We start from the raw sequence: 72,089 nt of genomic DNA on the forward strand, positions 1-72,089 counted from the left end.
GTTATCTAAGTCCACATGCTAAGGTATCTGAGTCCTCATGCTAGAGAATGCAAACAGCACTATAGCAGGTGTTGAAGCTTGTGAGATGTCATGGAGGCAAACTTTCCAATGGAGAAGGGGACTATAGTCAGAACAGGTATTTAAGTCTCTTATCAGTGTCCTGGCTCGGCCCTTTGCTGTGTTGGCCCATTTAATTACTCTGACTAAAAGTCTTACTGGGTCTCCTCTCCCTTTCCTTCCCTAAGGGTTACTGAAGGAACTCTGGAAGGATCCTACTCATGAACACATCACAAGTGCTGCTACTTCTTTGTTTCTTGTGATTCTTGTGTCCCACGTTCGGGTGCCCTATGTTGTGGGATACGGGATCCACCTGCCAGTGGCTGCTGGAGGTCTAATTCAAACCTGTAGAATGGATCTCTTCATGTGAGAGGATGATGATAATACAAGGAGACTGCGAGGCAGTTGCATTCTCTAACCTCTCTCCTCTTCCCTCTTGCTTTGAATTTATTTCAATGCAAATGCAAGGCTTCTTTGCAACTCCTTCAAGTTTATGATTCACAACTGTAGAGGCTCTTGGAGAATTGATCTGCCTCCTCACCTAGGCATGGTCCTTAACAAAAAGGAGCTTTTCCACACAGTGTTAGAAGAACATTGAATGGTTCCAGTTGACCTAATATTTTTCTCACTTGTGTGCCAGAACTCTAATTTTCCCTCTGATATGGTCTGAAAAACCCACCATTAGATAAAGGAGTTTTTATTTTTATTTATTTATTTTTTTTTTATTTAATAGCCTTTTATTTACAGGATATATATATGGGTAACTTTACAGCATTAACACTTGCCAAACCTCTTGTTCCAATTTTTCACCTCTTACCCCCCACCCCCCCCTAAATGGCAGGATGACCAGTAGATGTTAAATATATTAAAATATAACTTAGATACACAATAAGTATACATGACCAAAACATTATTTTGCTGTACAAAAAGAATCAGACTCTGAATTATTGTACAATTAGCTTGTGAAGGAAATCAAAGATGCAGGTGTGCATAAATATAGGGATTGGGAATTCAATGTAATGGTTTTTAGTCATCTCCCAGAGTTCTTTTTCTGGGTATAGCTAGTTCAGTTCATTACTGCTCCATTAGAAATGATTTGGTTGATCTCGTTGCTGAGGATGGCCTGATCCATCAGAACTGGTCATCATCTAGTATTGTTGTTGAAGTATATAATGATCTCCTGATCCTGCTCATTTCACTCAGCATCAGTTCGTGTAAGTCTCTCCAGGCCTTTCTGAAATCATCCTGTTGGTCATTTCTTACAGAACAGTAATATTCCATAATTTTCATATACCACAATTTATTCAGCCATTCTCCAACTGATGGACATCCATTCAGTTTCCAGTTTCTAGCCACTACAAAAGGGCTGCCACAAACATTCGTGCACATACAGGTCCCTTTCCTTCTTTATAATCTCTTTGGGATATAATCCCAGTAGTAACACTGCTGGATCAAAGGGTATGCACAGTTTGATAACTTTTGAGCATAGTTCCAAACTACTCTCCAAAATGGTTGGATTCATTCACAACTCCACCAACAATGAATCAATGTCCCAGTTTTCCCACATCCCCTCCAACAATCATCATTATTTTTTCCTGTCATCTTAGCCAATCTGACAGGTGTGTAGTGGTATCTTAGAGTTGTCTTAATTTGCATTTCTCTGATTAATAATGACTTGGAGCATCTTTTCATATGACTAGAAATAGTTTCAATTTCTTCATCTGAGAATTGTCTGTTCATATCCTTTGACCATTTTTCAATTAGAGAATGGCTTGATTTTTTATAAATTAGAGTTAATTCTCTATATATTTTGGAAATGAGGCCTTTATCAGAACCTTTGACTGTAAAAATATTTTCCCAGTTTATTGCTTCCCTTCTAATCTTGTCTGCATTAGTTTTGTTTGTACAAAAACTTTTCAGTTTGGTATAATCGACATTTTCTATTTTGTGATCAGTAATGATCTCTAGTTCTGCTTTGGTCATAAAAACCTTCCCCTTCCACAGGTCTGAGAGGTAAACTATCCTATGTTCCTCTAATTTATTAATAATTTCATTCTTTATGCCTAGGTCATGAACCCATTTTGACCTTATCTTGGTGTACGGTGTTAAGTATGGATCAATGCCTAGTTTCTGCCATATTAGTTTCCAATTTTCCCAGCAATTTTTATCAAACAGTAAGTTCTTATCCCAAAAGCTGGGATCTTTGAGTTTGTCAAAGACTAGGTTGCTATATTTGTTGACTGTTTAGATAAAGGAGTTTTTAGACAATAGTTATAAGTATGGAGGGATGGGATATTGGATATTGGATAGGGTATCAAGAAAGAATTCTGACCCTCTCACTGACATTCTGTTTGACTTTAGGCAAGTTATTTCCTTCTGATAGAAAACCACCAAGGAATGGATAGTTTCAGTTTCTCCATCTACAAAATGCAAAAGTCAGACTACATGATCTCTAAAGTCCCTTCTATCTCTAGCATTCTATGATCATGTGAATCAATAAAATAATCAAGTCAGGAACATTCTCACTGAAAGGTCATTATTAAAGTCACAAGTTTCCTGGACAGGAAAGGTTGTGGGTAGTGGGTCTCTTTTTGTATTCTATCCCTAAAGATGAGTCTATCAAGTTTATCATTGTTGGCTTGGAAGCTACAGAATAACTGGATACTGAGGAAGACTGAGTGGCAAGAGGAGCATGAGCATGATTTGACAAAGAGGGCAAATCTTAGACATTTTCATGGAAGAGAAGGGTTAAGCAAAGGTGAAAGGTCTTACATGCACACATGGGTGGTTCAAGATACTCAGACATTTCCTTGCTATCAATGAGACTTATCCTGGTCACTGGGGTGCTACTCCATCTTAACTTGAGGGTAGTTCTGCAATTTAAAAGACAGGGAGAGCCTGTGCAGCTAACCTTGCTTGGGTATTGGGCAGAGACATGCTGACTAGAGACTAGTACCTAGTTTACTGTGCATTTCATGCTTGAGATAACAACTGTTAAATTTCTTTATGATTGGGACACCCATTCTCAAGGTCTCAACTTTCTCCAATATATCATAAGGGACCTTAAACCTTATTTGGGCATTTGGATGGTGGTGACTGGATTATGTTGGGATGATAGTGGTGGTTGCTTTTGACCTGAAAAAAGAAGTGAATTTGGACCTGACCTAGAGATACAGTTCTTTAGCTAAGAAGCAAAGTCTCTTGGGAATAATGTTTAAATCTGACTACTTGTTGGATTCATACCATCCTTCTGCTTTCTCTGTTCTTCACTGGAGAAGCCAAGCTATTGTTGTGCAGTTTAGTCATGTGTGACTCTTCTTGACCCCACGGACCATAGCGTGACTGTCCATGGGATTTTCTGGGTAAAGATACTGGAGTGTTTACTGTTTCCTTCTCCAGTGACCTTTTGTCAGAACTCCCCACTATGACCTATGTGTCTTGGATAACCTTGCATAACATAGCCCATCATTTCATTGAGCTATATAAGATCTTTCCCACAGTGAGGTGGTGATTCAAGAGGGGAAAATAGTCAGGAGAAGCTACATTGAGATATGGAAGCTGGGGATTGCCCAGGACTGTCTAGGATTACGCAGAACAATTCATGATTATATGCAACTATTTGTGACTAACTGTGAACATGAATGATTTCCCATGATAACATATGGCTGCCAGTTATTAACCCTAATTTCCCATGACTTCTTTTAACTCCTCATGACTACCTACAATGGACAGATTGTGACTGCCTGAATCTATTGCTTAACAATTAACATTGCCTGCAACTGCCTTTGTCCTCCTGTAATTGCCTCTGATTACATGACTGTTTTTGACCACTTATGAGTACCTATGAGAGCCTGTGACTAGCCTGGACAGCCCATGTCTAACCCTAATTACTGATGACAGCTTATGATGGCCATCTGGGGGTAAGAATAATCTTCTGGACCATTTGTTTCTGTAGGTTCTGAGTTGTTTCTTATCTCTGACTTGCTTTCTCCTGCTGACTTCAGCCTGCCCCATGTCCTTCCATCCCTAAGGCATCTGTCAGTCTTTGAATCCTTGCTTAGATTCACTGCCCATTGGGAGCTGCTTTTGCTGGCAGTAGAAAATTTTTTAAAGCTTAGGTTCCCCAGGGGAGATGAGGATAGCTGGGAGTCATCTGGCTGACCTGGTTTCATATAAAATGCATTTTCCTCCTGCATGATAAGAGAAGAACAGAAGAATCATCTTTCCCCTTTATTCTTTTCATAAAAAAACAAAATGATTCCTCTCTAGAAACATAGCTCATCTTTATAAAATTCTTCATATCCTGGACTCTTAAGCAACAGGGACCTAGGTGCTTTGAAAGGAGTTTTACATTTTGAATGAAGAGACCTGAGAATCATTCTCAGTTCGGCCATTGATTTTTTGTTGGATCTTCCCTTTTCTGAACTTCAGTTTATTCTTGTTTAAAATGGGGATAATCAAAGCTGTGAGTTATAGGTTCTAAGTTCACTTACTTAAATATGGGAAGTTAACTCAAGGCTATCTATCTTTGTTTTGCTTGTCATGGTGACCAAGCCCAGCATGGCAGAAATCACAACTATATGGAAAATCCACCCAAAATATTTTTGTACCTCTAGAAATAAGAGGCACAAATAAGAGCTTGTCCAATAAGAGCAGACCATCTTATAATCACTGACCAATTTTATGACCACCTACATCATTATGATAGCTTCAATCAATTTGTGACTCTGCTGGTATTCCTATTTTAGTCTATGTATTTACATGTTAACCAATGAAATTTCTGATTAATATTTAGTATAATTATGATCCTATATTTTTATATAGCTCTAGGAAAGGTGGCTTCTCAGATTGTGAAGAAAATCTGAGGTTCACTTCATTAGAGGGGACCATGGATCCTTTAATAAAGTACCATTGGTTCAAATCTTTGTTTCAGTCTCTCTTATTATAGGTGGGATAACGATCCTAAGAAAGACTGATTTTTTTTTTTTTTTTTTTTTTTTGGATCGAAGGGGGATGAATGAGAAAGCTGATTTACTGGAGACTCTTACTCAAACTCTAATCGGTATTAATCACTCCATTATGATTTTATGGGGAGCAATGATTGTTAGTAATTATTCATTTAGTAAAACTTATCTAGTGAATCATTTAATAATAAGTATAAGAATAAATAAGCATTATATAAATATCAATTACTATTATTTCTTTAGGATTGTCCAATAGGTATGAATGGAGAGCATTAAACAATTCCACTTTTATCTAAAGAGCTTAGAATCTTGAAAACTGCATTGAAATTGAGATCCCTAAACTGTGGCATGTGATTATGATGGAATATTATTGTTCTATGGAAAATAATGAGCAGGATGCTCTCAGAAAAATCTGGAAAGTCCTCCCTGCACTCAAGCAAGATGAAATGTATTATGTACAAAATAATCGCAGTGTTGTGAGATAATCAGTTGTGAATGACTTTGCCATTCTTAGCAATACAATGTTTCATGACTATTCTGAAGAACTGATGATGAAAAATGTTATTCATACCCAGAAAAAGAACTGATTGTGTCAGAATTCAGATTGAGGCATACTCTCTCTCTCTTTTTACTTTATTTTTCATGAGGGTTTTTTGGGGGGTAAATCTGTTTTCTTTCATAATACCACATTTATGGAAATGTTTTGCATAACTTCACATGTGCTTTCTTAATGGGGGGGTAGGAATAGGAGGAAGAGAGAGAATTTGGAACTCAAAGTCTTAAAACAAATTTAAAAAATTGTTTTAAATGTAACTGGGGGGGGGAATAAAAATATCCTAAAAAGAGATTGAGATACCTAAAAAAAGGTACACTTTGGATAATCAGTTTTATGAATTATTTTTGTAAAATGTTAAATTCTACAATGACTTCTCCAGAATATTGAAAATTCATCTTAATTCAACAAACATTTGTTATGTGGGTATAAAACCCAGTGCTTCATGGAAGAGGAGATACAAAGTTTAGATTTGAAAAAGTTCCTCACAGATACCCACCAATTAGAGAATGACTGAATAAATTGTGGTATATGAATGTTATGGAGTATTATTATTCTCTAAAAAATGACCAGCAGGATGAATACAGAGAGACTTGGAGAGACTTACATGAACTGATGCATACATGAAATGAGCAGAACCAGGAGATCATTATACACTTCAACAACAACACTACATGATGATCAGTTCTAATGGAAGTGGCTATCTTTGGCAATGAGAGGATCCAAATTAGTTCCAATTGATCTGTAATGAATAGAACCAGCTACACCCAGAGAAAGAACACTGGGAAATGAGTATGGACCACAACATAACATTTCCACTCTTTCTGTTACTGTTTGCTTGCATTTTTGTTTTTTTCTTCCCAGGTTATTTTTACCTTTTTTCTAAATCCAATCTTTCCTGTGCAACAAGATAACTGTATAAATATGTAATGTTGTATTTAACATATACTTTAGCATATTTAACATGGATGGGACTACCTGCCATCTAGGGGAGGGATTGGGGGGAAGGAGGGGAGAAATTGGAACAGAAGGTTTTGCAAGTGTCAGTATTGAAAAATTACCCATGCATGTGCTTTGTATATAAAAAGCTATAATAAAAAATAAAGAAAAAGTTCCTCACCCCTTGGAGTCCATAGTTTAGTAAGGGGATAAAATACACATAGGTATGTGTAATAGCAAAGTATAATAATTTTTAGACACAGTCAGGTGGAAAGTGGATAGAATGCTGGGCTTGGAGTAGGGAGGACATGAGTTCAAATGTGCCCTTAGCCATTTACCAGCTGTATGACTCTGTGCAAGTCACTTCATCTGTTTACCTCACTTTTCTCATCCTTAAAAATGAACTGGAGATGGAAATAGCAAGTTGCTCCAGTATCTTTGTCAAGAAAATCCCAAAAGGGATCATAACAAGTTGGATACAATTGAAAAACATCTGAAAACAACAACAAAAAAAAATGGTAATCATCAGAGCATCTGAGGGATTTGTGGTAGGCCTTATTCTCTTTAAAATTTTATCAACTACTTGGCTAAAAGCATAGATGGCATATTTATAAAATTTTCAGATGATGCAAAGCTGCAAATTCAACAAGTCCAAAACATAACTCATCATTTTTTCCCTAAGACCTCTCTGCCTCCAAATTTCCCTATTATTATCAAGAGTACCATCATCTCCCCAATCCCTCAGGCTCACAACTTACAAGTTATCTTCAATTCCTCCTTCTCTGTCACCCCCTCCTATCCATATCCAATCTGTTGATTTTATACTTTGCAACATCTCTTGTATAAGCCCTTTCTCTTACTATACTACTAAACTCTCATCCTCATACTCTTGGATTCTTGAAATGGCTTGCTGGTGGACCTACCTGTTATAAGACTCTCCCTATCCCAACCCACTCTCTATTTAGCTATAGAAATGATTTTTCCAAAAATTCAGTTCTGACCATGTCACTCCCCTACTCAATAAACTCTACGCTTTCCCTACCAATAACCAAACCTTCTGTTCAGTATTTAAAAACCTACATCCTTAAACTTCCAGTCATTTTACATCTTAAACCACACCATCTATCCTTTGATCTAGTAACACTGACTTCCTTACTGTTCTTTGAAAAAAAAAACACTACATCTCTTGGTTCCAAGAATTCTCTCTGGCTGTCCCAGATGCTCTCCCTTCTCATCTCTGCCTTCTGGTTTGTCTAGATTCCCAGTTCAAACTCACACTTCCAGGAAGCCTTTCCCAACCCTCTTAATTCTAGTACTCTCCCTCCATTTATGATTTCCTATTTATTCTATGTATAGTTTGTTTGTATGTAATTGCTTGCGTATGTCATTTCCCCATTTACATTGTGAGCTTCTTGAGAACAAGGACTATTTTTTTTTTTAATTTCTTTGTATTCCTAGAGTTTTCTTTATTTGTACTCCTAGAGTTTAACATAGTGTTTGGCACACACTGAGTGTTTAATAAATACTTAATGACTGATTGATTGACTGAGGTAGCTAATGGAATGGATGATAGATTCAAGATCCCAAAACATTTTGAGTATATGATGATATCTTAGAATTGCTTTTTTCTGTTTCTTTGATCAATAACCACTTGAAAATTCAATCACACTTCTTGAGCAATTATTCAGGTGATTATTGATATTTTTTTTTCTTTCATGTCCTGGTTGTAGATTGAGAAATGTGATTTCTAAACATGTACCATTTTTATTGTTTTATCTATCTATCTATCTATCCCTACCTATTTATTTTTGCTGAGGCAATTGGGATAAGTGACTTGCCCAGTGTCACACAGTCAGGAAGTATTAAGTGTCTGAGCTCACATTTGAACTGAGATCCTCCTGACTTCAGAGCTGGTGCTCTATCCACTACACCAACTAGCTGGCCCATGTGTGCTGTTTTTTAAAATGAATTTTGAATGTTAGATTTGATCAGAAACATATAAGAAAAGAATTTTTTAAATTTGTTTTTTTCCTCCTTTTTTCTGGGAATATTTTTTGATATGCAAAAGATCTTTGTTTTTAAATAAGCAAATTTCTTTTATATTCTGTATTAATCTTCTATTTATTGAGCAATATCTTCACAACAGCAATAGGTATACCACTTCATTATCTTACCATACTATATTAAATTATTTTTCTAAAGATATATAATATTCCCAATTTCACTTGTTTCTTAATCTTACTCCAGTATTAAGACCTACCTGTTCAATCTCTATGTTTGTTTGTTTCTCATTCATGGAAGTTCTCTTATTATATAATCCTAACTCATTAACACTGTTTTGCAAAACTTTGACTTTTCCACCCTCTCCTTATTTGAGATGTGTGCATTCCTCAGGAATTGTTCTTTCTTGTGTCTCTACCACACACTTACTTTGTTCCTCTACCCTTTCTTTTCCCACCATGCCCTGAAGTTTCTTTCTGTAATTAAGTGGTTAATCAAAACAACATTATTATTTTTTTTCTTCATTACATGTTGATTTTAGTACTATTCTTGATGTAGTAACTCAGATTTCAGAAAATATTTAAATCCCTGAAGGTTCTTAAGTGGCTTGCTTTTTTGTCTTGAAAAGTATATTTACATTTTCTGGGACACTAGATTTAGGATGAAGTCCTATATCTCTTAATTTTCAGTTTATCATTCATAGTTTATTTTTCCGCTTTCATGCTGATTTTCATAGAAGAATCTTGGATAATAAAAATGGATGGTTCTGAATATTATGATTTACTTCTTGAATGCCTATTGGTTATATGTCACTGTAGTATTGAAGCTTAACATTCATATGTCCATGTGAACTGAATATCAGGTTCACTCTGTGGGTGCTCTCAGTCCCATGTGAGAGAAATGATTATTAATAACCAATTATTTGGGAAGATCCAGAATTTCCTCTTTTTTCTGTAGTCCTAATTTTAAAATTCAGTCATTTGAAGAACATTAATTTAACTCTTTTCAATCTTGGTTACACCCCACCTAACCTCCTACTCAGGTTTTGGGGGGATAAATTCTTTGAATAGATGACTCAAGGCTGAGCAACTTAGAGGTGAATGACATAACCAGAGTTCATTAGGATAAGTCCAGCACCTCACTGCAGTATTCATTCTTTTCCATTTCTTGTTAACCAATCAGAGTTGACTGCCACCCTCTAAAACATCCACTTTTCTAAGACCATATAATTCTCCAGTCCCTGCCATGAGGGTCTTTGGCATTTGAGAGTGTCACTGGTCTCTTTTATTAAAATGTTAACATTATTAATAAAATGACTAATTGGCTAGAAATTATGTCTCTTGAACTTTTAAAATCTGACAAATGATTGTTGATTCTATTCTCTAGCTGTCCCAAATGCTCTCCCTTCTCATCTCTGCCTTCTGGTTTGCCTGGATTCCCAGCCCAAACACTCACACCTCCAGGAAGCCTTTCCTAACCCCCTTAATTCTAGTACTCTCCCTCCATTTATGATTTCCTATTTATTCTGTATATAGTTTGTTTGTATGTAATTGCTTGCATATTATTTCCCCATTTAGATTGTGAGCTTCTTGAGAACAAGGACTTGATTGAGAACAAGAACATGGATAATAGAAAATAACTCAGGAAGTGTCATCTTTCCCCACAAATTATCTTCTATTTTGTATACATTTACATCTACCTACCTATATGCTGTCACAAATTTCTCACTTTCATCTTTGAATTCCTAGTACCTAGCACAGTGCCTGGCACTTAGTAGATATCTAATAAATGACTGATGACTGACATTTACATTTACATGTAGGGTGTGTATGTGTGTGTGTGTGTGTGTGTGTGTGTGCGAGAGAGAGAGAGAGAGAGAAAGAGAGAGAGAGAGAAAGAGAGAGAGAGAGAGAGAGAGAGAGAGAGAGAGAGAGAGAGAGTTAGTTGACTTAATTCTCAGTGAATATAGCCATTTGATATGTTTCACTTCCTTTAGTAGTGTAACATCCTTTTTGTTAGTGGACAGAAATCTGATATTTAAAGAAATAACAATTAAATTAATATGTGTGGATTATGTAAAAAGTGTGATTCTTAGTGTTCTCTCCTTCATTTTCTCCCATTCTGCAGAATGTCGAAGGACTATTTCATTTAAAAATATTTTTCATGGGTTTCCATGGTCCAAGAATTCATTATCTTATGGCCAATCTGCTGTGCCTTTCCACTTAGCTAGGAGGGTCACCAGCCAGAGTGCCTGTTGCCTTGACTACATTGGAAGACTTCCCAGCTTGGTACAAACTATGAGAGCTTTCACAGCTGACATTATCTTCAAGAACTAAGTCATATCTGTTAACAATCATTTATTAAGTGCTTACTGGGCCAGCCTCTGTGCTAAGCACTGGGATATAAAGAAAGGCAAAACCATAGAAACTCCTTTCTAGGATCTCACATTTTCAGAGAAGGACATATCTTTTGAATAACTGCTAAAATAATTTCCTTAAAGTATAGTATTGATTATCTTACTCTTTTTGTCAAAGTCTTTGGTAGGTCTTCATTTACTATGGGATAAAACAAATAGCTCTTAGATTGGCATTTGAGGCTTTCTATATTTCTTGACAATTCACCTTCCTCCACCTCTATGCGTTATATATTTCAGACAAAATAGAATACACTTGTTCCTATGAAATGTTAGTAGACAATGTCTGGTTGGCTTCCACTTTGGTATGGCCCCAAAGACCATGACCAAAATTCAAACCTTCCTCATCACTTTCTCTTGAGATATTCATCTTTTTTTTTTTTTTTTGAAGCCCAGTTCAAGTCCTTATTCCCTTAGCTGAAAATTCTCCCATCTTCAAATTTCCTTAGAGCACTCTGTCTTTGTCTTATCCTTGTTGTTATAACTCTTTCTTGTGCCATATTTATTGACTTACAATTTGTACCTACTTCTGTCTTTCCCTCCTCCATTGGAATGTAATCTTCTTCAGGGCAGGAGTTAGTACTAGTTCTACTAGTACTTAGTACAGCACCATACACTTAATTTTTTCCATGTGATTCCATAAGTGAAATTTTATTATGGAAAGTTTTTTCATCAATGCCAGCAGCAACACATCTGTAACTAATAGTCTTGAGAAGTTTTAGAGCAGGAGAGATTAGGTTACACCGCAAAATGTGTTAAAGTCAAGTCTTCCTCATTTCAAGGTCATCTCTCTATCTGCCATATCTTGGCTGTCTTCCACCTTGCCTATAATGATCATTTCATGTTTAATGCATGGTATTGAGTTGAACTGGAGACAGGTGATATTTGGAAAACAGAACAGAATCTATTTGTGGATTAACAAGTGAAACTTTCTTTAATGATTGAGAAAATGATGTGCCCACGGTCCAATGTTCTCTAATAAAAGTTATAGTAATATGAGTACAATTAGTAATTAGTATGACAGCAGTTTAGCCTGGCAGTGTCTGGGTTTTCAAGAATTTTAGAGGAGCATGTGTGTGTGTGTGTGTGCACGCATGTGTAGTAATGTGTATATGTGTAAATGGGCAAAACTATACATATTTATTAAAAAGAGATGCTTGGGATACTTAATGGACTGACCACAAGCTCAATATAAATTAGCAGGATGACATGGTAACCAAAATAGTGAATGCAAATGTAGATTTCATTAAAAGAGTCCAGAATGGACTCATTAAAAATGTCCAGAATGAAGGAGTCAATGGTCTGGCTGACCTCTGCCATGTTGGCACATAGCTGGTATTAATTTTTGTGTGCCACATATTAGGAAAGACACTGAAAAGCTGGAGTATGTAGAGAGGAGAATGACCCAAATGATGAGGCGTGAAGACCACCCAATATGAGGTTATGTTGACAGACCTGTAGATATATAGTCTACAGAAGGGAAAATCTACTTTTGTTCTTTTCTTTTCTTTTTTTTTTGCTGAGGCAATTGGGGTTAAGTGATTTGCCCAGAATCACACAGCTAGGACGTGTTAAGTGTCTGAGGTCATATTTGAACTCAGGTCCTCCTGACTTCAGGGCTGGTGCTCTATCCACTGTGCCACCTAGCTGCCCCAGAAAATCTACTTTTAGCAGCTACTCAGGTCACTATATCCAATGACCCAAAGTATCATGGGAGAGACAATTTATTTGGTCCAGATGGCAGAACCAGAAACAATGGGTGAAAGGTGATGGAGAGGCAGATTTTAGTGGAATACAATGATTAGATTAAAATTATAATGATTAGAATTGACCAAAATTAGGGTGATTTGCCTCAGAAAGTAATGAGATCTTCATAACTAGAAGTGTTCAGATAGAGGCTAGATAACTACTTATGAGATCTGTTGTAGAAAGGATTGCTCATATAACCACAAGTTGAATTTGATGCTTCCAGCTTTGAACTTGTGTGTGTGTGTGTGTGTGTGTGTGTGTGTATGTATGTATACATGCATGTATATTTTAGTAATGATAGTGGGAAGTTCTCATAACTGGTGAACTCTGGCACAGGAAAACCCATTAGAATGGGGGTCTTGGTGCATGGAGTTTTCTCAGCAGATACACTGTTTGTTTCTCCTTGAACTTGAGTATGCTGTTCAGAAGACCCTCAGCTTCCAGAGACTTCATGTCAAAACACTCCATATTCCTGGCTCAGACACCATTCATTGCCTTGTTGGTTGGGGGCTGGAGAAATCACTTTCCTAAATTGCAACCGAAGAAGTTTCTCAAAATGAGAAAGGCAGAACTGCATTTGAACAAATGGTGGGCTGCAGTGGAGGCTCCTGTTATTGTCTCCCAAACCACTTCCAGAAGGTCATAGCCATGTGTCTTACCCGGAGGAGGAAAAGGAGGAGCCAGGCTCGGAATTCCTCCAGGGCTTTTGAGCCCAACTTGGCCTGACCACAATAGAAGCTCAGGGCTAGGCCAAGCAGGATACAAAGGCAGAGGCACAGGAACAGGGAGCATCCAGATGACCATCTGTCGGGGGCTGTAGGTACAGTAGGAGAAATAGCAACGGAACAGGATTAGTGTTGGTTCATCAGTGGGCATCCCCTTACTATGCTTGAGAACCTGGAAACTGAGACCAAGCTTTTCTCTAGACTTGAGGTATAGTCCTACCTTTCTCCTTACCCTAAATCCTGCATATGCTTACAGGTTTTTTTTTTTTTAAATAAAGCCTTGATGTATTTTGAAAATAAAAAATAGGGAAAAAACTAAAATAAAGTCTTGATATAGAGTCAAAAATCAAAAGTCACTGATTTCATTAGACGTCTCCAAGTATAGGCTTCTGTCCACCTGTCAGAATGATTAGTCTAGCACTGGTTAGATTCAGTGGTCTCTGAAGCGTGCTGTGGTCTACGACCCTGACTCACCCTAAAGGAAACTTATAGTTTAATTAGAGAAGATAGGACATGAACAGCAATAACCATGAAATGAGGACAAATGTAGAAAGGTGGGTTGACTGAGTTAATCTATCACATCACCCCCTTAAAGTAACTAACAAAATTCTATGCCCTGATAACTTTGTCAGGTGAGAGTAATCAATCAACAAATCACAAGCATGAACAAGGCGTAGGCATTTCTATTAAGTCAATACATCAAATTGTGAGAAGTCCTTGATCAATTTAGAAGACCTTGAAAGCCATCAGATAAAAGAGAGTGAATTGTAACAAGAAGGATACCGGTATTGGCTGAGAAGATATAGTCATACCCTGGAGGCTTTTTATAAAATCGGAAGCCAATTCAGAAATGGGGACACAAAACTCTGTCTGCTTTCACAAACACAAGAAGCAACTGTTTGAAGGGAAGAAAAGTCTTTGTATTTGGCTTCTTCAATCCAACTAAGTTCCTTACTTTGGGGCATACAGCTGGCATGTTTTATAGGTAGAACTTAAAATCAAATCTCCCTGACTCCAAAACTAAATCTCTACTCACTACACCCGGGCTGCCTTTCACCTTTCATCTTGACAGTATTTCTGGAACAGCAGCCAGTAGTTACTGAGTCTATATTGGCAGCTGAAGATAGACAAGACTCACCAAGGAAATGAATCATTAAGACTCTAACAAGGAACCCAGCAGAAAAGCTATATACAGTGCTAAAAGAGAACTTCATGAATAACATTTCTGAAAGGTGAAAAGGATTCTAGGAACTAGAAGCCATTAGTTACCACTTTGTTATATGTCTACTCTAAGCATGAGCCTACTTTCCCTGGATTCTCTGGGTATTTGTGGGAGACTCTGAGGGAATTGGGAGCAGCTTTGCTGATTTCAAAATCTGAGTTGGAATTAGGAAAATTGCTCTTGGTTATTTGCTTAAAAACCCAAGGAGAATGAGAAATCTGGGTCCCTAATATTTATTTGGAGTGCAATATGATTGGTAAGCGTGTTAGAATAGTTTTTTAGAGAAAGGACATCTGAGTTGGCTCTTGAAGGAAGGAAGATAATTCAACAAATGTAGATGGGGGAGAAAATTTATAGAATTCTGAACCTAATCCTGAAGAGGCAGGAATAAACCTGAATGGTAATTAAACATACCCAGGAAAGAGAAACTGCAAGGTCAAGTAGGTGAAATTCCTAGGTGCAGTTAAAGGATAAGGGGAGTCCCTTGTCAATATTAGCCTATTGGAGAGAGAAGATCAAACATATGGACTCCACAGCTTAAAGAGTGGCAAGGAACTATGTCATCAATGACAGTATAAAGTAAGTGACCCTGGTTCTGTAAGTTTTTTGGACACTGTAAGTCTCTACAAACCTCAAGTTAATTTCTCTTCTGGTGGAGTCCAAGTCTATAGGTTGAATGTTTTCATAGGTCTCTGTGGCAAAAGTAAAACTCAACAGAATGCTCTGGGGCTATTTTCCTGGCAATCTCAAGTTATTTCTAGTGCACAATGACTGGCATATGATAGGTACTTAATTAATTTCTTTACCTTGTGGAGGTCAAACCATAATGTAGTACTATGAGTGGGAAAGGAGGTAGGGGACTGAGAGGCCTTGGTGGAAGGTGGGATTCATCAGAATGAAAGGAGAAATTTTATTGACCATATGGACTACTGCGAGTTATATGTTTCTGCATTTTCTATAAAGTATAAAAAAGACTGTAGTTTTTTGTTGTTGTTGTTGTTTTTTACCCAAAATACACATTGTTATCTTGATTGCTTGCTCGTATAACATTGTTCTTTAATTCATATCTACGGAAACCTAGACACTTTGTTCAGGGAATTGTTAGGTGTCTTAGTGGATAGAACACTGGTTTTGGAATTAGGAAATTAATTCAAATCCAGCCTCAGACACTTTCTAACTGTGTGGCCCTGAACAAATTGATTACCTTTGTTCATTACTATTATCCACTGTAGAAGGAAATAACAAATCCGTTTAGTGTCTTTTCCAAGAAAACCCCCATGGATAGCATTGGTGTGCTATGATCATTGGGGTCATGGAGACTTGGATATGATTGAACACCACCATCACCAGGAAACTCTGGATCAAGAGGGATCTTTTTGGAACTGCCTTCAAGCTTGAATTTGTTCTTGTATCCCATTTGCAGAGTTGAATGAAAAGGTAGATTTTGGTTTGATGTCAGGAAAACTTCCTCAAAATGAGATGTATCTGAAAGGGAATTGGGCTTCGTGCAGAGTGTGACAATCACTTATCGGAGATGTTGCAGAGGGGTTGCCTGCACAGGTTCATGTTGGACTAAGGCAAATGCAGCTGAGTGGTGCAATGGATAGAACACGGTCTTGGCAAGTCATTAAATTCTGTTTGCCTCAGTTTCCTCAACTGTAAAATAAGGATAATAATAGCACCAACCTTGCAAGATTGTTACAAAGAGAAAATGAGATAATATTGTAAAGTGCTTAGCATAGTGCCTGACAATTAGTATGTGCTATGCAAATACTTATTTCTTTTTCTACTTCTGAGCTCTCAGAGATTCTAGGACTGATTTTGTGATAATTTTCCTGAGCTACACATTGTCTTGTCCAAAGGATTATTGTAGGTAAGACTTATCTTCCCATTTATTGGAAACATCCAATGCCTAGGCTTGAACTCTACCACAAAAGAAATGAACTTGAGGTTTCTAGAGACGATAGTGTCCAAAAAACGTACAGAATCAGTCTCTTACTCTCTACTGTCAACAATTATATAGTTCCTTGTGGGGCCCACACCTTTGATCTTCTCTCTCCAAGAGGCTGGCATTGATTAGGGATTCCCTTTCTCCTTTAAACTGAACAAGATGGTACTCTGAGTGGGATTGGGGGTAAGACACTGCAGAGGCTTTGGTGAAAGGTGAGATTCAGCACAAAGAGAAGAGAAATTGTATTTATCATTATGGGCTAGTGTAAGTTATGTGTTTCTTCATTTTCTTCATTTATAATTAAGATTATAAAGAAGGCTGTTTTTTTTTGGGGTTTTTTTTTTTTTTATACATTGTAAGGAAGACTAGTTGAAACATGCCTCAAACACTAGCTGTGTGACCCCAAAGTTGGCCCTGCAGTTTCCCTCTCCTGGGTATGTTTTATTATCACTTTTCATTATTCTGCTTCTCCAGGATTAGGTTTAGAATTCCAAAGCCTCTGTCTTGATGAGGAAAAAAAAAATACTGTTCCTGCTGTTTCTTGTGTGATCTTGACTTTTCTACTCTTGATGTCATCTAGAAAGCAAGAGGATTGAATGAGATGGTCCCTAAAGTTCCTTCTTGCTAGGAACTATAAAATTCTTTCCACTCTCTCTCATCTCCCACAGTACTTCATACAGGATAACCTGGTAGAGTGGGGAGGTGAAGAAAGCCCTTTCCCTGGCTCTTGTTCTTCTGAACAGTGTAGGATGAAGGAGAAGAGTAGATTTCCTTTGCGTTTCTTTTCCAGACTTAGTTTGGGTTCATTGTTTCTGGGAAGCATCAAGGTTTTTTTTCAGAGCTGGCCCCAGAACAAAGCCAGTCAGGCAGGGAATAGCACTGGGTAGGTACTCATCACTTACCTACAATGGTGTCCACATAGGAGATATCTAGAAATTCAAACAAAAAGCAAGAGTGTTAACACATATCCTACAACTGGAGAAAGAGGAATGAGGCAGTAGTATATTAAGGCAAAACACTTAATTTGGAGAGAAACTCTGTGATTTTCCACATGACTTTAGGAAAGGTTCCTTCTTTAATCACTGCTTTTATTTTTTAAATTTAATTTTTAAAAATGTTTTTATAATTTTTTAATTTTCAAAATATATGCAAAAATAGTTTTCAACATTCACCCTTGCAAAACCTTGTAAGGTTTTGTTCCTTGTTCCAAATTTTTCTTTCTCCCTTGCCTAGGTAGCAAGCAATTCAATACAGGTTAAATATGTGCAATTCCTCTAAACATATTTCTACATTTATCATGCTACACAAGAAAAATCATATCAAAAAGGAAAAAAAAAGAAGGAAAAAAAAACAAACTACAACAAAAAACAGATGAAAATACTATGACGTGGTCCATATTCAGTCCCCACAATCCTCTGTCTGGGTGCAAAAGGCTCTCTCTATCACAAGTCCATTGGAATTAGTTTGAATCACCTCGTGGTTAAAAAGAGCCATGTCCATCAGAATTGATCATCATATAATCCTGTTATTGCTGGATCGCCCCTTTCTAGTTGAAATATGAGGGGGTTGGGTTAGATAATGTCTTAAGTTTTTTATTTCTAGATCTTATGATTCTAATAATAACTATTCTTCTTAGAGAATTTTGGTGTTTACCAAAAAAAAAAAAAAAAAAAAAAAAAAAAGTACACATTGCTCACAAGACTCTGTGAGGTAAGTGTTATAAATGTTAGTCCTCTTTTATAGATAAGAAAACTAATGGTCATAGCTATAATGTGATTATACCAAACTCACACAGTTGACAAGTATCAGAGCTGGTTGGGATTCATATCTCAATTGACTCCAAGACCAGAGTCATTCCATCATACTAGAGAGAATTATAATGGCAACATCAATAATGCAATAAAATAAGTATTTATTAAGCACCTTCTTTTTTATACATAAGAGTGTAATCAAGGTTGGGGAGATGTAAAGCTGTTTGCAAATTATGAAGTCCTGTACATATAAGAGAGATTTTTGCAACTTTAGTGCATTCAACATGCAACTAATATTACATAGAGGAAGCTAGGTGGTATAGTAGATAAATCTCTGGGCAGGGAGTAAGGAAGACCTGAGTTCAAATGTGGCCTCAGCTGTGTGATCCTAGGCAAGTCACTTAATCCTTATAAAATATTGTTATATGATATTATACTATATACTTATAATACATATTATATGGGTTATTATTATATATTATGAGTTATAAATTATACACATATAGAATACATATTATATGGGTCATTATATATTATGACATATTATATCATAAATATTATATTACAGATGAGTTATTATATATTATCCATATATATTTCACATATTATATGGATTGTTATGAGATTAAATGAGAATAACTATTCTTAGGACAGCTTGAATCAACATAAACATTAGCTGTATTATTATTCCAGTGGCAAGAGGGTTATACTTGGAGGAAGAAGACCTGGGTTTGATCATGGACAAGTCATTTAGTCTCTCAGAGTCTAATTTCCTTCATCTTCATCTAATGTTAGTAATCACCCCTGGCCCCAGAGAGCTTGGGCACTTGCCCCTCTACCTGAATCCATTTATTCAGACTCAGTTTAGGTTCAATTCCCCCAAGGGGAAATCTAGCCTTTAAATGAGAAGAGTTGACCTTTCTTTTTTTACTCTTTCCCTAGTTACAGACCTACCTCAAGAAAAAATTGCTTAAGGCTTAAGTTTTGGCTCATGTCTTGGGTTTCATTCATATGGTACATTACATATATCTTTTTTATATACAATATACCATGTAAATCAGATAAGGAAAAATATTTATTTCCTACACATAAAAGAAATGTTAAACCTGAAACACTCATTGACAGACTTAAAATAAGTTTGACCTTATATAAGACCTTCTGTTCTATTTCCCTAGCACATTAATATTTAAATCTCAATGAACTGTTTGCAAGCATTGCAACAACAGGCATCGTTACGCTTCATTTTGGCTCTAAATTGTCCATGTTTTCTGGCCAGACAGAGCTTGGGCTCATGCCCTTCTCAATGGTCATCTTCCATTCAGAAAACTCCTGGACTACTGCTCAGCTCTACCTAATGGATTAAGGACTGCCATACCTCTCTAACAACATCATCTCCAAGCCTGGATATAGTCATCCTCAAACTGATATTCTATCACCTGTATTCATGAAAGGAAACACAAAGAAAAGACATTTAAGAGCTCAAGTTTGCCTAGATGAATCCTTTTGCTCTAGCTGACACATGGAAAGAATCAGCCTCCAGGGCAAGACATACCAATCCTCCTCTTCCTCCTTCTAGGAGGTTTGGTAAAAGAGAACTATTTGCCATATGGGAACATCAGGTTCAGAGACAATCACTTTTTAAATGATCACTGAGTCATTTAAAAAATTACAATTAAAATTAAGGATTTATTAAGTGCTTTATATACGTGTGTGTGTATATATATATATGAGACAGTATGCTATTATTTACAAATATTTTCTCATCTGATTTTCACACAAACTTGTTATCCTCATTTTACATTAAGGTAAACAAAGGCAGAATCATAAATGGCTTTTAGATGGCTGGCAGCAATACCCATTAGAGTGTAGCATTTTGATCAAATTGGAATAGGAGGAAGAGATAATTCTGGATCCTAGAGCTTAGTGGGGCCTAATACTGGGAAATTGGGGAAGTGAGGCTGTGAGCAACCAAGGGACATCATGAACTCATGAGAAATGAGGGTGGAATTAAGTAAAGAGAAAAGATTCTGGATTATGGAGATATAAAGGACTCCTAAAATGATCTATTTCAGCTTTCTATTTTACAGATAAGGACACTGATGACCACAGAGAAGTTAAATGATTTGACCAAAGTCATACAAGGAGAAAGTGACAAGGTCAAGATGGAAGAGTCTTGGAGAAGAAGCTAGATGACTAATAAGTATGCTATTGTTAAGCTGAACTGAATGGTTGCCTAGATTCCTTCCGATTCTTCACTTCTGTAATTCTGTGATTCTCTGGCTCTTTCAGTGACTGGGAAGATGAGGGTGCCACTAGGAAAACAGGGAAGATGCAAAGAGAATCAGGTTGAGGGAGAAGGTGATGAGTTTAACAGCCAAGTGGTTCTCTGTCTTCTAATTCACACTATAAATGAAAGGGCTTATCAAATGAGAAAGGAAGCGAGTCCTTATGAATGAGACCATGAATGAATACCCTGATCATTCCCACTAAATCTTATTTCAGTTACCTGCACTTTCCTGTCTTTCTGGGTCTAGTTTGATGCCCACCTCTTCCAGGGAGGGAAGCAAGCATTTTTAAGAGCTGACTAAATGCTAGGTATTGTGTTAAGCATTCTTATTATCTAGATGCTACTATTATTCTCATTTTATAGTTGAAAGTGAGGTAGGTAGAGTTTAAGTGCCTTGTCCAGGGTCACACAGCTTGTATCTAATAGCATCTTTTCTTCAAAGAGCATACGGGACTATGCTTACCTCATTGTAGTTTTGAAAGCATAATCTTTTAAAAATGCATTTAAGATCATTGTAATTTAGCTGCATTGACTAACAGGAGGAAAGGGTTCAACACCAGGGCTCTGATGTAATGCATGTTGATAATGGGAGGTTCTTATCCATCCATAACTCTCCCACAATGAAATCAAGCATAAGATTATGCATGCCTAACATATGTTTGTTCAGTAATTAATTGAAAGAGCTTTGAAAAATTAAAGAGATAGGAGACAGGGAGACCAGCTGAGAGGTTATTAGAAAAATCTGAATTAAGAGCTGATGAAGACCTGAACTGAGGTTGTAGAAATGAGAATGGAAAAAAGGAAAATGAATGTTTTGGGCACTTTTTGATATGGTGGGGAGAGGGGGGGGAGTAAAGGATGTAGAGAGTAAAACATTAGAAAAGAATAGGGAAGTTGGGGATGGGACATGGTGTTGGATTTGTTTGGAAAATGAGATTGTCCAGGTAATTGAAATAGCTCATATCCTACTAGAGCTGGAGAACTGCAAATCAACTTTTTTCTTTTAAAATATAAATTTTATTTTCATTTCCATTGATAGGCATCTTAAACATATAAACATAGGATTAAGAAGAGGCAAACAAGAAAAAATGAGATGAAAGCAGAAACAAGTAAGAGATTATAAATAATTGGATGGATTTATATGTTCCTGAAGCTTACTAGTCACTGATATTAAAAATGTGTGCTTTGTCTTTAATTCATTTCTTTTCTGTTTTCCCAATCTTTTTTTGAACTTTTTTTTTTTTTTTTTTACCATGGGCAGGAGATAAATTTGTTGTTCTCATTGTTGACTTTACATAGTTGTCAATCTGTATATTATTCTTCCAGTTGCACTTTTTTGTGTTTATCTAAATCCATATAAATTTTCTGAAATTTCTTTAAATTGTTTACATTAATCTTTCTTTATGGCACACTACTTTTCCATTTGCATTCATATACTATAATTTGTTCAGCAATTTAAAAACGGATGGGCACCTATATTGTTTTTAGTAATTTTTGATTATTATAAATAGTGCTGCTCTGAATATTTATGTGCTGATAACAATCCTCCTTCCCCTTCCTCCCTATAGTTCCAGAAATGAAATCCATGAGAAAAAAGGGATATGCCTTTATATATCACTATTTTGCCATATAATTTCACATTCTTTCCAAAATGTAATATGAACCTGAAATTCCAGTATCAATGAGAGTCTGTTTCTTACCTTAGTAATGCTAGCCATGGATTTTGGTATCTTTTCTTATCTTTGTCAATCTGATGAATTTCAATGGGAGTTCAGAGTTGTTTACATTTGCATTTCACTGAGAATTAGAAATTGTAGACACTATTTCATGCTGTAAATTTTTGTTTCACCTTTGAGGAAACTTCTTTTGGATAAAATGGCCATTTATCTATTGGAGAATAGATCTTAATCTAAAACAGGTTTATGGATTCCTTACAATTTTTGAATGTTGGACTTTTATAAGAAAAGACTGATGCAAAATTACTTCCCACCATTTGTGTTTCTTCCTGATTCTGAATATATTAATTTTCATTGTGCAAAGGAATTTCATTTTTTTAAATAAAATTAATTTATTTTAGCTCTTAAAATTTCTTCCAAGTCATAATTTAAGAATTTAATATTTTTGTAGTTGTGAAAATATATAACTTTTTCTTATTCTATAGCTTTTGAAAAAAGTGATATATGTTCATCTCTGTGTTTTTCATATTTAATTCACTGATCCATTTGGAATTTATTGTGATTTATGGTATGAAATGTTGGTATGAAACCATTTTTTTTACCAGATAACTAATTAATTTCCCAATATATTTAATTAATTCACAACTAGCATTTACATATGCACTTTAAGATGTGCAAAGCAATTTATACATATTAACTTAGGTGTTCCCCACAACAGCCTAATGAAATAGATTCTATTATTATTCACATTTTACAGATCAGGAAAGTGAGATTGAGAAATGTTGTTAAGTGACTTGCCCAGGGTCTCACAACTAGAAAATGAGACACAATTCAAACTTAGGTCTTCCTGACCCCAAATATAATATGCTATCAACTGTATCACCTGGCTGCATTATTTAAATTAAGCCTAGATAATAGAACATTAAGATAAAGCAATGTTCAATATTTAAAGGGTAGAAAAGGGATAAGAATAGTTTTATTTAGCCTCTGAGGGCAGAATACACACCCACCACAAATGGTGATCCAGCCTTTATTTGAAGACCTCATATGAATGTTAAGATATAAAGTTTACTTGTAAAAAGTTTCCTTTGTTACCATTTGGAGAAACAGAGACTTGTTGATTGAGAGAAGGGGTCTTCAATTGGAATGGGAACTTTTGGGGTGATAAAAGCAACTTTTACAGTATCTCTCCTACTTTTAGACATAGGAATTGGTAAGAAGGTTTTTTTTTTTGCCTCAAACATATCTATCCATTTAAGCCTTCCCTGTGCTAAAGCTAAATAGAAATTCTACTTTCAGTCAATTGGCATATATCAGAACAATGGACAGAAGGTGCAGAGACGTAGATTAAGTTTTGATAGAAGAAAGACTAGTAGGTTCCTTTTCACAAACTCTGAGCAAAGATTGATTGCATATTAGTGATAAGAAATGATTAAGTGTCAGGGAGAATTTTTGTTCAGTAGAGTTTGGACTAGGTGACCTTTGATATCTCTTTCTATGCTGATATCTTGAAATTGAGGCAGCAAAGAGGTGGTTTAATGAATGGAGCACTGGGTCTTGAAGACAAGAAAACCTGAGTTCAAATCTGATCTCAAACATATAACATTAGCTGTGTGATCAGAAGTTATTTATTTTCTTCATTTGCAAATTGGGGATCATAATAGCAGCTACCCCAGGGATGTTGTAAGGATCAAAAGAAATGGTAACTGTAAAGCACTTAGCAGTGCATGGCACACAGAAGACTATATAAATGCTAGTTAGTATTGTTATTCTGGGTTCAAGTTTCCCTTCCTCCTTTTCTTTAAATTCCTTTGATATACTTAATTATTATGCTGAATTTTTAATTAAAAACATGATATTAATACCTGGAATAGAATTATTTTAAATAGCTTGATTTAACTGAAATAAAGTGATTTAATTTAATATATTAATTTACAAGTATCACCAATACTATATTAAATCAACCTAGGAACATTAATTATCTCCTTAATTATATAATCCTTCCTTTACTTCTATTAATAAGACATATGTATATATATGTTTATCCCATGATGTTTAATACACTTTATTATAATTTTAAATGATGATGTCTTTCTATAACATTTTTCCTGATGTTTATCAGTGACATATTGAAATGCTGCTGATTTTCATGGGCTTGTCTTATATCCTGTTACTTTGCTTATATTGACTTGTTATTTTGATTAATATTGTTGTTTATTTTCTTGGCTATCTAAATAAACTATCAAATTATTTGCAAGTAGAAATATTTTTGTTTTCTCTTTTTTTCTTATTGCTATTGTCAATATTTCCTGGGTTATGTTGATTAATAATAATAAGTCTGGATTGTAATAATTAACTTCTTAATTAAACTTGTAATCTTCCTGAAAGTCCCATGTGATCATAATGAGTAAATTGTAGACGTAATATATTTGCTAGTAATTTATTTAATATTTTTGTATCTATATTCACTTATTATGGTCTACAGTATACTTTCTCTGCCATGTTATTTCCTGTTTTACATATTAAAACCACATTTGTCTTATAGAAGGAATTAGATAGAGTGCCATCTTTTCTTTTTGAAAACTTGTGACTGTTTTTTGAATGTTTGCTACATCTGCTTCGGGCAAGTTCTTTTTTATTTTCCTAATGGGGAGTTCATCTGGTTGTTTTCCCAATATTTATTTACTAATATAATTTATTTTGTATATCTGACTATTTTATATTTTGTAGTTTATTCATTTCTTTTACATTTTCATTTTTTGCCATATAATACTGCATAATATTCTCTAATAATTTCCTTTAGTTCTTTATGACTTTTTATGATTTCTTCCTTATTGCTTTTTATTCTAATTGACTTGTTTTCTTTTGTCTTCTTTTTTGTCAATATAGGTAACAGTTTATTAATTTGAGTGCTTTTAAAATTTGTTTTATTTATTAATTATTGGCTTTCTTATTTAAATTTTGTTAATTCCCATTTGACCTTAAAGATTTTTTAAAGTGCTCATTTAATTTGCTGATAGTCTAGTTTATAAAAAAGGAAAAGAGTGCATTAATTTTCTTATCTATTTGGACCTATATCCTTTTGTCACATCATCTGTGTATTTTAACAATAACTAACATTTTTATAGCACTTATACTATACTAAGCACTTTGTAATTATTATCTGTAATAGGCTGAGGTTTGAGTTGATGTACTGAGGTCCCAAGTACATGAGGCTAAATAGTAATTGGGCTATACTCTGTTAATATACATGATTGGATAAAGAATGGTCCCCGCCCACTCTCCCTGCAAGTCCTGATGTGTTGTATAGGAAATGACGATTTTGGTGGGTGGAGGCAGAGAGAGACAGGAAGACAAGCTGGGGGAGATTGGGCCTGGGTTCGAGACTCTTAGCTGCTGGTCGTGTGGCTGCTGGTCTAGCTAGCTTCTTGATTCAGCTGCACACATTGCTATCGCCGATTCCCTTCCACTTCTGATCCTTCTTCACTGAGAATAAAGACTGACGGTTTTCCCCTAACCTGAATTCCTGACTCCAACTGATTTTAAAATACACGATCTTCACAATTATCTCATTTGATTCTTCTTATAATATTGGAAGGTAGGTGCTATTATTATCCCCATTTTACAGATGTGGAAACTGAGGCAAATAGAGGTTCATTTGCCCAAAGTCACAAAGCTAGTAAGTATCTGAGGCTGGATTTGAAATCAGGTCTTCCTGACTCCATCCTCAGCACTCTATCTACTGAACCATCTAGCACTTTCTGGGACAACCAAAATCTCTGAAAAAATTTGGATCCAAATACCAACCCCAGTTTCTGGATTAGTTCATTTATCTTCTTTAGTATGTTTTGGAAGGTAGAGCTCCCTGCACCTCTGCCCTGTGCAGGGCACCCCCCCAACACCACCTACACCCCCATTCCTGTGACTTTGAACAATGCTTGACACAGTAAGCATCCTTTTTTTTTTTAAATTTTTTTTTTGGTTGGTTGTTTGTATTTACACCTCTGTCTCTTCCCCCTCTCAAACATAGATATCTCAACATATTCACAAAGCACTAACTCACTTTCTGGTTTGGTTCAACTACCTATTTTTTTCCCTTAACACAGTGCCTGTTATATGGTAGGTGTTTATTAATTTTTTTTTTTGAGTGACTTCTCTTTCTCATCTTTCCCAGCTAGGAATGTTGCTTAATTTTAAGATGATCTACATCTTTGAGATGATAAACTCTTTTTTAAGTATTTGTGACCTTCACAATCAAAAACTTCCTCTTCATGACCATCCATTTACTTTAGTTATTTGTTCTATTAAGCTTATAAATAGAAGTTGTTGGTTAACTGATTTCCAACACTCCCTTGTGCTCAGCCATAACAGGAGCCCATTTGTGACCTTTAATCGGCAATCAAAAAGACCTTGCTGCTGGCATTCGCTAATTGTGAAAAATCGTTTGTTGTTTGGATGATCCCATGTGATGATTCCAGGGTAGAATGCCAACATTCTCGTCATTCTGATGTACTTTCTGATACCTCATCCTCCAACAACACAACCTCTCTAACTGCATAAGTGTTGCTATTTCTGTACAACATTTACATGTTCCCTTTCCTGAGTCTGTGCTCCCATCCCATGAGAGTATATCAGACTGTAAAAACCTTTCGGAATTTTTGTTCCCTTTGAGCACGAATGATAATTCTTTCCCATCCACTTCTGTTTCTCTACCTCAAGAGATAATTTCAGGTCATAAAACAACTATTGTTATTTTGCTAACCCCATATAAAAATTACACAGAGTCTCCTTCTAGTGATTTACAGATTCAGAATTTTACTTCATGGTCACCAGTGATTTGCATTTCAAATATAATCTCTCCAGGAATTATAATACCTGGAGGCTTGTTACTGGGTTGATTTGCATATGAAAGGCACCAGTCAGTCTTTTTGCTATGGAAACTTGGAAATGTAATGGGGAGTCAAGCATATGTTGTTTATCTTTGAATATTTTCCTTAGTTTAGCTCAGTAGAAGATTCACAGATGAATTCTAATTTTCTTTATTTTTTATACATCATGTTCCAGCTTTTTCTCTGTTTTCTCACGATGGGTGAATAATCCTGTGAAATTCAAAGTGGGGCACTTTTGAAGTTTGAGGACAATATAAGTTTGGGTGAGTTGCCTCTGCTTTTCTCTCTGAGGAAGTCTGGTAAATTCTATCCATCCTGAATTCTTGTTATTTCTGGGAACTTTTCTTAAACATTTTATGAAAAACAGTGGTTAGACTTTATTTCTTTCATTTTCAGGTGATGTAATAACAAATTTTCTCTCTAAACTACGTCCTAATTCCATTTTTGCTTCTAAAGTCATCAAACCTTCTTCCAGTCGAATTATCCTTTGACCTTGTTTTACTTCTTGCTCTGCTGCTTCTAGTTTGCCTTCCAGCAAAAGCATTTAATTTTCCATTGATCCCATTTCTTTATTTACATTTTCCATTGCTTTTTTCCACATATCTGACTTTGGCCATCAGTTTGTTTCTTTTCCTTTTTATGATGCTAGAACTCACATCACAGATAAGAGATGTTTCTTTACAAATGCCAAAAAAATTGTTAATTCCCTTTAAAGTGATTATTATCCAAAATAGGTTTATTTGCTTTATTTTTGGTATTAGATCAAGCTTTATATCTTCTGTGACTATTTAGTGATTTTTTTTTTTTTTTTTCTCTCTGGTGCTTTCTCTTTAGGAAAGGTGGTATGGTGCTGATGAGATCTAGGATCAATAGGTGGGGTTAGCAGAGAAAGCCTGAAATACTGATTAAATTACTCCCTGATGCAAGCATTGAAGAACACTGATGGGGATCAGTTTGAAACTCTCACTCTCTCTCTCTGACTCTGGGGGAACACTTGAGAAACTCCTTCAGAGAAGCTTTCCCCAGAGAGACCCATCCCAGGAAATCAAGATAAAGTGGTTTCATTCTGTTATCTGGGTGGGACTAGTTGAGTCCAGGACCACTGCTACTTAGCTTAGATATGGACCTCTATTGAGTTGGAGATTAGTCCAGGCACACTCATTCAATTGGAAGACTTTGTTCTGATTTCAACTCAAACTGCTCCCAGCCTCCACCAAGAGCTGCCTACATAACAAGCTTCCTTCAGCTCAACTCCTTGCCGAGAGGGCAATAACAGGAATCATGCCAGGCCAAGGGACCTCCCTTGGCATGGCTACCTGTGAGGGACTCTCTCCCCGCTGAAAAGGCATTCTCTTTTCAGAGTTAGTTAACCTCTCTTTGTCTCTCACACATTTTCCCAACAAGCACTATACCCCTCTTTACCTCTCAGTTGGAACTTCTCTGCTAGACCTTTATCTCTCTGCTGGGACCTTGCCACTTGGAAGTTGGTCTTTCTAGCAAAAACTAACTTCCCAACGCCAAGGGCCAGTAAACTTCTTTTTGCCAGTCTAACTTTTTCGGTTCGTAAATTCATTTACGAAGGACCTGCGCCAACCAAAAGGGGTTCCCACAACTCCCTGACCTGCACCAAATCTCATCATTATATCTCATGCTCTGTTGTGGCTAATCCCACCTTGCTGTGTCCAATCACAAATCCAAATTATGTTAAAATCCTGAAATTACATTTCCCCTCTAAATCTGCCTATGGTCCACACCATCTTTGTTGACTCCCTTTTGGACTAGTCCACTGATACGGACTGACTCTCTTCCCTCATCAGGAAGAACCCCAACTAGTTATTATCAGGCATAACTAATTCCCAGATTATCCTATTTGTAAAAAGCATTTGTGAGGAAGGAACTCCTTATTAACCTCCACTGTCAATCCTTCAACCTCTGTCCATCTTTAAACAACCTATGAGATGTTGATTAGCAGATCTTTAAACAGGTCTGGGACCTGATTTGCCAGGTGCATTCTATCTGTCTCCTTGATCCTCTCTCTGAGTTCCCACCTTTACGTCCCTGGTTTCCCTAAGAAACTCCCAGGCTATATTCCCCTATAAAAGATCTATTTATGATGATGATCTTTGTTAAATCCATTTCAGGACTAAGCCCATTATGAGGTTCCTCTTTCCCTTGTGGTTAGTTCCCTCCAATGGAGTCTTTTTTCTTTACTATAGCTAACTTTGGTTAGTCTGCTAAATTCCTCTGTGAATCTAACCCGCCATTCAATGACTTACTCCAATCTCAAGGAGTAATTCCTTTCTACTGTGAGTTCAACAGGGGAACTTGTCTTTTCCTTGCTCACTAAATACTTCTCCAACTCTATTTCATATTTGCCACTCCTGGTACCTCTTACCTCTTATTTTGTCTGTAACCTCTTCTCCTAAATAAAATTATCTTTTGACAAAGAGAATGGTGATTGTGACTTTGTCATATGTTTATTTCATATCAGGAATTGTTACTCCAACCTTATTAACACCATGGCATTCTGTCTCATAATGTCTTTCTTGTAATCCTATGTATTTTATTTTATGCATTTAAAAATGTGATTCTGAGATAGGATCCACAGTTACGCTTTATCAGACTGCAAAAGAGGTCTGTGACATGAAAAAGCTGAAGAAACTGTGTACAAGTGATCTCTTAGGTCTCTTTCAATTCCAGGTCTCAGGACCTTATAGCATGACATGCGCTTATCATGGAGACAGGAAGGTAGAGAAGTGAATTGAGTACTGGGGCTAAAATCAAGAGTACCTGAGTTCAAATCTGAACTGTCCTATGTCAGGCAAATCATTCAGTTTCAATTACATTATCTATAAAATTAGGGGGTTGAATCTGATTCTTTCTAAGGTTTAAATTGATAATGATGATGAAAGGGCAGTGCTCTGCTTACTGAGGGCAGGCATTATATTTTAGCTAAAGGGTTACAGTAATTTTTCCTTAATGATTCAGAAAATTATTATTATTATTAGTCATGACACAGAGTCATTATTATAACTCTCATTTGCCCTTGTAAAAGATATAACCTTCATTTTGAGAATTTGAACTTTCTAGTTTTATTTGAGAAGTAGCTCAGGGTAATAAAAATAAAAATATAGGCTAGTTAGGCCTACAATCAGTTCTCAGATGCTTATTAGCTCTGTGACCCTGGGCAAGTCACTTAATATTGTTTGCCTCAGTTTCCTTATCTGTAAAAATAAACTGGAGGAAAAAAAGGCAAATTGCTCTAGTAGCTCCCAAAATGGGGTCATAAAGAGTCAGACACTACTGAAAAATAACAGAATAAGAATAAGCACATGACACAAACAGTGTAATGGATCGAACATTGGTTAGGGGTTGTGATAATTGTCTTCTACTTAGTCTAATACTGGTAAATTGTGTGAACCTGGATTATTTCCTCTTGTTGTCCCTCAGTTTCCCCATCTATAAAACAGTAATAACAAAGTTTGCCCTAATTTTCTATCAGGGTTGTTGTGGAGCTCAAAACAGAGTGGCTTTTGAAAGTACTTTAAGATGTACAGGGTGGCTCATATGGAAGATGGTTTGGATTTGGAAGAATTTCTCTTCACTTAGGGGTTCAAAAAGGCTTAATGTTATCAATGATAATAAATAAATTATCAAAATGGGAGCAAATGACAACTAAAGACTATGCAAATGAATTCTCTGGTCCTGTCTATAAGAAATGAAGGCAAGATTGGATTTGAAATCCAAAAATCTGGAATACTTCATTCACCGCCTCCTGCAGATTCACACCAGTGCCCATATTTACTCCTGCATACATACCATGCACAGCTGTCTCCTCAGGCTCTTGGAAGCGCACCCGCCTCTCAGCCCTTTTCTTTTCACCTGTTACAGGGCACTCTGGTGGTTTACGTCTCAGGATGGAAGGTGGGCACTTATAACTGCCAGTCTGGGAGGGGAATAAGATTTAATCAATTAATGAATGAATAAGCCCTTATTAAACATAAACTATGTGCCAGGAATGGTGTTTAGCATTTGAGGTACAAAAATGAAAAATATTTCTTATCTTTATGGAATTTATATTCTACTGGGAATATATATATATGTAGTATATATATATATATATATATATACACATGTAATATGTACATATACATATACATGTGTGTGCATATATAGATAGATATAGATATAGATATATATAAAACCTTTGAGGTTGGCCCTCTACCATATTGCCTTTGTAAGGTTATTTATTTTTGGGCATATCCCATAATTTCTCAGTTTTCTCATAATTAAAGTAGAAGTTGAAGTAATTGACCTCTAAATCCGACAATGCTTGAAAATCCTTTGCTTTTCCTAAATGAAGTACTTAAATCTCATTCTTGAATACTCCCTATGCCTAGCCTGGCTAGCTAACATCCCCTAGGGGTTCATGAGGCAGACCAAAGTAGACTTCCCTTCCTACTCCAGGATGGGTTATGACCTATACAGGTCACCTACCCCTTTATATGCCCTTCTTATGGATCCTCAAAAAGCTAGTATGGAATGTACATACTGACAGTTCCCTTTCTTCAGGGTCCATGTCAAAAACTGAACCTTCAGTGAACAGACCAAGAGAACTGCCCTCCCTGTGCTTCCTCAAAGTGGGCATGGAATAAGAAATTTGTTTCAGTTCAATGCAAAGAAAATCTCAACAATCTATGTTGTCAAAATGTGGAATGAGCGACATTAGGAGGTAGTCAGTTCTCCACCATTGGTGACCAGACTTCATGGTTACTTGCAGATTTTGTAGAGGCTAATGCTATTCAAATATAATTTGGACAGTTGTAGTATCACAAAATGAGCTTTTCATTTAGTCAGAAGCCTTGAGCTCAAAGTCAGAAGAATTTGGCAAGTTCTGGCTTCCAAAGGCCTTGGACAACATGGTGAAAGTGTCAGGATCAGAATCACAAATGTGAGGAAGGATCATTTTCACTACAGGTCATTTTCAGTTCTTTATTCAGTAACATCTGACTCTCCACAACCCATTTGTAGGATTTTCTTGACAAAGGTACTAGAGCAGTTTGCCTTTTCCTTCTCCTGCTCATATTACAGATGAGGAAACTGAGACAAGCAAGATTAAATCACTTTCCCAGGATCACTTAGTACCTGAGACTAGTCTTCCTGACTATAGGCTCAGTGATCTCTCCAGATCTATGCATTATGAGTGATCTACGCCCTACCTAGCTGCCCATTCACTGGTGACTTCCTAGCCATTTGACCACAGATCAATTACTTAACTTTTCTAAGACTTCAATAACATCTCCCTCCAAGCTCTCCAATCCTATAAGTTTCTTTGAGAACCTCAGTTTTCTCATGTGTAAAGTGGGGATAATAATATCCATACTACCTCATGGGACTGTTACAATGAACAAATAAGAAGATGTATGTAAAATGTTATATGAATATGAGAGATTATTATATTAATGAGCTCTGGGGCCCCTTCCCTTCTAGGGCTGAGAGTCTAGAGATCTGCCACTCTTTCCTACTAGAGCAAATGAAAAAAAAGAAAATCTTTCCCCAATTCTCACGCATAAATGAAAGAACTGCTTAGGTATGGCAAGCTGGGAAAGGAATTGGTTCTTGATGCTACATACAATGACAGGCATTAGAAATTGAAGGGATGTGTGCATTTTCACCCTTATTTTAAAAGTGAGAAAACTGAGGGAAGTTAGAGAAGAAAGAACTTGCCCCAGATCCAATGAACTTTTGGACCATAGCTGCTGCTTTGTGGTAGTGAAGTTGACAAAGAGTCGTTTATAAAGTGAGAAACTATGGTCCAGATTGAGAAAAGGACTTATGTAAGGTCACACAAAGGGCTGAAATAAGCCTGGCACTAAAACCCAAGTCTTCTGATTCACAAATCATAACTTTTTCCAACTATACTCCCTTTTTTCCAAATGATTAAATATAGACTCTTTCCAACTCAATGGAACGCAGACCATTAGAACTGAAAGGAAGCATAGAGGTCAATCAGTCAGTCAATCAACAAATGTTTATTAGGCACTTATTATGTGCCAAGCATTATAGGAAGTGTTGAGGGTAAAGAAAAGCAAAAATAGTTTCAAGTATCTCATCATCTAATGGGGGAGGCAATGTGCAAATAACTAAATATAAACAAGATACAGACAGAATAAATAGGAATTCTAGATCTAGTCTAATTCCTTCATTTTTTCAGAAGGAGATTGGAAGGCTTTAGAGGGGAAGGAAATTGACTGATATTATACAGATATTCAATAGTAGAGCTGAGATAGGAGGTGTCTGTGGTTCCTATTCTATGGCTCTTCTCCATTCTCCCTGCTGCCTACCCACTCTGACAATTCTGCTCAAATTCAGTCTACCCTATTGCCTGGGTTATAAGAGGCTGGAAGTGTCCTTCTTGCCCCTGTAATTCAAACATAAATCACATACCTCTGAAATCAGGATACCATGGTATTCACCTCTGTTCCATCTCCTTCCCCTACCTTTCCATCCCATTTCCAACATCACTGATCTTAAATGTCAGAATAACTGAATATATGGAGCTCATAGAAGGATGACAGATCTCTCTGCCAGAGCTTGTATTTCACCTCTTCTTCCTCCCCTTCCCCCTCCCATCTCTACCCCTTGTTCTCAGCAGTCCCTGACACTGGGTCCATTATTTTAGCAATTAAGGGAAGGTTTGGTTTAACCCTCTGCAGAGGTGTCACCCTTAGTGCTGGGAGTGAAGCTCTTGTCTGATTTACAGTACCAGAGTTTAAAAGCTCCCAGACAGTTACTTCAGCCCAATTCTCTTTGTGCACATTAAAGCTAACTGCCCTGCCCCAAGGCAGGACCGAGCTGTCAGAGGTGATTCACAGAATTATAAAATCATGGAATCCCAGAGCTCAAAGGGACTTCATTGGGCACCTAGTCCAAACCCCGTTCAAGGGCAGAAGTCCCCTTGACAACATTCTGACAAGATGTCAGCCAATCTTTGTCTGAACACTTCTAGTGACGTAGAACTCATGACCTTCAGAAGCCACCAGCTCCATTAGTGGACAATACTGAAAGGAAGTCCATGGGACTAAAATCTTCAGTTTTAATATCTTGAGTGATGCAGAGCACCCTTTTCCATTTTTTGAAAGCTTATTATAATAAAGAAATAACACCTATTCCCATAATTCCTTAAGAAACAAAGAATTTTACAGATTAGAAGCTCAAGTACCACCAGACTATGTGACTTGTTCCGGGTTCACATAAGTTAATAAATAGCTGAGTTGAGATTTGAATCTGGGTGCTCTATTATTTGTTTCTACCACTACTCTCTCTATTAATATTATACTGACTTTTCCCCTATTATTCTTCTGAAAGAGACTAAAACCTTAAAATATTTTTTATATTTAGATACTTAAAGACTGAGAGGGAATCCTTGGACCCTTCTCAGTCTTAGATGTCCTTTTTTAGGGGCTCGTTTTTTTTTTTTTTTGTTTTTTTTTTGTATTTTATTGACACTACAGGGAGAATGTCTGCTCAGGTACAGGTTGAACTTGCTACCTTGTGAGATCCCTTCCAGCCTGGAGATTCTTTGTCTCTTTGCATAACACTGGCTGGACTCCTTACCTGGTCTTTTTCATGCATTGGTGTAACTGAGTCTTCTGTGTTCTCATGCTGTTCCAAGCTGATGCTGTGCCTTGGGCCTGGATCTTTGCCAGACCTGCTCCTGAAAGTTCCAGGTTGGGTGTCCTCACCATGTGGAAAAGGAGAAAAGAAGATAGATGTATTTTTAATTCCCTGCCGTATTAACGTTTCTTAACTTCCCCTCCATTCCATTGTTCAACTACTTTGATCAGTAGAAATAATAAGAATCTATCATGTTTGTGAAGGCAGGCTGTGTAAATATCATTATCCTTATTTTACAGGTGAGGAAACTGAAGTCTAGTAAGGTTAAGGGATTAATCCTACTTTTTGTTGTTCAGTTGTTCTTTAGTTGCGTCCAAATCTTGACGACCCATTTGAATTTTTTATTTTGGCAAAGAAACTGGAGTGATCTTCGATTTCCTTTTCCAGCTCATTTACAGATGAGGAAACTGAGGCAAATAGGATTAAGTGACTTGTCTAGGATCAGATAGCTACCAAGTGCCTGAAAGTAGATTTAAACTCGAATCTTCCTGATTCTGAGCCCAGCTTGCTATCCATGACTCACCTAGTTGCTCTCTAACCACACCTCATCTAACTGTTTTCTTAATTTCCTTAGTAAATGTTTGTTGATCAATTGACTGATTGAGAAGGTTGTTTATCAAAGTGTATATATAGTATGATAGGTCAGAATTTTGCCTCAATCCCATGAGTTTGGATGGAATCAGTGAGAAAAACTGAGATGGGAGACTGGCAACAGTTTTTCACAGGGCTCTCCTGATGTGGTCTTCATTATCTTCCTTCTGCCTAGAGGGGTAATCTCTCACAAATTGACCATAGGCCTGGCTATTAAATGCCTTGGATATCATCTAATTTAAAACTGGATGAATAGGGGATTCTAAAACTTTGGTCAGGATGAAAGACCCGAAGAATCTAAATTCAGGATGCCAAAGAAAGATCAGGAAGTAATCCTCAGACCTACATCTGGAGAGTTAGAATCAATATATCCACTTCTCTTTTATAGGGTTCTGGTATAGTTTCCTTGTCATAGGTCCTTTTTCTGTCTAGAATATAAGTTCTTTGAGGGCAGACACTGTTTTATTTTTGTTTTTGTATCTCTAGGGCCTGGTACAGAAGCTTAATAAATGCTTGTTTATTGACTGATTTATCTGTCCGAGGGGCAACTAGGTGATACAGTGAATAGAATGCTAGGGCTGGAGTCAGAAAGATTCACTTTTCTAAGTTCAAGTTCAGCCTCAGATACTTATTAGCTGTGTGATGCTGGGCAAATCATTAACTTTGTTTGCCTCAATTTCCTCATCTGAAAAATGAATTGGAAAAGGAAATGGCAAACCATTTTAGTATCTCTGCCAAGAAAATCCCAAATGGGGTCATGAGGAATTGGATAGGATTGAAAAATAACAATTGTCTGTCAAATAGGTAGGACCTGTATTACTTCACAAAATTTGTAAGGTCAAATTAAATAATGAGGACATAAAAAGTGAGTTCTCTCAAGGATCATCTCTTGCCCTTATGCTGTTCAAGATTTCTATTAATTACTCAGAGAGATAATAGCTATCATAATAACAATAATAGTAGTTAACATTCATACATACTTACTATATATCAGACACTGCAAAACAATTTATAATTTTTATCTCATTTGATTCTCACAAACAACCCTGGGAGGTAGGCAATGTTATTATCCTGATTTTACAAATAAGGAAACTGAAGAAAACAGAGGTAAAGTGAATTGTCCAATGTCCCACAACTAGTAGATATGTGAAACTGCATTTAAACTCAACCCTTCTTGACTTCAGGCCCACTGTGCCACCTAGGTGACCTTAATTATACAATTTTCACATGAAACAAAACTGGAAGGCATAGCTAACATACTGACTTACAGAGTTGGGATTCATCTAAACTTTGATATGCTAGGATATAAGAGCAAATCTATTTAACAGGAATTTAATAGACATAAGTGTTTAATTTTGGGCTAAAAAAAAAATCATCTTCACAAATATAAGATGGAAGAAGCCCAGTTAGATACCAGTTAATCTGAAAATGATCTGAGGAGCTTGTAGAATGCAAACTCAATATAAGTCCACAATATTTTAAACAAAAAAGTCTACTATGATCTACGGTCTGTATTCAAGGGTGGTGCTATCTCTTCCCTCCCCCTTACTTGGATCTAGTTGGATCTCCATCTGGAGTATTGTGTTCAGTTCAGGGAGCCTTATTTTGAGACATAAAGGTAAGACAGAGAACTTATGAGGAAGGCAATTAATATGATAATGGATCATGACATATGCAGATTGGTTGAGGGTAGAATTATTGTTTAGCTTTAGCACAGAGAAGACTTAAATGAGTAAATTTAAACTTTAGGCAAGAAAAGACTTCTTGACAATTGCTACAGTCCAAAAATAGGAGATATGCTTCGGAAGTTGTTTTTGTCACACCAAAAATTCCCACCCCAATCCTAAGGTTCCTTCTCTCAATCATCAGGTCTCTGTTTATCTGTGAAATGGGGCTAATAATCCTAATGTGTGGAGAAGTATACTTTTTACAAGTACACCTTAAATCTTAGGTCCCCTGTGTAGGAAGTCTTCAAACAAAGGCTAGATGACCATTTGTGGAATTCATGGTCAAGTGCAGACTTGTTCAGATTTGCCTTGAACCAGAGGGCCTCTGGGTCCCTCTGAACTCTGAGAATCTGACTTGCTCTAGGCTACTAGACTACTCTAAGAAAAAGAAGAGCTGAAAAAAAAAACCAAGAGCTCTCCACTACTCCTTAGATTTGACCGTGTCCATCCAAAATGTTTGAGGCCCGGAGGAAATAGAAAACCCAAAGTAATTAGCCCCAGACCTAGCTGTATTCTCCTAGTTAGTGATGATCTTTTACTGGCTTGTGGAGAGAAAAAGGCAGCCTGTTTAATAATCTTATATATATTTCTAACCTGTGGCAGAATATTCTGAGCTTGTATTGGTCTGATCAGCCACAGTCAGACACATTGCATCTCAACTCTAACATAGTAATGTTATTTTGATCCTCTTCAAGAATGAAGGACAACAACCAATATGTATATACCCACACATATATATTATTATATGTGCATATATACTTATGTATGTATATTATATATTCCCCCATTACATATTAAAACAATTTAAAAACATTTTTAATCTTAAAAATCATACTTTTACTAAAATTTGAGGCTTATTTATAAAGAATTTACCTTCTCACCATTAGGATTCTTAGTCCTGTTTTACAGATGAAGAAATGGAGTCTTAATGACTGAGGGAAAGAGCCTTAAGATTGGGGTGGGAGTTTTTGAGGGGCTTAAAAAACCCCAGAAATTCAGTGGCTTCTCCAAGGTCACCAGTTAGGAAGCATCATAGTTGAGAATGAATTCTAAGTGCAACATTATATCATTCTGCCTACGAGAGGAGGTAAAGAGAAAAGGTGAATAATGTACCAAGGGTGGCTAGGAAGTGGTACAGGAGTCACTAAAAGTAATAGTAGTGGGGGGGGGGGGTGTGAGGAAAGGGAATAAACATTGTTATAGCACTTACTATGTGCCAGGCACTGAGCATATTATCTCTTTTGATCCTTACAGCAACCCTGAGAAGTAGCCCCCATTTAACATTTGAGGAAACTGAGGCAGGAAGAATGACTTGTTCAAGGTCACACAGGAATATAGGAAAGATACAAGGGCAAATATATATTGATTTTTACCTTTTTGTTGCTTACTCTGTACTAGTTTACAAATCTACAAATGCCTTTCCTTTCATCATGCTAGGGATGATTATTTTTCTTTATTAAGAGAAAATAGATGAGTTTGATGACCCTCAGTTGGGGAATGGCTAAGTTATGGTATATGAATATAATGGAAAATTATTGTTCTATAAGAAATGATGAGCAAGCTGATTTCAGAAAAGCCAGAGAGACTTATATGAATTGATGCTACATGAAGTGAGCAGAACCAAGGAACATTGTACACAGAAACAAGATAATGTGATGATCAACTGTAATGGATTTGGCTCTACTCAATATTGTGGTGATTCAAGGCAATTCCAATAGACTTGTGATGGAGAGAGTCATCTGCATCCAAAGAGAAAACTATGAAGACTGAATGTGGATCAAAGAACAGTATTTTCACTTTTTATTGTTGTTTGCTCCTTGTTTTTTTTTCTAGTATTTTTTTTCTTTTTTTAATCTGATTTTTCTTGCACAGCATGGTGAATATAGAAATTTTACAATAATTGCATGTTTAACCTATATTGAATTGTTTGCTGTCTTGGGGTGAGGAGAGAAGAAGAAAAAATTGGAACACAAGGTTTTGAAAAGGTGAATGTTGAAAACTGTCTTTGTAAATATTTGGAAAAATAAAATATTATTAAAAAATAGAGAGAAAATTGAGACATTGGGAGGGAAACACTTAGCCAGTGTCACATTGCTAGTAAATGAGATAAAGGTAGGATTCAAAAATATCTCAACTTCAACTCCTATATGTTCTGGCACATCAGCAGAAAGAGCCCAGGCTCTTGTGCTAAGAACCTGTGTTTGAATCCTACTCTCTGTGTGATTTCAGACAATTCATTTAAACTTACTGGGTTTCAGTTTCCTCAATTTAAAAGGAAGGGGGTGAAATCGATGCTTTTAATCTCCCTTCATGCTCTAGCTTTATGATCTTAGGAAATGTGAGTTGCTGGAAGCTCTGTACAGCAATATGGTACTGCTCTTTGATAAGAGCACTGTCTGTAGAGCAGGAAGTCCAAGGTTTGATATAGGCTCTGTTACCAACTGTGGGACCTCTAAGCAAATCATGGTCCCTCTGAGCCTCAGTTTTCTCATCTGTAAAATGAGGTAGTTAAACTAGATTGTCCCTTCCAGCTCTAAGTCCCATGAATTCTATTATTATCTTCACCCTTGGCCTGCTCTAGAAGGGAAAAGACGACTCTGAGAAGAGGTGGAAGATGGGAACAGGTTGCTCCCTGGTGAGGACAGCTAGAGAGAGAATGGTGTGCGGGGCCATAAAACAATTTTACGCCTGGGAGATAACAGGGTGGGTGACTGTTCACGTTGCCGCAGGAATAAATATTGCAGATGAGCAAAGTATTCGGTTAATGATGCCTCTGTGCAGATCTGTCCTGGCTGGGTTCAATTATCCCGAAACCAAGCAATTTTCTCATATCACTGAATCTGGTTTTATTGCAAATAGGGTTATAGCTGGAGCCAGCCATCAGGACTGATGGGGAATGTGGTTTATCTCAGCTCTCCATACTTCACAAGGGCTTGCCCACCATGTGTGCCTGAGCTCCCCCTCCCAAACTCCCCCTCCTGCAGTGGATTAATAACAAGAGATCTGGGTCTTTCTTGGACCATCCAAATCAAGCTGGGGGCCCCTGTGTAACTGGAGGTGGCAGTGGCGAACCTGAGAACAGCAGGTGGCTGATGCATAAGTGATGAAGAAGCCACAACTTTATTGCCCTGACAGTGAAAAAACAAGACTCCAAAGTCTTTTTTCCTTTAACTTTTGCCTGAGGTTGCCACTCACAGTGACAGGGAGACAGTTGAGCACAGGTATACAAACTTATATAGCTGCACAGACACAATCTCATAGCCATGAGCCTCTTGGTACTGTCTCATGGAGACTTTCACAATCACACAAATGCTCACACTTGCAGAGAATATACTCATATCCACTCATACTTTGTAAGTTTTAAGGTTTTTTAGACCTGTGAGTTCATAGGATGTTTTGTTTAATGTGCTAATTTTACAGAAGTATGTGTTCAACGGTCAATCAGTAAAAATGTAAGCTCCTCAGGGGCAGAGGCAGTTTTATTTTTGTCTCTGTATGCCCATGACTTAGCACAATGTCAGGTACAGGATAGACACTTTTAGTAAATTCTTCTTCAATTAAATTTAGAGCTGGGAGGAAGAAGGAAGTGACAAACCATTTCAGTATCTCTAGCCTGAAAACCCCAAATGAGGTCACAACAATATGACTGAACTGACTGAACAAAAGAGACCCTAAAGATCTAATCCAACCTTTTATTTTTCAAATGAGCAAACTGAAATTCTGATTGGTCAAATGACTTAACTTTGTCACAAAACCAATAAGTGACAGATCTGAATTTTGAACCCAGGCCCTTTCACTCCAAATTCAGAGCTCTTGCTACCCCATCATTCTGCCTTTTAGGCTTATAAAAGTACATTGGTCACAACATTTCCACCAAGCAGAAATGGGCAAGAATAATCATCCTTGTTTTTACATACAAAAAAACTCTTATTCAAGATCAAACCAGACAGTAAGAATCGGGGTCAGAATTTGAATGTAGGCCTCCTGAGTCTAGACAACAGGCTCTTTCCACTATGATATACCACTGGACTGATGGAAAGATTTCCTTTACATTTCTTTTAAAAAATCTTAAACCAAAGTCTATCTCCCTAGAATTTAGAGTCATAGTTTTAGATCCAAAAGAGTTCATAGAGATCATCTAGTCCAAAGGCCTTCATTTGATTGATGATGAATTGAGGTCTGATGAGCTTAAGTGTTGTTGGTTCAGTTTTAAGCCAATACTCCAGGGTTTGTGAGGAGCAGAGGTAGAATTGGAACTCAGGCCCTGACTCCATTCTGTATTCTCTCTCATTAAATGAAAAAATTGATGAATTGTTTGACTCTTCAGGCTATCATGTTACCCTCTTCCCATTGTTCTCTGCCCCATGCAGACAAGGAGAACAAGTCCATTCTGTCTTCCATGTAACAGTCCTTCAAACACCTGAAGTGAGCTCTTATAGAGATCTTAGAGGAGTAGTGCCAAACTCATAAAAAGTCTCTAATTTGTACATAAGCATTCTTAAGGATTACAAATTTAATTTTTTCAAATGTAATGATATTTATGTTTTATTATATTTTTATTTATCTGGTTAAATATTTTTCAATTACATTTTATTCCATTTCAGGCTATATTTGGGAGGGCTATAAGTTGCATGTAGGCATGTTTGACACCTCTGGTAAGTCACCTTGTTTAAGTTCTTTATTTGACAGAAGAGAAAACTAGGGCTCAGAAAACTTAAATGGCTTGTCCACAAGCACATTCGGAGATTAAAAAAATGGTATAGGTGGGAGTCAAACTTAGATCTCCTAACTTCAAGTTTAGCACTCTTTCCACTGAACCACTGAGGCACCTAGGTGGTACAGTAAATAAAGCAAAACACTTGAAGTCATGAAGACCAGAATTCAAATCCAGTCTTAGATACTTACTAGGTAAGTCATTTAACCTCTGTCTGCTTCAGTTTCATCATCTGTAAAATGGGAATAGTGATTGCATTTAAATGTTAAGAAAAACAAACAAAACATGGTCATAAACCCCAGGTGAAGAAGTCTTGAATTGGAACTCCTTGAGCAGGGGAGTGATGGAGTGATGTAGTCAAATCTATGCTTTATTATTAATATTGAATTGGCAGCTATATATAACACAGAAAAGAGCAGTCAAACATTAAGAGAACTAGGAGAGTACAGGAGGGAATGTCTGGAAGGATAGTATGGCCATTAATGTCAAAAGCTGTAGAAAGGGAAAGAAGGATGACTAAAAAGTGGCCTTCAGATTTGTCAATTAAGAATAAACTTAGAGAGAGCAGGATCAGTTAAGTGATGAGATAGGATAGACTATAAGGGATTAAAAAGTGAGAGGAGAGGAAGCGAAGGCCACTAGTATAGATTTTATTTTCTTCTAGAGTTAATTTTTGAGAAGGATCGTTGAATCAGGACTTTGTGCTGAAATCTTGTACAAGGAACAACCAGCAAGCCAATAAAAATGAGTTTGGGGGATTCCAGCTGTGCTTCAAACATGGGTAGGATGGAGTTATGTCTTTCATAGAATCCCAGAGCAGGAAGCTCTCTTAAGAGACCTGTAACATGCTGTCATGCTTCTTTACTTAAAAACTTCCAACAATAAACATCTTTTTCTTCTTATTTATTTTTCAGTTATGTCCCCATTTTTTTTTTTTTTTTTGGCAGAGGTACTAGAGTGGTTAACCATTTCCTTCTTAGGCTCATTTTACAGATGAGAAACTGAGGCAAATAGATTTAAGTAGTTTGTCCAGAATCATACAGTAAGTGTGATTTGAACTCAGGAAGACATCTTCCAGACTCAGTCATCTATCTGCTGTAGTGCCACCTACTTGCTTCCAATAAATAGGAAGCTAACTGTTTCCCTAGGAAGCTCATTTCACCCTGGACAGCTCTCAATTGTTAATACCTTTCTCTAGATTCTATATATTTATGCAGTTCATTCAATTCTCACTTGATCTGATGCTTCCTACTCTCAATCCCACTCTCAGAATACCCTTTTATTTCCAGTTATAGAAATCCTTTCCTTTATATAAGTTCCAGTTCAGGAGTTATGTCCTCATGAAACCTTCCTTGTGCCTTCCACCTGAAAAAGGAATTATTCTTCCTGAAAATTTCCTGTGTTGGTTTGGATCCCTTCTGAATCTCATCCTAACCTGTCCTATATCATGTTTATTTGTATATATGTTATATGTATCCTAGAATATTGTAATACTGTGTTCTACTTTTGTCAGTCTGTACTTTGAGGGATCCACAGACTTTCTTCTGTTTAAGTAGTCCCTCCACTAGGACATTTGGCAGCCTCTCTATGATTTCTATGTAATTTTTGCCCCTATTCTTCAATAAAATCTTTTATAGGGTACTTACCCAATGTACTGTGGACCTTTTTCTGAAACCTAAATAATGACTTGGATAATAACACAATCCTCAGGCGATTCATCTGTCCGTATTTCCCTAGGTAACCACTACTTCTTCTAGTCATATGTCATGTCTGACATAATGTAGGTTTTTAATATTTGTCAAATGGAAGTTTTTGTTTAGAAAAAATCTTGGACTTGAAATCAGGAGAATTGTATTGAAATCCAGGCTCTGTCAATTATTGTATGATCTTAAGTAAATACTTTCTCTGTTGTGGAGTTTCCCCATCTGCAAAAATGGTGAATTAATAATCTCTAATCCCTGCTAATTATAATACTATGGGATGTATAATCATAAATGTCCCAGTGTGGATACAATTCTGTATTATTCCTTAGAGATTGAATTCTAGGAGGGTAGAGGCTATGGCTCAACTAAATTTTGTTTTTTCTTCTGAGGCCCAGACTACTAGTCTGCAGACAGTAGGAGTGGCAAATGTACTTAAGGAATGGAACTGGCTGAATCCCTCAAGTAAAGAGAACTTTAGAGGTCATCTGGCTCAACCATCCTCCTAGTGCTTGCATTCCTTTTTAGTAGGGGTTCCCAGGCATGAGGGCCATGAATTTGGATGGGAAAATTACATTTTCATCGACCTCTAACTGAAATTTGGCATTTTCTTCAATTATTTCATGGTTTGGGGCTCCATAGGTTTCACTATGAATCCTGAGAGATTCATAAATAAAAAAGGTGAAAAACTTCTGTTCTGTAGTTTCTCCTGGAAAGGGCTGGTCTAGTTTGGATACTTTCTGTGGAGTTCACTACATCTCAAGGCATTCCAAGTTCTTTGGAATTTGTCATCCTTATTTCTCTTGGTCATAATTCTGTCTTCTAGGTACACAATGAACAAATCTCATCTGTTAGGGTTGAGAACCTGGGAAAACCAATTTATAGGCAGAGTAGGAGGCTAATTAAAATAATGTGATGTAAGTGAAGCTAGTAGGACCTTCACCCTATCATGGAGCCCTTTATAAAATAGACACTCAATATGTGAAAGGGAGGAGTAGCACATCTGGGGTGAGAAGTCCCATTTTTCAGGGCTGCTCATGCACTTTTGGTATCCACTTTCATCCAACTCTCACTGGGGTCTCTAAGAAGCTGAAGGAGGTCCAACAGCCACACCTGGAATAAACCTTCTTGGCAAATGGACTACATTAGATTGAGGATAAATAACACATATTCATCTTCCTGAGTTCAAATCTGTTCTCAGATAATTGCTAGCTGTGTAGCCCTGGGCAAGTCACTTAACCAACTCTGCTTGCCTCAGTTTCCTCATCTGTAAAATGATCTAGAGGAAAGAAATAGAAAACTACTCTAGTATCTTTGCCAAGAAAACTGCAAATGGGGTTATGAAAAGTCATAATAATTGAAAAAACAATTCAAAAACAACAATGGATAAGAACATAAGAGAAAGCCAGTTTTATATGAGGTCCAATGAGAGAAGGTTATTATGAAAAGAGGATACCCAGAAGGCTTCAAAGAAGAGTTGACATGCTTGTGACTTTAAAAGGATTGGGTAAGAATTCATCAGAATGACATTTGGGAACAGGGAATAGCATGAGCAAAGATATTAAGAAGAGAGAGTAAAGAGTACATTGGGGGAGGGAAAGATTCTGGGAACCTAGCTGAGTAGGTTGTTAAATTTCAAGCTCTTCAGATTTCCCCACAAATAGAACAAATTTGTACCTCAGGGCAAAGACAGACTGGCAAAAAATCAAGACTTGGTACAGAACAGGGATCCTTCAGGTACAACCCAAGAAGATCTGAAGAATGTCCCCAGGCTGGGGATTAACCCTAGTGAAATGCAAACACCTTCGGACTATTCCATAGAAATCCCAAGTGGGGAGCCCTTGGGTGACCTGGGTGTGGCTGGAGTCTCAGCAGGAAGCCCAGAAACTTTCACCAACAGGACTGCTGGAGGAGTCCAGGAAGACTAAGAGAAACTTAGCTAATTAGAAATGGCAGGTCCAGTTGTGCTGCAGAGCCATAACCCTGGTTGAGAAGGAACTAGCACCAGTGAGTACAGAGACAGTGAGGCAGGGATGCTGCTGGCTATGGGCACTTGCTGGTTTGGGGTCCAGTAAGAGGAGAGAGCTCAAGTGAAGCTAAAAGGCACCATCTCGCCCACCTCATGATTAGAGATGTTTGCCCTAATACCTCTTATTTAAAAAAAAAAAAAAATGAAACAGCAAAGAAGAGAAAGAACCCCATCACAGAAGCATTCTGTGGGAACAGGGAGATTGAGGTTCATCTTCAGAGAAGGACACTGAAGTAAAAAAAAAGCTTCTACCCCAAAGAAAAACATAAAATGGCTCCCTACCCAGAGAGAATTTATAGAAAAACTCTAAAAAGAATTTAAAAATCAAATGAGACATTGAAGAAAAACTAAAAAAAAAAAAAAAAAAAATCCAAGAAAAACAAGATTATGAAAAAAAGCCAACTAGAAAAAGAGATACAGAGTCTCAAAGATGAAAATAATTCTTTTAAAATTAGAATTGTGCAAGGACAAACCTTGTGAAGGTATGAGAGACCAAGAAAACAAAACAGATTATAAAGAATGAAGAAACAGAACAGAATGTGAAACATCTTATAAGAAAAAATGACAGATCTAGAGAATAGATCAAGAAAAGAAAATATAAGAATAATTGGGCTGCTTGAAAGTTGTGGCCAAAAAAAGGACTTTGACACAATAATCCAAGAAAATTGTTTTGGAGTGATAGAACATGAAGGAAAGTAGAAATAGAAAAACTCCACTGATCACCACCTAAAAGAGATCCTTTGTGGAAAACACATAGGAACATTATTGCCAAATTTCAAAACCCTTAGATCAAAGAGAAAATTTTGCAAGAAACAAGAAAAATGCAATTTAAATATGCTAGAGCTACAATTAGAATTGTATAGGACTAGAAAATTTAACTATAAGAGTTAATATCAAAGATCCAGTTTCAAGGAACTCAACATGGACAAATAGTTTTTTTTAAACATGGGAAATGTATACCATATGTTTAAGATTGACATGAACAATAGGACAGCTTAAAACAGATATTGGGGTAGAATTAAAGTAAAAATAGTAATTATGTCATACAAGTGAAGTGCAGAGGAAGAATAAATACATAGGCATTAGAGGGGGAAGGAGAGCTCTTAGTTCTGAAAACTTACATCAGGAATGGCTTAAATAGGCAACACTACATATATACTATGAAGGATATAACACCCTCCAAAATCTTTAAAAAAATAAGAGAAGGGGGAGCTAGTTGGTGTAGTAAATAGAGTACCAGCTCTGAAGTCAGGAGGACTCTGATCTTAGTTCAAATCTGGCCTCAGTCACTTAACACTTCTGGCCTGTGTGACCCTGGGCAAGTCACTTAATCCCAATTGCCTCAGCCAAAAAGAGAGAGCGAGAGAGATAAGGGAAGAAGGACAGGAGAACAAGGAAGCAAAGGATGTAGGAAGAACAGGGATGGATCCATGGATGCAAGGAATTAAAGTAAAGAATCGTGTGTATGTGTATGTATATATCTATATATGTATACATAAATATATCCTTTCCTAAATATAGTCTTGCTTGGGGTGGTGAGGAGGATGAAAGAGGGGGGAAAAAGAATAAAGTACAAAATGGCAAGCAGCAGAGAACAAAAGAACAATTTCCAAGGAAGTAAAGAAAAGATGGACACTCACAAATATAATTTCTTCTATTGATTTTATACATATATATTATATTATATACTACTACTACTGCTGCTGCTGCTGCTGCTGCTGCTGCTACTACTACTACTACCACCCCTCATCATTTTAAAGGTAAGGAAATTAAAACACAGAGAGATCAAATAATGTGTCCAGTCACACAGACTTTGTGATAGAGCTGAATATGCAGGTTCATTGTGGTGTTAGATGGTCAAATGCATTGCAAATTGAGATTATGAATTTGAACTTTATTGAGTAGACAATAAGAAGTCACTGAATATTTTTGAGCAGAATGGTGATGGAACTAGACACATGAATAAGAAAAAATTCTAGGCTTTTTTCTTTGGCAGAAGCTCCCTATGAATGGAAGTATCCAAGATGAGTAGTTCTTGCCCGAGGTGCTGCAGATGGGGCATTAGCTGAGAAGCATACCTTAGAGTGGCAGGATAGGGATATTATTTGCCATGCATTTAAGCTCAGAGTGATTTATGGTGTAGGTTGAAATCACTCTCCCTTTGGAGGGGCAAAGGCAGTGTCTAGGAGGTTTGGACCTAGAACTTTGTCCAATAAGCAGACCTGGAAACCAGAGACACATGACTGAGCTGAAGACCATAGCTAGAAAGTGGTATCTAAATCAAAAGGGTCAGTATCAGGTTCAAAAGCAGAGGCTGAGGGGATTGGATGAAGAGATAGGAGACTGTAAGATTTAGAGCTAGAATGGATCCTAAAGATCCTTTAGCTAAGTCCTTTTATTTTGTAGATGAGGAATATAGGGACCAGAAAAGAAAGAGAAATTACTTGTTGAAGAATACAAAGGTAGTAAGCTTCAGAGCTCAGATTTGAACCCAAGCTTCCTGGCTCTGAGACTAGCATGCTTTCTAACACACACATTACCTCCAGAGGTAAATCACAGAGTTCAGTCCTGAGGCTCAACAGGGTTGGAGTTTCAGAAAGAGTTTCTGAAATTAACATTTAATTGTCAAAGGGCACCACCATGTTTTAATGTTTGTGTGCCAAATCTGCCTTCTAATCCCTAATCTGATATAGCTGGACATCTCCTATCAACTGCAATTCCCACAATTACTCGCTATGATTAGCAGTGAATAGAAGGTTAGGCTACATCAGTGGTATCAACTCATTTAAAACTGGGAGATACTAAACTAAATATAAAAATTCCTGTGGGTGACATATTGACTTTGTTTTTAAAATACAATGTTATTTATGCTTTATTGTATTTTTTTCATTTTGTTAAATGTTTCCCAATTCCATTTTAATCTGGTTCAGGAACATTTGGGAGTGATGCTAGTCAGGTGCTCCACAGGTCACACGTTTGACAGTTCTGGGCTACATGACCTCTAAATGACCAGATATATTAAGCACCTACTATGTATCTTGCACTGCATTTAGTGATGGGGCCATAGAGATGAAAAATGATACTGTATCTGACCTCAAGAACTTAATTAAAAAGATAAATATGTGTACACAAATCACAAATGAGACACAGGAGAGTTGAGAAGTAAACTCATTACACATCCCTGCTTTCAAGGAGTTCACAGTCTCCATTTCTTTAAATCTAAGTTTCTTTCATGTCAAGTTCAGCTAATTTCTTTTTCCTTCTGCCCTCTGCACGGATGGAAACATTCTTTCAGACATCCCTGGACACATCTCAGACAGTTTAGATTAAAACCTGATGCTAAATTACACAGGTTCATTAGGTTTGGAAAGAGAAGGAACCCATTCTACATAGGAGGAAACTGGGACACTGTGAGATGAAGGAACAAGCCTGGTGTTCCATGGGGAGTAAGGGCCATAGTTACGATTCAAATGAAGGCACAAGATTATTGTAGATAATTGATATAGCAGATTGACAGTTGGTGAGGACTCTAGGAAACATCTTATCCAACTCCCTCATTTTACAGACAAGAAAATTGAAGTCCTTAGAAGTTAGGCAACCTGCTTAGTAACCTTTGTAATAACCAAACTCATATAATATCACTGTTAGACATGTAGTTTAAATTTTGAGGCTCTAGGGAGGTGTGGAAAGACTTGTTCAAGCTTATAGTTCCATCCCCCCCCCAAAAAAAAAAAAGAGTTGGAATTTGGACCCAGGCTTTTTAATGTTTAATATGGTATCCTTCTATTCTATTTTTACTGCATTTCTCTTTCTTTTTCTTTCTCCTTTGTGCCTCTCCCTCTCTTGTCTCTCCTCATTCTCTCTCTCTGTCTTTCTCCTCTGTCTGTCTGAATTTTTCTCTATCTCTCTCCTCTGTGCCTTTCCTCTGTCTCTGTCTGTCTTTCTCTTTCCCTTTTTGCCCTTTCTCTTATTCATCTAATAAGATCCCCTTACAAGATCCTTCCCCCTCATGCCAATGTGCCATACTTCTGACCTACCTGTGACTTTGGATGAGATGTCCCAGGAACATCTCCTTGCTGGACTAGAGGACCTGCCAGCTTCTCCTAGCAAGAGCAGCGTCAGCAAAGCAATCTCCTGTTGAGCCTGGTCAAACCCTGTCCTGGTCAGCTGCTGTTGTGGTGATCAGAGCAGGTCATCAGAACTAGATCCTCTAAGGCCATGTAGGGAACCGGATCTCAAAAGGGAGCATCTGGCTGCACTGGTCGAGTTCAAAACCAACTTGAAAGTTTCCATCCAAGAGGCAAAAAGGAAACCACAACTGTTAGAAAAGAAGATAGGAGTTGTCAGAAGCACAGGGCTGCTCACTCACTGTAGCATTCTCCAAGGAATCCTGCCAGCTTGAGGGGCAGCCTGGAGCCCACACCCCCTGGACGGAGGCCAGAAGCCTTGTTATGAGTTGAGGAAGGGACTCTTTATTCCAGTGACTCCAGGAACAAGATACAAACTTTAGTCTAAAATCTACCCTACAGGGATAGTTTTATTACTGGATCAAGTAGAAAAACATATATAGTAATAAAGTAGATAATTTTATTTATTTGTATATTCTTCACTGTGTAGATATTGTTTCCTTGATAGAATGTTAGTTTCTTGAATAGAGACTTTTGTTTTTGTATCTCTAGCACCTGTCACAGTGCCTGATACATAGTAAGTGCTTAATAAATGCTGGCTAATTTGTAAATTTGTCCTAAACCATGACATGGAAATTTGTATTTATAAAGAGTAAACATAATGCTGAATTTGAGAATTAAGTAGACTTGGAACCTGAGTTCAAATCCTATTTAAGATAATTGCTGCTGGGTGAACCTGGGTAAATCATTCAAACTTTTGTGAACCTCAGGTTCCTTAAGTGAAAAATCAATGGGGATAGTGTCTATATTTTAATGACATTGTGAAGACCAAAGAAAACTTAAAGTGATCTATGAGGCTAGCTATTATTATGAAAATAACATGAAAATATCAGCAACAATAATTCCAGTTCTCAGTTCCATGATGCTTTTAGATTTATACAAAGTACTTTTTTTCATAAAATCCAGGGAAGTAGATGTTATCAGGACTTTTATTCCCATTTTAGAAGTTCATGAAACTAGAAGTCTCAGATGAGATATGATTTGAGGAGGGACTCATGGGCAGCATGTTGTTATTGTTCAGTCCCTTCAGTCATGTTCAACCCTTTGTGATCCCATTTGGGGTTTTCTTGGCCACTATATTAGAGTGATTAAAGAAGAGCAATTATAATCTGCTTGACTTCATAAGGCAGAAGTAGGAAAAACAATGATAGAGGGCTGATGATAATGGTGGGGATAGAGCGAGAGGAAGAGGTAAATTTTGATTTGACAAAGGGAAAACCTTCTAACAAATGGAGTTGCTCCCAAATGGAAAACCATAAGAAGAGGGAAGCTTTACATCCCAGGAACTTCTTAGGAGGAGGATAGTTGAGGGATTGTTCAGATTGGACTAATTTGAAACTTTCTTGAGTTCACTTCCAGTTTGTAAAATTTACAATCTTACATCTCCCACTCTACTGCTCTTATCAATATACCACATTGTCTCTACTCTATTCTTATTCCTGTTTACTTCCTATTTTGTGAAAAAATAAAGCAACATAATGAATTGTGTGCTGTAAATTATCTTTGCAGGAAGGGGACAAAGCCAGTTTAAACACTGTTTCCCCAAAACCGATGCTTGATGATGAAGGGAGTTTGGCTAGATTTATTTGATAGCAGTAAGGAATGAGCTGTGTGACTTGAGGGCATTCTTTCTCTAATCTAGACCTCAGTTTTCTCCTCAATAAAATGAGGTTGAGTTAGATTGGCTCTCAGGGTCCTTCCAGTTATGACAATGAGAAGCACTGTGGTGTGGTGGATAACATACTAATTCTGGAAGCAGAAGACTTGCTAGTGGTGTGTTATTTTAACAACCAACTCTCTGGAAATAAAAAAGTCCAGAAGATGCTTTTAAGTTTAATCTGCATCATTACAATTTTCTCCATTATTTTCTAAGTCTTAAGCACAATCAACTAAACAATAATTCAAGCCCTGATCTGTAGCATTTGCTTATTTCTGTTTACACTAATATTTAATGTTAGTAAGAGTTGGTTCCTTCCCTGTGTTTCAAGAATCTCTGCTTCCAGATACTTGCTAGCAAGTCAGTAAACCTTTTTCCTTATCTGGAAAATGGAGTTAATATACATGCTTCACAAAGTCACTGACAGGTTCAGATAAGATAACATATATTAAGTGCTTTGTAAATTTTAAAGATGCTATAAAAATGTAGTTATCATTCTTTTGTTCTAAGGTCTGTCTTTGAACAATGATGGGCCTGAATTCAGGAAAACTTTTTCCTGTCCTCAAATCTGACTTCAGATACTTACTAGCTGTATGGCCCTAGCAAGTCAGCCCCATTTGTCTCAGTTTCTCATCTATAAAATGAACTGGAGAAGGAAATGGCAAGCCATTTGAAGTATCTTTTTCAAGAAAACTTAAATAGGGCCACAAAAAGTTGGGCATGACTGAAAAATGGCTGAACAACAAAAGATCTCTTTTGGTTTTGAATGCTCCATGTTCTAACATGCTCTCACATTTTATAATCTTATTGTTCACCTGAGATGTGATGGAGTCAGGAAATGAGAATAGAATGAGCAATGTCTCAGACTTGCTGAGCCCCAATCAGACTTTAACATTTTCTGAGGTGTTAAGGATTGTTAACAACAACAAAGATATCACGTCCATGAGACATGCGATTAATGAATGCAAAGACAATAATAATACTTCCTCAGTTTCCAAAACATCATTCCCATCTATTATCTCTATGGACCCTAATAGCATTTTGAGAGGGAAGCAGGACAAGGATTATTTTTCCCATTTTAGAAGGGGACTAAAGCCCAAGGTTGTGTGACTAGCAGATGGAATAGATGGTAATCGAATCCAGATCTACCAACCCCCAAATACAGTGCTGGCTATATTCTTCATAAATTAGATAATTGAAATAAGCAGCATAGTTTTTTTGTTTGGAGGAGGCTTAGGTTATCTGGATTTTTAAAAAAAACAATGAAAAGTTATAATTATGACTGTAGTTGAAATTTTTATAGCACTTTATAAATATTGTCTTTTTTTTACCTTGACAATGACCTTGGATGGCAGATAAGGCAAATATTATTATCTCTATTTTACAAATGAGGAAACAGATTTAGAGAAATATTGTGATTTGTCCATGGTTGCCCAGCAAGTAAGTACCAGCAACTCTGATCTTCTGACTTTTAAGTGCTACCTCTGCCAGTATGTATGTGCATTTACTTTTAAGAATAAAAATCTATAAAATGAGGGGACTGGATTAGATTACTTAGTACAGTCCTTTCCAGTTCTAAATCTGCTAATTCACATGTTAAAAGACACTGCTGACTTGCATGTCAATAGTTCACATAAGTAGGATGAGGAAAAAAGTAATATTTCAGAATTTCCTCAACCTCCCAGCTCTTTTTTTCTTCAGGAAACCCTTTCTTGTATCCTCTACCTACATTTCCTTTTATCCCTTCTCTTTTCTTTTCATCTTTTGCCATTCTTTCTTCTCCCTATCCCTAATCCAAAAATGTGATTGATTACCCCAAAAGCTCTGGCTGAGAAATGATTTTGGTCTCAATGGGATGGCTCAGAACTAGGTGCCCAGAATCAGGAAGAACTGAATTCAAATCTGACCTCAGATACTTACTACATCTGTGACTCTGGTCGAGTCACTTAATGCTGTTTGCCTCAGTTTCCTCATCTTATAAAATAAACTAGAGAAAGAAATGGTAATCCACTCCAGTATCTTTGCCAAGAAAACTTTAAATGGGGTCACAGAGAGTCACACATGACTGAATAACAACAAAATGTGTTAAATTATTGACTGAAATCTTAACACTCTCTGTCCTTAACCTAAAATCAGGTAAATTTAACCATTTCTATTTCAGTTATTTTTTTTAAAAGCAGTACTAAAAATGTAGTCCTGTTCTTTTATTTTTACAGATAGAAAAATTGAGACTCACAACAGTTAAATGCCATATCTATGATCACATAATCATCAGAACCAATCTGAACCAAAGCCATCTAAAATTGTGTTCCCCAAGTTATATCATACTACCCTATTGAGAATTATCTAAAATAGAAGTCTTTGCTTCCTTAGAAAAGGTGGGTCTTTCAAGAGAAGTTTGCTCCAGAATATCGATTAGTTAGAAAACATAGGTCTACTTTCTATTTTGCTAAATGAGTCATTAAGTTTCATCCTAATTTTCAGGACCATTCAATAGCCCCAGGGACCTGCTTTGGCAGTCATAACCCTCTCAGAAAATGAAATGGATGTCTAAAAATACAGACTTTAATTATCAGCTGATTTTGAATGGAGAAAACTTCTTGATGACTTTAATCTTTGACTCCCCTCAGGGAGTCTAGAGTAAGAGTAATTATCTTATTAGGTGTAAGAACTGGAAACTCCAGTGAATAGGAGAGAGAAGCCAAAAGGAAACTCAAGTGTCAATTTCTGCCTTTGACTGCTGTCTGTTATCAACTGAAAGATGATTCATAGGAACCATTCGAAAGCATTTTGAAGCATTACAGTCACAGGCAGAAAGATTCCTCACACGTTCATGGCTAATTGGAAACTGATCCCAAAATTTGTCTAAGCTACAATTCTAGCTTCTTAGAATCGAAGGAAGAAAGAAATGAGGCATCTGGGTCCTGGACCCAGGTAAGACCTTAATTTATGGTGTGATACTAAGCAAATCACTCCACTCCCTCTCCGAGTTCCCCTCCAGTTTTGACAAATAGGCAAGACAGGTCTGAGCCTTAAAAGGATATGAAAGAAAAGAAGGAAGCCAAGCTGCTCTATCTTGAGATTAAATGCCTAATCTAAATTATGCAAAGGAAGAAGAACCGGAAAGTGCTAATTTAGACTTTCCCAGAACTGCAAAATTAGAAGAGGCTTCAGAGGACGATTGGCCCAAACTATCTGACCAGGAAACCTGTCTATACTGTTCTTGACAAATACTTGTATTCATCTTTCACTTAAAGACCTCAAGGGACAGAGGGATTACTATTCCCTTTCTATTTTCAAACAGTTAGGGTAGTCTGGAAGTTTTTCCTTATGTTGACTGAAGTCTATTTCCTTATAACTGTTTTCCTCCCTTCTCTTTTTCGGCCTCTTGTATCTCTCTCTGTCTCTCTCTTCCAATTTCTCCCTCCAACCCTTTTAAGTCTACACAGAAAAAGAGAAAGCCCATGGAAACATTTCCCATGCCTTGTCTTTGGGCTTTCATTTTCTCTTTTATAAGAGACTAGATGGTCTGGACCAAGTGAAGCCTAAGGGTCTTTTCAGTCTTGTTACTTTTGGTCAACTTTCCAAGTGCATTTTCTTTTGAGCCTTATTATTCCCATTTTACAAATGAAGAAACTAAGATTGCCCCTTTCCCCCAAACGGGCCATGTTCACACAGTCTGGCCAACTTGAGGTTAGAATTCAGTCTCATGACTCCTTGGCTGAATCATCTTTTCACAATCTTTACCAGGTTGATGTAACCTGAGGATAAGAGGTCTCAGTTTTTCCATCTAGAAAATGAGAGTATTGGACGAAATCCCCTAAGTCCCTCCCAGCTCTAAATCCTATGATCGCTAAGATCTCTTCTAGTTCCAAGCCCCGCAAAATGGATGTTTTGTAAATTGTGCCTTGTCTTTTTTTTTTTTTTTTTAAATCCAAAATCCAAAGGAAGTCACAGACTGAGCCCGCCCTGTTCTCTTAGAGGTCTTACCTGAGTCTCTCCAGCTGCAGCTGCAGCTGCAGCACGGAACAAGGAAAAGGCAGCGTGGGGGTTGGGGATGGCGAGAAGGTGGAGGGAGGGGAATAGCTGTTTAGCTCCAGGCTTTCCGGGGGCGGGGCACAGCGGCTTGGAAGGGATCGGAGAGGCTTGGGGTACAGAGTACCCCCTCTTTGCCGCTGTGGTCCCGAGATCTTCCCTGGGTCCGGCCCTCCCAGGCTAAGGCCTGTTTTCTCCCTGGCGAATCTTGTCTCCTATTTTTTTTTTTTTTTTTGAAGGGGGAAGGCGGAGGAGGAGGAGGGTTCAACTCTGGAGCAGGGACAAACCATCCACTTTTCTCCTTCCCCTCTGTCTCCCACTCCTCTCCGCCTGGTCCAGGTTCGGGAGAAACGGCCCGGAGGTGGAGGAACCTGCGAGCTCGAGCCCTGTTTGGAAGTATTTAGCAAAACACAACCCATCCCTCCTCCCGATCCCCCTCTTCTTCCTCCCCGTCCCTGCCCTTTCTCCCCTCTCGGCCTCTTCTCCTCCCTCCTCCCTCCTCCCTCCTCCTCCCTCCCCGCCCCCAGTCCATCCCAAATCTCTCCGGAGAAGGTTCCCGGGATTGGAATTGCAGAGCTGGGAGGAGGAGGAAGAGGAAGGGCGGGGAGATGACTATTAGGGAATTAGGGAGGAAACGAGGGAAGGCAGGGGAGACGGAGGGAGCTGGAGAGGGAGAAAATTGGGAGGTAATAAAGGCCAGGAGGAATAAAGGGAAGAGCAGCAAGTAGGGATGGGGGAGAAGAGAGATGAAGAAGATAGAAGAGGGGGAAGGGATCCATTTCATTCGCCTGATTTGCTATGGGGTGTCTGCAGACACAATTAGAGGCTGTGTTGAATGTCCCCAGAAGAGGAGTAGGCAGGATGGGCTTTGAACGTTCACCTATCGGTTTTTGTGTTTCTTGGCCTTCAGGGGTCATCTCTAGGAGATCCCTACTGGAAACTGAGTAGATGCCCATCAATTAGGATATGGCTGAATAAATTATAGCATATGAATGGAATGGAATATTATTGTTCTATAAAAAACAATCAGCAGGATGATTTCAGAAAGGCCTGGAGAAATTCTTCCTGTGCAACAAAAGAACTGTTAGATTCTGCACACATATATTGTATCTAGGATATACTGTAACATATTTAACATGTATAAGATTGCCTGTCATCTAGGGGGAGGAGGTAGAGGGAGGGAAGGGAAAAGTTGGAACAGAAGTGAGTGCAAGGGATAATGTTGTAAAAAATTACCCATGCATATGTACTGTCAATAAAAAGTTATTAAAAAAAAAAAAAAAGAAAGGACTGGAGAGAATTACATGAACTGATGCTAAGTAAAGTGATAAAACCAAGGGAACATAGTACACAGCAACACGAAGATTATACAATGATCAATTCTGGTTGATTTTTTCATCACTGAGGTGATTCAGGCCAATTCCAATGATCTTGTGATGAAGAGAGCCATCTGCACTCAGAGAGAGGACTGTGGGGACTAAATGTGTCACAACACAGTATTTTTTTTACCTTTTTTTGGTTATTGTTTGCTTGCTTTTTTTTTTTTTCATTTTTTTCCTTTTTGATCTAATTTTTCTTGTGCAGCATGATAAATGTGGAAGTATGTTTAGAAGAACTATACATGTTCAACCTATATTAGATTACTTGCTATTTAGGGGAGGGGAGGAGTAGGAAGGGAGGGAGAAAAATCTGGAGTGCAAGGTTTTGTAAGGGTGAATGTTAACAACTAACTTTGCATGTATTTAGAAATTTAAAAAGCTATTATTATAAAAAAAGTAAGATCCTTGCTCACATATGGTTTGGATTCTGAGATTCTTTTCTACTTAGAAATTCTATGAGTAGCTCAAGTTAACCTAGAAAATGGTTGAGAATTTTCTGACTATAAATACAAGATTTTTCCATCTTTTTTATAGCTTCTTCTCATTTTTCAGTATTTAAAGTTCTAGACTTATAGTCTGAAGTGCTAGGCTTTTGTCTTTGTTTCACCACCAATTCAATTTATGAACTTGGGCAAGTCCCTCCCATTTTCTGAGCTCAATTTCTCCATCTATAAAATGAGGGAGTTTTTCTCAAGGATTCTTCTCAACTCTAAAGATGTAGCTGCTTATTAGCCTAGTATTTCCACTTTTCTTCAAAATTGTAGAGTACCACAGATAGTGGGGAAACTCTGGGTAAGGTATAAGACCCTTCATCTAGAGGGAACCTGCTAACAATGTCTGATTCGGCTCCCCATCTCCCCTAAGGGCTCTCTGCCTTCCTGAGAAGTCAGGAGGTAGTGACAATTTATGTTGTGATTGAAACAGAGTGATAACAGGTGGCAAACTATGTACAACAGCAAGTTGTTTACGTGGTCCCACGTGCTCAGTATATACTTAGCATGCCCAGTGTTTTTGTTACATAAGGGTATGGGGGTATAAAAAGGAGAAAGTCCTTGGAATAAACAGACTCCATTTTCCCACCATCCTCAGGAGTCCCACCTTATCACCTCCACTAGGAAGGTATATTTTAATCACTCCGGTTTGGGAGCTCTAGAAAGCAATGGTAAATTTTGTCACCCCAACTTGGGGGCTCTAGAAAGCAGGACACAACAAAAATACATTGCTGCAAGGTAAGGGAACTTGGTAGGAAGGGTGACCCAAATGAAAGCTGGCAGAAGACATTTGAAAAGTGAGTAACTTATCAATGAATGCCCACAGTAACCTAATAAGGAGACCTAGAAAAATCAAACTCAAATGAGAAGCATCTAATAAAGCCCAATAATTGCTTTCTGACAAGATTTCCCAGATGGTTAATCTCATTCTCAGTGGTACAATAGTCAGTCATACAGTCTTCTATGAGCAATCACAGAATCATAGGAGCTCCACGTTGGAAGGGACTTTGGTGGCCAACTAGTCTAACCCATCTCTAAACAGGAATACCTTTTACACTATCTTGAATAAGCAATTGTCTAGAATTGAATTGAAGACTGAATTTCTCCAGACTTAAGAATGAACCAGGAAGAAAAAGTGTAGGCTTTTCATTCATTCAAAGATCTCTGACTGACTTTTTGTGAAGCAGTTCTGTGAGAAATGCCAGAAGCCAGGGGTCATAGATCTTAGTATGAAATATGGGATGGGGATGGGGTGGTGGTGCAGGATGGGAAATTCTCATTCACTGACAATTAGGGTTGCTTGAAAGAATATTTTTACTGACAAGGTTTTAATTCATGAGATCATAGGGGTTAGATCTGGGAGTCAACAACAAAGCCTTAGATAAAAAACAAAGTATGGCAGAATTAGAAGAATAAAGAATTCTAGAACTGACTGAATCCTAAAATGGAAAATTTCAGAGCTGGAAAAGTTCTTATAAACATAGAATATTAGAGCTAAAGGTCCTTAGTGAATATCTTAGTAAGCATTCTTCTTTTTAAGGCAATTGGAGGTTAAATGACTTGCTTAAGGTCACACAGCAAGTGTCTGAGGTCACATTTGAACTCAAGTCTTTCTGACTCCAGGGCTGATCCTCTATCCCTTGTGCCATCTAGATATTCCTTAGTCTAGGAGTTTTTTGTTTTTTGGTTTTTTTTGGAGGCAATTGGAGTTAAGTGACCTATCCAAGGTCACACAGTTAGTAAGTGTTAAGTGTCTGAGGTTGAATTTGAAGTGGGCCAGTGATCTACTCACTGTGTCATTTAGTTGCTCCTAGTCTACTAATTCTTAACCTGGGGTCTATGAACTTAAAAAAAAATTAATGATTATTTTCCATATAATTGGTTTTTTGTTGTAACCCCTAATATTTTATTTTATGCATTTTAAAATATTATCCTAAGAAGCATTCTTAGGCTTTGTCTGACTGCCATTAGGGTCAATGACACAAAAAAAGTTAAGAACTTCTGCTCCATGACAAATGTGGAAATATCTTTAGAAGAATTGCACGTTTAACCTATATTGGATTATTAGTTGTCTAGGGGAGGGGAAAAGGAGGAGAGGGAAAGGGAAGGAAAAAAAAAATTGGAACACAAGGTTTTGCAAGGGTGAATGTTGAAAACTATCTTTGTATGTATTTTGAAAAATAACAAAACTATTATTATAAAAAAAGAACTCCTACTCCAGTCCAATGTCCTCATTTTACATATAAGTTTTTCTTCAGCTTTTGCAGTCTTTGAGAGCCTGAGATATTCTAGTGAGACATCAGAGGATGATTTTACTTCCTTCTTTACTCTCCTTTTCCCCTCAGTATTTCAATTAGTATAATATGATTAGATAGATGAGATGGTCTCTAAACTTCTCTAATCTTTTGTTCTTATAATCTGAACATCTAACCTTAGAACATTTTATGTGTTAATATATAAAATGAAACATGAATCTTAATTGGTGGAGAGAATGCTGAAGTAATGTTGTTTACATTCATAAAGGGTAGAGTTGAATTCAGAGTTTTTTGAGAGAGAAAAAGAGGTCATTCCAGAGATCTTTCAAGAGACACACATAGAGGCATATGGTGCAATATATCCACTGAGTATTCAGTCTGGAGTCAGGAAAATCTGAATTCAAATCAGGTCTCAGACTCTTATTAGCTATGAAACTCTGGGCAATTTATTTAAATGCTATCTGCCTCAGTTTTCTAAATTGTAAAATAAGAGATGATAATAATAGTACCTACCACCTAAGAGTATGAAGATTAAATGGAATAAATGTGTTAAGTAATTAGACAATACCTGGCATATAGTAGACATTTAATAAATCTTGCTTTCTTCCTCCCTTTTGATTTCTTTTCTTTCTTTCTTTCTATTTTTCCTGAGGCAATTGGGGTTAAGTGACTTGTCTAGGGTTACACAGCTAGGAAATGTTAAGTGTCTGAGATCCGATTTGAACTCAGGTCCTCCTGACTTCAGGGCTGATGCTCTATCCATTGCACCAACTAGCTGTCCCACTCCCTTTTGATTTCTGATAGAAATTTTCATCAATATATTCTTCATCTTGCTTCATTATCATTTCACATCATTACAGCAGGGCTTGAGCTGTTCAAAGAAATCAGACCCTCTAAAATACTGTTTTCTAGAAACTCAAATAATGGCTCAGCCACTAAAAGCTCACTATGTGACCCTGGGCATGGCTTTCCCTTCTCTTTCCCTAAATATTTCAATCAACACAATGCTAAAATTAGGTTAATGGGTGTCTAAGATTTTCTGGTAGTCTATATTCTTGTTACTTGGATTTCCAAATAAGTCTGGACATTTTTTGTGCTGCTGGTATATAGAACGAGATGTGATTTCTGATTGGTAGAGAGAATGCTGAGGCAATGCTGGTTTATTGTATAAAGAGTAGAGCTAGTTTCAGAGCTGCTTGGGAGAGAGATAGAGGTGGTTCCAGAGACTTTTCAAGAGATATGTAGGGAAGAAAAGGGGAAACTGAGTCCTCAACAAGTTCTTGAATTCCAGTTTTCCTCCTTAGAGACTGTAGCTAGAGAAGTTCTCCTGGGTTTGAGTTGAGATTTTATCTTATACCTATTTCTTGCACATTCAGTATTGTATATTTTGATATATTCTAATCTGTACAGCTTCTCTGATTTCTGTATGCTGTTTGCTTTGATAAATGGATTTTTTACACCATTTGCTATTTGTGATGACATTTTATGTAATTAGTGTTTGGAGACAAATTGGAATGTTTTGTGACTATTCTCTTACTAAGAGCAACCTGGGAAGTACCATTTGTTCTGTACCAAACTTGTACTTCTACACTAGTATTATGTAGCCTTTCTTCTGCTCCCTTCAAGGTAGCAATCTGAGGCTCCCTTGGTAAGAAATCAGTCAGATTCTAGAGATGTTTATCCATACCACCTGCAAGCCGTCTCTAGCAATGCATGTGGACATATAGCTCTTATTCAGGAACACACAAGTGTGTGTATACATTCTCTTTAATTTTATTCTTTTTAATTCAGCAATAAAAACTTCCTATTTGCCAAGTTCTGGATTAGGTACTAGGGATATAGCAATAATAGCTCTCAAAGATCTGGGTGGGGATTGTTGGGAGAAATATAATATATACATAGATAAGTAAATACAAGGAAAATTCAAAGAGAGAGACAATACTAATAACTTGGGGAAGGGTGAACAAAGGCTTTGTCAACAAAGGATCTGTCCTATGAAAGAAACTAGGAATTCTGAGAGACAGAAGTAAAGGAGAGAACATTCTAGAAGAGGAGTCAACCTATGCAAAGGTATAACAGAGAACTCAAATGGAGTATCATGCACAGGACACAGCTAAAAGAGAACCACTTTATAGAGAGCTTTAAATGCCTGGTGGATGCTTTAATATTTCATCCTAGAAGCAATAGGAAGCCACTGAAGATTTCTGAGCAAGAGATGACATGGTTAGATTGTCTGAGGAATATTAATTGTGTAGGATGGAAAATAAGTGGGAGAGACTGGGAATAGGGAGACCAATTAGGAGGTTATTGTTTGAGTCCAGGTAAGAGGTGAGGAGAGTCTGAATGAAGATGGAAGCCAAGTGAGTAGAGACAAGGTGGATACTATGGAAGTCAAATGAATAAGACTCTATAATTGACTAGATTTGAAGGATATAGGGAAGGAAGGAATCAAGGATATCTCTAAGAGTGCAAACCTAGATGACTGAAAGAATAATTGTTGCCTAAGCAGAAATAGGAAAGTTTAGAAGAGGAATAAGTTTTTGGGAAAATATGTATAGCTATCCCTTTCACATTGTGGCTTTCCCCAATATTTCATGGGTCAGCATAACAAATTAAATAGAAATTTTTTGGGAGCTTTGCAGAAGCTATCGATGACACATGGCAGTCAGCAGATGACAGAAAAAAGTTTAGAAACTCAGAAATACATGAAATATATGTATAGTATTTTATAATGTCAACTTTATCTTTTAATACCATAATAATTCAGGCTTCTCTGATATAAAAGACCAAAATCTTTTACAAGGATTTTCCATCTTGTGGGCTACCATGTCCCTAAAGCCCTCAAGGTAGAAGAGATAACTGTACTACTTTGCATGTACTATGGGGTGGTTATGGGATATCAAGTGGAGATGTTTGGCAGAAGACTGACATGTAACATAGGACTGGAATTTAGGAGAGAAGTTAGGTTTGGATGTGTTGGATTTGGTAGTCACTGATGCATTACTTTTAAAATTTTTGAAAATAAGACATCCTATAGTTGTGGGCTTCTTAAACTTTTACCACTCCCCCTTTTTGCTCAAGAATTTTTTGTCTGACCCTGTGTGTATGGGTATATAAAATAGGTATATAAATTAAACATTTCCTGATAATAAGTCATAATTTTGCAACTCTCACATTCCCATAAGATCCCATATGAAGTTGAGAACTACAGTTTAAGAAGGTGGGCTGTAGTTTATGCTCCTATGTGCCTTCCAATTCTGACATTCTATGCCCTAAAGTTCCTCCCAACTTAATATCCTATGCCCTAAAGTCCCTTCCAGCTCTTACATTCCATGCCCTAAAATTTGAGCACTGGATTATGAGATTTCAGATATTTGTGATTCTTTCCTGGATTCTAGCAGAATAAACTCTGGGTTTAGAATCAGGCATAGATTTAAGTTCCAATACTGTTACAACTTCGATATGAGATTTTACGTAAGTCCCTTCACTTCTTGAAACCTTGATTTACCCTTCTATGTGAAAGGGAATGCACTAAATAATTTTAAAGCCCCCCAAGCTTTGTCACTCCAGGAGTCTACTAGAAGAGGGGTTGCTTTTGTCAGTGAGATGGGATATATATGAGTGGGGATTCCTAGGGTAGGACTTTGGCTCCAGACCCTTATAATTATCTCTGCACCAGTGTCTGCATCCAAAATAGACCCCTAGCGAAGTGTCACATTCTGGCCAGCCTGCTCAGCACATGATTCTGTAAACAAGCAAGAGACCAGGGCAGGAAGCCAGGAATGGTGACTTCTCAAGTCTGCCTATCAGAAATGTCCCCTAGACTGTCAGCCAGATTAGTCTTGTCACCTTCCAGACTGTTGTAGATCTTGGATCATATTGCTCCTTACCCTTTTCTCCACTGGCCCAAATTCCAAGAGGTCACCGGGATGTCCTCCTTAATTTGTCAAGCCCGTATTAGCCTGTTCCTTTTTCAGGAAAGAGAAGTATAATCAAAAGACTACTGTTCTTGGAAGCAGAGGACATGGACTCAAATTCCATCTCTGCTATTAACAAAGCTCTAAGCTCTCATTCCTTTGTGACTATTCAGCCTCAATTTCTTATATATAAAATGGGGGTAATAACAGCATTATTTATTGTTACTGTGAGAATCAAATGAAATACATGTAAAGCACTTTGAGAACTTAAAGCTTCATCAAAGTGCTAGGTGGCAGCTAGGTGATGCAGTGGATAAGACACTAGGCTTGGAATCAAGAAGACTCATCTTTATGAGTTCACATCTGGCCTCAGATATTTATTAGCTGTGTGAGCCTGGGCAAGTTATTTAACCCCATTTGCCTCGAGTTTTTTAAATCTGTAAAATGAACTCGAGAAGGAAATAGTAAATCACTCAAACATCTTTGTCAAAAAACCACCAAACAGGGTCACAAAGAGTCAGACATGACTGAACAACAAAAATAAATGCTAGCTATATTATTTTTATTATCAATTATTCCCTCATTGAATTCTATTTTCTGCCTATGCCAAAAAGAGTTAATACTTGTATTGCCACCTCAAAGTTTTCTTGAGGGAAAATCTTTGTAAATCTTAAATCTCTATAAAAGTGAGAGACTATATTAAAATTTGAATTTCAGTTCTGGTTCCTATGATCCCTCAATAAATCCCTAAAGTATGAACAAAATGTTCTGTAAAGTTCAAGGGAGAAAGTCATTCATGGTTACAAACTGGGGGGCATCAGTGATATTATAGCCATGTTTTCTCCCTTTTGCTATGGCCAAAGATGCTCCCAATTCCTCCTGCCCTGTGTTTCCCAGAACAGCAGCACAAGTGTAGGCACAGAAGGGATCCATTGATGTATGTGTGTGTATTTCTGTATGGAAGGCGTTATTTGGCATCACTACTAAAATGATTTCCTTGAGAAAATATTCCAATAAGACAAAGTCTTCAACTATGAATTTCAGTTCTCCAACTGGTGAAATTTTGTCTGTGTCACACACAAGTGTGTGTCTCTGCTCATCATCAAGGAACACTTTATTCACATCTTTTCTTTGCTTCTATTTCACCCTCCCTTGTATCATATTTATATATACATATGTACACAAAAATATGCACACATATATACGTGTATGTATACACACACACACACACACACACAGATATACACACAAACATACGTACCTGTCACATATCCTTACTAGATTTTAAACTCTTGAAGGTCAGGGACTATGCCATTTTTTTTTTTTTTTTTTTTGCTGAGGCAATTGGGGTTAAGTGACTTGCCCAGGGTAACACGGTTAGGAAGTGTTAAGTGTCTGAGACCAGACAGGTCTCCTGACTTCAGGGCTGGTGGTCTATCCACTGTACCACCTAGCTGCCCTAACTGTGCCATTTTTACATTTATATTCCCAGCATAGAATATGGCTCTTTCTTTGGGCATAGTTTATACTTAATAAAAGTCTGTTGAGCTCAGTTTGATACAACTGGATTGAATTGTATTAAAGTGTGGAACTAACCACCAGATTTTTAATGAAAAGACCTGAATTCTAAACCCAGCTTTGTTATTTGTTTCTTGTTTGACCTTAGTCTCTATAAAATAAGAGGTTCTAAAGCTCCTCCTAGTTCTAAGTCTTAGGATTCTGTAATTACAAAAAAGAGTAAGTTTCTCCAGTTCAATGTGTCAAAAATAGAAATAAGTATTTTCCCCCAAATCCTCTATAGTCCCCTTTCTCACTTCTCTATATATGTTGAGGTATTACCATTCTTTCAGTGTTAACTGGGTCTAAAACTTCATTCTATTCACTCCTACATTCATTTATTCCAAAATAATTCTATATTCTATATTCTTCCTTCTCTCTCATTCATCACATCCAATCAAACCTCCACTATTTCACTTGAATCTGGTTGTCTTCTTCTTTCTGCTCCTAGAGCCTCCATGCTGGTTCAGGTCCCTTAATTATCTCTCACTTGGACCATTGTAACAACTCCTAATTCGTCTCCATATTGCCTCTAAGATAAAATCCATATTCCTCTGGCATTTTTGGCTTTTCAGAAACTGACTCTAGACTTATTGTACATTCACTCCTTTCATATGCTTAAAGCCAAATTGGCTTTCTTGATCTTTATTGCACACAATACTCTATCTCTTATCTTTGTTGCCCAGGTTGGTCTTCTTGACTGGAATGTACTCTTTCTTCATCTCTACCCCAGATAATTTCAAGCGTTCTTTCTTTAAATTTTTAAAAAAATTATTGTTGGCTCGATGAATATCAACAAACATGAACATTTTTGTGCATAAACAATAGAAAAATACAAGTGTCCTTTACATTGTTACCTTTAAAAACAACTCAGTTCCAACACATCCCTGTGTGTCAGTTCTCCTTTTTGAAAATCCTTCTGCTCTTTTACATCTACATACACATATGCACATACACATACCAGACATATATATATCTGTGTATATTTTAGGGCAGGTGGTGCAGTAGATAGAATGCTGTGAATTAGAAAGAGGAGTCTTCCTGAGTTCGAATCTGGCCTCAGACACTTACCAGCTATGTAGCCCTGGGCAAGAACAATTGCATTTTAGTCTTGTCTCTGATACATACAACTAAGAGAAAGTTATTTCTCAGTGCCTTCTGGCAACTTCAGAACTTGCCAATCTGTACCTGAGAAGGGAGTTCCCATGCAAAGATTTCTTATCCTTTTTTTGATTTGCCCATCCCTTCATCCATCCATTCATTCATTCATTTGTTCATTATTTTGGAAGGCAATTGGAGTGAATTAGTCCTCCTGCCTCCAGGGTTTATGCTCTATCCATTGTACCACCTAATTTCCGTGCCTATATATATATATATATATATATATATATATATATTTTATATTCCTTTTTTAAAATTTAATAGTCTTTTATTTACAGGTTATATGTATGGGTAACTTTACAGCATTGACAATTGCCAAACCTCTTGTTCCAATTTTTCACCTCTTACCCCTCCCCCCCTCCCTCAGATGGCAGGATGACCAGTAGATGTTAAATATATTAAAATATAAATTAGATACACAATAAGTATACATGACCAAACCGTTATTTTGCTGTACAAAAAGAATCAGACTCTGAAATATTGTACAATTAACTTGTGAAGGAAATCAAAAATTCAGGTGGGCAAAAATATAGGGATTGGGAATTCAATGTAATGGTTTTTAATCATCTCCCAGAGTTCTTTCTCTGGGCGTAGCTGGTTCAGTTCATTACTGCTCCATTGGAAATGATTTGGTTGATCTCATTGCTGAGGATAGTCAGGTCCATCAGAACTGGTCATCATATAGTATTGTTGTTGAAGTATATAATGATCTCCTGGTCCTGCTCATTTCACTCAGCATCAGTTCATGTAAGTCTCTCCAGGCCTTTCTGAAATCATCCTGTTGGTCATTTCTTACAGAACAATAATATTCCATAATATTCATATACCACAATTTATTCAGCCATTCTTCAACTGATGGGCATTCACTCAGTTTCCAGTTTCTAGCCACTACAAACAGGGCTGCCACAAACATTCGTGCACATACAGGTCCCTTTCCCTTCTTTAAGATCTCTTTGGGATATAAGCCCAGTAGTAACACTGCTGGATCAAAGGGTATGCACTGTTTGATAACTTTTTGAGCATAGTTCCAAACTACTCTCCAGAATGGTTGGATTCATTCACAACTCCACCAACAATGCATCAATGTCCCAGTTTTCCCGCATCCCTTCCAACAATCATCATTATTTTTTCCTGTCATCTTAGCCAATCTGACAGGTGTGTAGTGGTATCTTAGAGTTGTCTTAATTTGCATTTCTCTGATTAATAATGACTTGGAGCATCTTTTCATAAGACTAGAAATAGTTTCAATTTCTTCATCTGAGAATTGTCTGTTCATATCCTTTGACCATTTTTCTTTTTATTTAATAGCCTTTTATTTACAGGATATATATATGGGTAACTTTACAGCATTAACAATTGACAAACCTCTTGTTCCAATTTTTCACCTCTTACCCCCCCACCCCTCCCCAGTAGGCTGGGCAGGATAACCAGTAGATGTTAAATATATTAAAATATAAATTAGATACACAATAAGTATACCTGACCAAAACGTTATTTTGCTGTAGAAAAAGAATCAGACTCTGAAATATTGTACAATTAGCTTGTGAAGGAAATCAAAAATGCATGTGGGCATAAATATAGGGATTGGGAATTCAATGTAATGGTTTTAGTCATCTCCCAGAGTTCTTTTTCTGGGCATAGCTAGTTCAGTTCATTACTGCTCCATTAGAAATGATTTGGTTGATCTCGTTGCTGAGGATGGCCTGGTCCATCAGAACTGGTCATCATATAGTATTGTTGTTGAAGTATATAATGATCTCCTGGTCCTGCTCATTTCACTCAGCATCAGTTCGTGTAAGTCTCTCCAGGCCTTTCTGAAATTATCCTGTTGGTCATTTCTTATAGAACAGTAATATTCCATAATTTTCATATACCACAATTTATTCAGCCATTCTCCAACTGATGGACATCCATTCAGTTTCCAGTTTTTAGCCACTACAAAAAGGGCTGCCACAAACATTCGTGCACATACAGGTCCCTTTCCCTTCTTTATAATCTCTTTGGGATATAATCCCAGTAGTAACACTGCTGGATCAAAGGGTATGCACAGTTTGATAACTTTTTGAGCATAGTTCCAAACTACTCTCCAAAATGGTTGGATTTGTTCACAACTCCACCAACAATGCATCAATGTCCCAGTTTTCCCACATTCCCTCCAACAATCATCATTATTTTTTCCTGTCATCTTAGCCAATCTGACAGGTGTGTAGTGGTATCTTAGAGTTGTCTTAATTTGCATTTCTCTGATTAATAATGACTTGGAGCATCTTTTCATATGACTAGAAATAGTTTCAATTTCTTCATCTGAGAATTGTCTGTTCATATCCTTTGACCATTTTTCAATTGGAGAATGCCTGCCTATATTTTTAAAATCATAGACATATGCCAAAGAGAGCTTGATGCAAAGGTACTGGACCTGGTTTTCAAAGAATTCCAGGTTCTCCGAATTGCAGGAGTTTCCAAGGGTATGTAGTCTAGTTTATCCTTAAGCAGAAATTCCCTCTACATGCTTCTGATAAGAAGTTGATCAATCTCCACAGGAACTTTCCAATAATGAATAACTCTCAATGTTCTGAGGCAACCTATTCTACTTCTGGACAGCTCTGATTGTTAAGAAGTTTTTTCTTACATTAAATTGTGAAATTTTCTTTTCTGCTACTTTCTTCTATTGCTCCTTGGAGCTATAGCCTCTCCTGCATGACATCCCTTCAGCCACTGGAAGACAATAATCTTATTCTCCTTAAGTCTGAGTAGATTATTCATTGTATGACTGTAGGCACCTTCTCTGGGAATCATATTCCTTCCCCATAAATGGAGGGTATGGAGCAAATAAGTTCCAAGGAATGTTCTGGTTTTAAATCCAAAGTTCCTATGAAAAATAATTTCCTAAAAACAAAACAAACCAGAATTAATGGAGTCTCAGTAGGACTCATGAAGGAATTAGTGTAACAGTCTGAGAAGTGTAAGAATCTGAGAAGCCAGCGCTGAACAGGCCTGGGAAAATTCATTGAGAAAGGAGCAGCAGGAACTGGTAAGACTGAAAGTTTATATCAAGCCACTTCTCTGCAGGAGTGGGTTGATTAGTGTTTAACCACTGGCTGCCAAATATGTATGACACACTAAAGTTTAATCTTCATTATTAACCTTTTCTCTGTTACTTTTTAAAGTGTAGACCAAGGCTTCTTAAACTTTTTCCACTTTCAACTTTTTTTTGCCCAAGAAATAAAGTAGATAACAAATCAAACGTTTACTGATATAAAAGCAAAATTTTTCAACCCCCACAATCATTTATGAGACCCCATGTTATGACCCACAGTTTAAGAAGCTTTGGCACATAGCCTCTTGGAACTTTTTTTAGCACACAGAGGCTTCTAGACCTCTCAGCTCAGGAACACCAGAATGTATTTGGAAGGTCAGTGGCAATGGGGTGAGAGTCTGGTGTGCAATCCCAGTGCAGGCTATGCCAGCACAGCCCAGGACCCAACCTCAGCAGCCTGAGCATCAGCAAAGCCAAACTCTATTGATTTAGCACACTAGATCTTACAATTACAGTAAGGTGTGACACATCTAATAGCTCCAGGGCAGAAAAGAGTGCTTATGATTAGGTTCCTAGAAGGAACTCTGAAAACTGATGCACAATACCCCTGAAGCTTGGGATAGTAAGTACACTCTCCAACCTGGAAAGCTAGCCCTCCTTTAATAGAGAATTAGAAGCCAAGTAATTGGCCAGGAAAATGAGCAGACAACAAGGATGATCAAAACTTACACTCAGAAGAAAACAACAAAGTTCCTACATTCAAAGCTCTCCCCCACCCCCCAAAAAATAAGAATCAGACTCAGATCATGGAAGAACTCAAAAGGGATTTTGAAAATCAAGTAAAAGAGGTAGAAGAAAAATTAGGGAAAAAATGAGAGCAGGGCAAAAGGAAATGCAAAAAGATAATTAAGAGAAGAATTCCTTAAAAAGCAAAATTGGCCAAGTGGGAAAGGAGTACATAAGTTCACTGAAGAAAATAATTCCTTAAAAAATAGAATTGAGCAAATGAAAGCTCATTTTTATGAAAAATCAAGATATAATAAAGAAGCTTTGACACAAACAACAAAATAGCAAATTAAACTTTGATTTATAGTATTTACTAGGATCTGAGGTGTAAATGCTCACATTGAAAATTTAGGCTTTCTTTAGGAAATCAGCTGGTTCAGAACTGCCTTGAGCATACCATTCATTGATAGCTATCCTCTTCCTTCTTATTCTACTATTGTATGTATGGGTGTCTGTTGTTGAAGAAACATTTCTGTTTAGGCTATGATTGTTACTAGCTATGTGACATTGGACAAATCAATTCATGTCTCTGATCCTTACAGGGGTAAATAAAATTTGAAAATGTATGAAAACAACAATAACAAGAAAAAGAAAACAGGAAAGTCTTTTGTTACAAAAAAATGTCAATTATTGGGATTATTGTTCTTAGAATTCTGGAGTATATCCATCAATCAATAAATATTAGTAAACACTTACCTTGTGCCAAGTACTGGACTTAATGTCTAAAATACAGGGCAAAGGTAAAATAATACCTACTTTCGAGGAAGCTTATAATAAATTGGGTGAGACAATATATCTCTCAAGCACTTTAATACATTGAATATGTGCACACACACACAAAATAAAGCAATTTTTGGGAGGAAGTAGTAATTCCCTTAGGGACATTAGACCAGTCTGTCTCCAAGAGATGGCATACATGATTATGTTTCTTTTTTTAGATGACCTTAAAAAATCAACTGCAACCCTTTCATTTTATGGGAAACTGAGGTACAGAGAGGGTCACTGTTTTGGTGACAGTATTTGGGTAGCAATTTGGGTGCCAGATGCAATGCTTTTCCTATTAGAGCAATATTTGATTGTAAATGTCCCAGTTCTAATGCCCCTTTGTGTTGCCATGAATGTCTTGCAATGTAGAGAACAGGCTAGGAGAATTCAGTGTCCTGATGCCATGCTGACAAGAGAGAATTCTAAGGAGGCTTTCTGCCAATTAACATTGGCAGGTGTTTTCAGAATGTTGGGAAGGCAAGAGTGAATCATCCAGAGCTCTCCAGGTGGAGTGCTTGCTGGGAAATTCAATTTAACTCAAGGAACACAACAAGCAGCTACAATGAACAGAGATGCCTGTAGAAGGTACAGTTCAGTAATAGTAATTGACATTTATAAAAGCTTTAGGGCTCACAAAGCAATTTACATACATTTCTCAGTGAATTCTTTAAGGTGCAAAACAACCCTTTAAGTTAAGGACTACAGGCATTATTATTCCCATTTTATAGCTGAGGGAATCCAATATAAGAGAGATTAAGAGAACTTTCCCATGGTCATAAGGCTAGAAAGTGTCAGAGGCAATCTGACTGAGGTCTCTTCTAATTCCAAGACTAATTCTCTTTTTACTACATCATTTAAAATTAAAAAAAATTAATTTATGGAATAAAACAAATAAAACATTTCTGTAATGCAATACAATAAAAATTATGATTGTGCATGAAACTGCAAATTTACCAGACTTGATGGCAAATGACTTGCTATTATCTCCAAATATTCAAATTATTGTGTAAATTTCTTTACTTTTTTTCTTCCTTCCCCCTCAGAGATGTTTACCATTAGACACAAACAGGTATGTATATATCTATGTATATATCTGAATTATTCTATACATTCCATTTCTCAGTTTTCTCTGGGTTGCAGATAGCATCTTTCTTCATATGTCCTTTATTTTGAATTTGTGTATTCATTACAGTCAAAATGATTTAGTTGTTCAAAGTCCTTCTAAGAACAATATTGCTCTTACTGTA

The 72,089-nt window shown here is 37.1% G+C and overlaps 1 protein-coding gene across 3 annotated transcripts; it reads right to left on the bottom strand.

Annotated features, from left to right (window-relative positions):
- Positions 1–11,263: 11,263 nt before the first annotated feature.
- On the bottom strand, positions 11,264–55,970 carry C2H14orf180 (chromosome 2 C14orf180 homolog). Of its 3 annotated transcripts, XM_031953146.1 has the most exons (7): positions 55,450–55,970; positions 49,653–49,933; positions 34,795–34,921; positions 30,997–31,123; positions 17,477–17,503; positions 13,336–13,490; positions 11,264–13,203 (listed from the first exon to the last, which is right to left on the bottom strand). In XM_031953146.1, exons 2-7 carry the CDS (start codon positions 49,682–49,684, stop codon positions 13,165–13,167), a joined length of 507 nt encoding a protein of 168 aa, XP_031809006.1. In that variant the 5' UTR covers positions 49,685–49,933; positions 55,450–55,970; the 3' UTR covers positions 11,264–13,164. The 3 variants fall into 3 exon arrangements, with proteins under 3 accessions (XP_031809006.1, XP_031809005.1, XP_023359796.1); XM_031953145.1 differs by having other exon boundaries at positions 11,264–13,490; positions 55,450–55,969; XM_023504028.2 differs by having other exon boundaries at positions 11,264–13,490; positions 34,795–34,917; positions 55,450–55,967.
- Positions 55,971–72,089: the final 16,119 nt, after the last annotated feature.

The sequence above is a fragment of the Sarcophilus harrisii genome, chromosome 2 (genome assembly GCF_902635505.1).
Source record: "Sarcophilus harrisii chromosome 2, mSarHar1.11, whole genome shotgun sequence".
Classification (NCBI taxonomy): domain Eukaryota; kingdom Metazoa; phylum Chordata; class Mammalia; order Dasyuromorphia; family Dasyuridae; genus Sarcophilus; species Sarcophilus harrisii.

What these genes read in the sequence shown, in the direction of transcription:
- C2H14orf180 (XM_031953145.1), bottom strand. Translation starts at nt 49,684, where the DNA reads ATGTTCCTGGGACATCTCATCCAAAGTCACAG. An exon ending in TGAGGAGACAGCTGTGCATG is followed by an intron (nt 17,504 to 30,996) that starts GTATGTATGCAG and finishes TTGAATTTCTAG; the next exon opens with ATATCTCCTATGTGGACACC. An exon ending in CTATGTGGACACCATTGTAG is followed by an intron (nt 13,491 to 17,476) that starts GTAAGTGATGAG and finishes CTGTACCTACAG; the next exon opens with CCCCCGACAGATGGTCATCT.